Source organism: Vipera berus (genome assembly GCF_964194415.1).
Source record: "Vipera berus genome assembly, chromosome: 3".
Lineage (NCBI taxonomy): Eukaryota > Metazoa > Chordata > Lepidosauria > Squamata > Viperidae > Vipera > Vipera berus.
Window position 1 is genome coordinate 144,431,728 of NC_138204.1, and position 72,089 is coordinate 144,503,816.

Sequence of the window (72,089 nt, forward strand, 5' to 3'; positions counted from 1 at the left end):
GGCAGCTGTTGGGGGAGGCAAGAGTTTAGCAAACGTAAGACCATAATACAAAATAAGAGAGGTTGTGATACACCAGGGGTCTCCAAACATGGCAACTTTTAAGACTTGTGGCCTTCTATTCCGAGAATTCTCAAGCCAGCATGGAATTCCTGGCTGGCTAAGTTTGGAGTCCTGTATCTGTAGGGCAGACATGTCAAACACAAGGCCCGGGGGCCAGATCCGGCCCGCGAAGTGGTTTCATGTGGCCCACGAAGCCATCCTGGAAATAGTGAGGGACCGGCCCCTGCTGCATCAGCCCCGCCCCCTGGGTGCATGCTAGGGAGATATCACCCTTTGTGAGGAATGAAGAAATGCACCATCACCTGGAAGTGGCCAGCACATGGCCCTGCCTTCTTCGGGCAGGCTAGGGGCTGGGCAGCGTTGTGCTTCTCTTCAGATTTGTCACTTCCAGGCGATGGTGCATTTCTTTATTCCTCATGAAGGATGACACTTCCCCAGCTGCGTTTCTTGCCTGTTTTTCTCCCTCCTTCATCTCAAATATTTTCCCATCACTCTGTTCTTAGGAAGGAAGGAAGGAAGGAAGGAAGGAAGGAAGGAAGGAAGGAAGGAAGGAAGGAAGGAAAGGAGAGGGAGGGTCTGAGGGAAGTCCTGCCTTAGTCCTTCCCTGCTGCCCTTTCACCATCCCCTTACCCCCTCCTCCCGGCCTAACCTGGGTGGTCTCCCATCCTATTGCTAAGGAAGCTTTGGATACAAAGCCAGGTCTCCTCACATGGAGAGGAAGTGGGCCTCCCTCTTGACGTTGCCCTCATACCCATCATGAGCAAGCTGGCTAAGGAGAGCAAGCACAGCAGCCATCCCCTTGGGGAAGTGGGGGTGGGCTTAGTGCTGCGGGTGCTTGAGGGCTAGGCTGGGCATTTGACCTCTGCACCACCGTCCAGCCTCCCCCCCTGCATGGCCTGAGAGGAACAGTGAGGCTCCTCCAGGGGACCATGCCTTGGCACTTGCTCCAGTCCCATCTCCTTCTGCCAGAGACCTCAGATTTGTCCCACTCCTGCCCAGGCCCCCATAGGCACCATTGATGCAAACAATGTACAGCTGGCCATGCCCACCCAGTAGGTCACACACGCTCCAGCCACACCCACCCAGTAGGCCACGCCCACCCAGCCCCTCAAGGGTAACCGCAATGCTGATGCGGCCCTCAATGAAATTGAGTTTGACACCCCTGCTGTAGGGCATGCAAACGTTACAGTGTAATGCAAAGCGTGCAAAAATTACAATGCAATCCCCTAAAGAGGCTTTGTGTGTTTTGAGAAAACAAAATAACTTCCAGATCATCCCCTCTGAAGAGCAACTTCTGATTTTCCCAAGGGGGAGTTTGTGTAACTTGGCAATTTGGGGGGTTCTTTTTGTCTTCTCAAATCACACAAACGCTGTAACTTTTTGCTTGCCCTACAAAGGCAGGAATGATTTCAGCACCTTCACCACTAGACCAGACTGACTCTTGCTTTAACCTTACAGATGCAGGACTACAAAACTTGGAAATTTGGAAGCATTTGGTCTATAAAAATCAGGGTTTACCTAGCTCATGTTAATTTCAAAGTAGAGCGTAGCTGCTAAGTCAAGATCATTGCCCCCAGCCAGATGGTAAAGGATGAGGTTAACCATCTTGGATGCCGCATGATTATTTTCCAGTTCAGGCCTTCATACAGGACTCTGGGGGACCTATTTAAAGAGGGCTTTGTAAGGCTGTTTGGTTTTTCAGTTCTTCCTGGGTGTCATCCTCATGCTGGGTCCTGGCCTGCAGCCCAGACTTTTGCTTCAGACAACCTAAGCATTGCACCTCCTGTTCCTCTTCTACTTGCAGTGGGAGGCCAAAAGATTTTGCAGCCTGGACTAACTGTTCTTTTATCATTATTTTTCTTCCAAAAAAAAAGCCACAACAGTACCCTTTTAGTTATACATGGGAGAGGAGAAGGGAATAAGTTCCGTAATCAGTCTTCTGTGCTTGGAGGGATTGGGGGAAGAATGAGAATGGGAACAGACTGACAAATAATGTTGGAACTGGTTGTTGTCTGATTTAAGTAATAATAGAATAGAGCTGGAAGGTACCTTGGAGGTCTTCTAGTCCAGCCCCCTGCTCAAGCAGGAGAACCTATACCATCTCAGACAGGTGAATGTCCAGTCTCCTCTTAAAAATCTCCAGTGATGGAGTGCCCATGATTTCTGGGGGTAAGCTGTTCCACCGGTTGATTGTCCTCACTGTCAGGAAGTTTCTCTTCTGCAGTGTATGCCTCCCAGCATACACAAAGGACAGCACAGCAGGAGGCTGATGGTGCAGATCAGCAGAGGGGCTGGACAGCTCCGGGCGATGACTGCTCACTCAGGATAAGCCTAATGACTTAAGCTGTTGACAGCCCCAGGCATGGTCAGCCTGGTGGGAAGACAGGATCTACACCCATTGTCACCTGCACTGGCAGGAAGCCCAGGTTTGAACTGATTGGATGCCATCCACCTGGGCAGGTACAAATAGACGCCAGGCTTCCCTGTTTCCCCAGTTCGTTCTGTTCAGAATAAACTCATCTTTACCCCAGCTCTGTGTCCGTCTCTATGTGAAGCACGCGACTTTACATCTTCAATTCCAGGTTGCTTCTCTCTTTGATTAGTTTCCAACCATTGTTTCTCATCCTTCCATCAGGTGAACAACCAGGTGCTTTGGTGAACAACCTGGCCCCCTCTGCCTTGTGGCAGCCCCTGAAACACTGTTATCGTGTCTCTCCTAATAACACTGGCTTTCTATTGCACATAAAAGTTGTAGTTGAGAGATCTTACAAAAACACTTAGCAGATTCTCTGGCTCAAGGACTCTTCAGATAACCATTTTTTTATTATTTATTGGGCAGGAAAAGAGTTACATTCTCTGTATTTATCTTACATTTCTTAAATGAAGCAATAGATTGATCCCAGTGAGACAATGACGTATCTCACGCAAGGAAGCAAAGAGAGCGGTTTTCTTGCTATACAAAGAGCATCTGCTGTTTCGCCAGGCAGGCCCTTGTCCCATCCTTCAGCTGTTTCCACCAGCTGTCTGAAAAGAAACGTTCCTTGTTTCTCCCTGCCAATATGAAATTCCTTCAGTGTCACCGGCAAGGTAGTCAGGATCGGTGAAAATCTTCCTAAGAATGGAAAGGGTCAAAATGATCAAATTGTAATCCTGACTGAGATTTCATTCAAACAGTGAAATTTATGAAATTAGAACCTGGCTTTCAATAAGAAAAGTCTACATTACTGATTGAACATTGCTCTTCTGTGATGACCACCTCCCTTAACTGAAGCAAGAAATTTGAAGTGGTTTTGGCATTTGAGGTCCCTTTGACACTGCATTCATGAAAGTAGGCATGGAATAGTGGTTAGTGTTATACTAAGACCTAGTAAAACTAGGTTCCAATCTCCATTCAGCTATAATAAAGCACATTGGGCAGCTTTCGGCCAGCTATATTGTACTGAACCAAAGTTTGACTCATCATGGTTTGGTGAATATACCACATTTATCACATATCACGATGGCTAGCTTCATTTAACCTCTAATCAAACTAAAGCTCATCACATTATAACGTAATGCAGTAAGTAAGCCTATTCAGTTTACGTCATTGGGTAGAACGCTACGTGGACAGTCTGGAACTCGAGAACAGAAAAGCAGAATTGGAAGGGACCTCAGAGGTCTTCACTACTTCTGAATTTCATTGATGTGAATGGTCAAGGTGAAAACAAGGTTGCAGAAGCTAATATAGACGGCTGGCCAAGACTGCATATGTTGCATATCCTAGGTCTACAGGGAGATTATCTTTCCATAGATACCCAGGTCTGGGCTAGTCAAGAGTATTGGGACTCTGGTGGTCATCAGAAGTGGTGGAATGTAGCCTGGATTCCAAGGATGGAGGGGCTGCGTTTCAGAGGAGAAGAGACAGTAAAGTTTACATAGTTTAGTTGGGAGGAAGAGCAACTGTCTGGAAATTCTAAGAATACATCTTTAATGATGCAAGTAGTTTGCCTTCATTGGGCAAGATTTCTGTCTGTCAGTAAGGAACAATAAAGGAAACTGCTTTGAAGTACTTCCGAGTTCTTTCTTGATTTTTGGAGCCTGTCATCAGGTAGGGAAAAGTAGATTTATAAGATTAGGCATATATGATCGAGTTTTGACCAATATAGATAATAAAAATGTACTTCCCCATGCATAACATTTCTATTATCAGTTGAAAGTTTATAATGCTTGAGTTGTTTTCTCATGTTGCATAGTTAAAGGCATTAAAGCAAGCAGTATGTTGTCCAAGGTCATCTGCAAGTGGCTATGGAACAGTGCCTTTGTTAAACAGCTGTTGCTATCTTATTACATTACTATTCTTAGCCAGTCCATCTCGGAAAACAATTGCAAACATTGATCACGGTATGCAAAAAGTATCTGGATGTTATCATTATTTAAAAGTCCCTTCATCACAAAGGGTTGAAGCCACTGTTCCTCAGCTGCCACAGACAGGCTGCTCAGTTGCTAAATGTTTTACATTTGCATGGTATTTATTTTATTTATTTTTTATTTTAATTCCATTTATATCCCGCCCTTCTCCGAAGACTCAGGGCGGCTTACAAGCTTAGCAGTAGCCTTCATTCTATGTATACATTAATACATTTAACACTTATTAGGAAAAGGAATCTTCAGTTGAGGCCACATGGCAATTGTTAATACCCAGTTGCTGGTCAAAAACCTACATTTTTAATGTTACCTTTCATTCCCCTCAAACCTGAAGTTGCAGTAAATTATAATAAAAAGAAAACAATGTAAGGGCAAATGAAAATTTAGCCATATATGTTCCTATCAAACAAGAAGAATGCAGTCTTCTAAGATCCAAAAAGATCTCCACCTATAAAGCCAAGAAACAAGTCATCATTGAGATGGCTTACATAAGAATATAGATTTGATTAGTTTGGTCAATTTTAACCAGTTTGGTCTAGTGGTTAAGGCGCCGTGGTGGTGGAGTGGTTAGTATTGCAGGCTAACTCTGCCCACAGTCAGCAGTTCAATCCTGACTAGCTCAAGGTTGACTCAGCCTTCCATCCTTTCGAGGTTGATAAAATGAGGACCCAGCTTGTTGGGGGCAATATGCTAACTCTGTAAGCCACCTAGAGGGCTGTAAAGCACTGTGAAGCGATATATAAGTCTAAGTGGTATTGCTATTGCTATCAGGCTAGAAAGTGGAAGTTGAAGTCCCATCTTAGCCATGAAAGTCAGCTGGGTGACTTTGGGCCTGTCACTCTCTCTCACTCCCAACCCACCGCACAGGGTTGTTGTTTCAGGGAAAATAGGAGGAGGAAAGTACATTGGATATATTTGCTGCCTTGAGTTATTTGTAAATATTATTTTTAAAAATAGAATACAAATAAATAAATATATAGTTAGTCCTCAACTTACAAGCATTTATTTAGCAATTGTTTGGAGTTACAGCGCCACTCAGTGACGTATGACTGGTCCTAATATCATCATAGCATCCCCATGGACCTGTGATAAAAAATCTGTATGCTTGGCAACTGGTATATATATTTACAACGTTTGCAGTGTCCCAGGGTCACATGATCATCATTTGTGACTTTCCCAGTTGGCTTCAACAAGCAAAGTCAGCGGGGGAAGCCAAATTTGCTTAATGACTGCACAATTCACTTAGCAACTGCAGTGATTCGCTTAACAATCATGGTAAAAAAAAAAGTCATAAAGTTGGGCATGATTCCCTTAACTGCCTTGCTTAGCAATGTAAATTCTGATCCCAATTGTGGTCATAAGTTGAGAACTACCTGTATTTAAGTTAGCCCTAAGAGTTGCACTAAAGTTAAGAAAGAATCCAAACTCCAAATCAAAAAAGTTACATGTGATATGGTAAGAAATGCATCTGCATTTGCATACATAACATTTTATTTTGTAAAAAGTGCTTCTAGAAAGAAAGTTCCTCCACATACAAACCATTGTGAAATTACTTTGTTTCTCCTTCCATTCTTTTTGTTACTTAAAAGAAAGAAGAAGTGATGGGAAATATGATATATAAACAGAAGACCTGCCTCATCCTGACACCAATATGGTCTTGAACCTGTGTCAAATTCTGTAAATGAACCGTTAGCCTAGCTACACAAAATCCACTTTAAGACAATTTCACACCACCGATTTTACACTCTGTATACTGTAATTCATAATGTTTGCTAGACATTTAGTGGGTCACAACCTTTTGAAGTCTTATGAACCTCTTCTGTGTGTGGAGAAAGTCTTACTCTCCTGCACAAAGCTAACATTGTATGCTATATTAAAAAAGTAATACTACAATTCACTGCCATTAAGATACATTTGGAAGCAACCCAGGCTTGAATTACAGAGAGGACAAATACTTCAGACCTTAGTAAAAAATAAAACGTCTGCATTTCAACCGGCAGTGAATGTTGTATAGCACTGTGATATTTTGTTTTACCAGATTAAAATAAAGTCCTACAGCACTGGATTTCAATACTTAAGTTTTCACACAAAATTCTTTTCTGAAGAAAATCCACACCCATCAGATTCCATCTCATATTATGAATTTCTTCTTTGCTTTGTATTTAGTTGTATTGAAAAAGGAATATATGAATGGCAAAAAACCTGAGGCAAAGTTTTTATATGCTGGCACTAGTATTGCCAATACAATATTCTGAGGCCTGGCAGGCCCTCTGCCTCACTTTATTTCTTTCATTTAAAACAATCATTTTGATTTTAAACTAAATAAAATTAAAAAGGGAATTGGTAGCCTGTTGGGTTGTAGTGAGGGATTGGGAACCACAAAAGAATAACTTAAACTATTTCTATTGAATAGATTTATGGTTTAATTCCTAGCATAACAACAAGAGTTGCAATTGTCTTAACAAAATAAAACTTAAAAAATATATGTTTTTATTTCCATGGTTGCTTTTATTAAAAAGAATATTTTCACATTTGAATATATATTCAAAACTTAATCATGTCTCTAGATATTTTTAAAATATTCTTATTTTGAATGGAATTATTTTTAACCAAGTTAAATTCACATAGAGAAATGTTTTTCTAAATCTCCATATGAACTAATATGCTCCTGGGTTTTCTAAGTTTGATATTAATAAAAATTAGTCACTAATTTTTATGAAATCTTCTATTCGTATGTATTAGGCCTTGCTGTTTTGCCTAATTTAAACAAATGGAACTAATGAAGGTATAAACAGCCCCCATTTTTATGTAAACTTATTTCCAGTAGAGTTATGAGAGGAAAAAAAAAAGTTAAGTGCAAGGGGGGGGGGAGAGAGAGAAATGAGAGATAATTTATACAAAGACTAATAAATTGTATCCTTTTTTAAGCATTGAAATAAAGTTACATGTAGAAATGAAAGGCGCTTTGTAATAGTCCATTACTAAAAGACAGTAAGGAAAGTATGAATAGGAGAATAACATAGAATATAGAATCATAGGCCTGAAAGGGAACTTGGGATCTTCTAGTCCAATCTCCTGCTCAAGGCAGGACTCCTTATACCATCCCAGTCAAATGGATGTCCTGTCTATTCTTGAAAACTCCAGTGACTTAGCACCTACAACTCCAGGAAGCAAGCTATTCCATTGATTAATTGCCCTTACTGTCAGAAAATCTCTCCTTTCTTCTAGGTTAGATTTTTCTTTAACAAGCTACAGCCCTTTAGTTCTTATCCTGAGGTCTAGAAATGAGAAAGTCTTACAGGTATGGGAGGGGGCAGAGGTGGGCAGGGAGATCAAAAGGTGTCATCAATTTGTTGAAAGAAAAATCTTCATCAGGTTCCTGTTCAAGCAGGGAATAAACAAAATGGAGAATGCTTTAGAAAGAAGGTTGTAGTTTATTGAAGAGGAAAGCCAGGCAGAAAGATAGTTCCGGAAAAAACTGGGATTGCTTTTCTGCCTTTAAGATCCTTTGGGGAAATATATTCTGCCTTTTTAATATTCCCCCAAATATTTTTCTCTGGATTCTTCCCACAAACTCTTAGGCTTTGTGTGGGGAAGCACAAGTCTCTAGTTCAGAAACACCACTCCTCACCACCATGACATGGACAGTTCCACTGAATATTTGGGTCAAACCAATGGTGGGATTCAGCTGGTTTGCACCAGTCTGGCAGAACTGGTATCTAATTTTTTGTTGCCCAGGCCCAGAACGCACTTCCGGAAGCAGCATCCACACAGACAACCGGTTGTTCACATATTTGAATCCCACCACTGGGTCAGACATTCATTTCCCATCAATCAAAAGGAATAACTTCTATTAACACTGGAGCTTTAGGAACTACAGTACAGTTTGCAAAAGCAATTATAGTGAGGACACAATCACAGAAGAAATTGTAGAGCCAATGAAACACACTACCAAATTGCTCAGTGAACATACATCCCTTCCTCACCCTACCCCAACATGAGTTTACAATTTTGTTCCTGCTCTTTCCATATCGAGAGGCGAGTGCTATCACTTGTGCAATCAAAATAGTATTACAGGGAGGTATGAAAAAAATTGGGGGAGCATCATGATGTGCACAAGCCCCAAAAGCTGTAGATACAAAAGTCAAAACATGGTTGAATCCTGCCATCCCCATTCAAAAGCCCACTGAAGCTGGTGTTCAATAGTTATGGAATGTGCATTGTTGATAAAACAAGATACTTATATTGAGCAGAGATAAAATAGTTATTCATGAAGATGATGATTAGAAAAAAAATTACACATAGTCCACATTCCCATATCTTCTTGAAGAACTACTTGTTTTCCTATGATTGCTCCATGTGAAGAGAATCAATGTGAAGAGTTTTGTAACATATGTTTATTCACAATTATTACTGACAATTTTGGACAGTTAATAGTAATATATACCTTATTTTTTCTTAAGTCTCCTTAACAGAGACTTGACCCTTCTGCACATTTTAAAAAGCTCATTTGTCACACCATTTGCTGTAAAGTATCTGTAAATGGTTTACTTAAGGCAGAAAATAACTATTTTATTATCTGCAAGTACAGACTCAATTGGATTTGAAGCCTTTTTGCTCTGGATACCAGATATGTGCTGCAAAAATCTGGATGACCACTAGATGCCTCCAACAGGTTTTCTGCATTTGCTTATGCTCATCTAGATTTTTGCTTTCTTGGCCTGATAGCTTTTCTATAAAACAATATATTTATGATTTATTTCTTGCTGCTTCTCTTTTACCTCAGCTCTTTTGGAGTGACTCACTCGCTTTGGCATTGCAGAGGCTAATTTAAAAAATATGTGGGTCAAGACAAGTCATAGACAACCTGTGGCTAGCAATTAATTTTGATATATTTTATTATTAGCACCGATGTATTTAATTTTCTCCTTATATTGCATTAATCCTGACATTTTGGTGGCGCTCTGAAAATTGTAAGGGCTCCCTGCACCTCTGGCATCGCTCGTAATTTAGAACAGGCTTCCTTTACACACTGGATTTTTGACCAGGTTTAAGTTGATTACTTCTTACACACTAATGAAATATAGCAGGAAATGCTATTCAGCCCATGTAACTGATTGGAATTAGAACAGCTTTTAAGTATATTTCAAAATCAAGAAAGCTCAGAGAATCCATTTCGTGTTCTTTTTACTATATTTTTACCAACTGGTTGCTGAGTTGATGCAGATCCCAAGTACACACTCAGTGCATGGATATAGTGCAGAAAAGTGCCATTGGTTTGTTTATTTATTTACTCTCTAGGGAGTCTTCATTATTAGAACAGCCATGTCCTGGTTTCTATGGCAACGGCAACTCAGTGGCAGATTCCATCAAAATACAAGAGCAGGCTAAGAAAAGGGAAACAAAAGAATGTTAAGAGTTTGAATAAATAAAAAGAGACTCTCTCTTTTTCTTTCATTCTCTCTCTTCCTCATTCCCTCTCTCCCACTTTCATTTTTAAAAAAATTGTTGAGCTTTTACAAATTTTAAGAGAGAAATAATGCAGAAATCTGACAATAATTTAATTAGCCCAAAGTTCTGTTGGCTTCCAGCTCAAGTAAATAATTTTGCTCATCTTATTGGTTGATTCTGGTACTTTAGTCTCTCTGAGCCTGGCTCAAGAGAGCAAATATACAGTTTGGGGGAGCAATGTGGCCATGCTGATGGTAACAAATTATCACTTGTGTATTTAGTAACTCTGAAATCATCCTTTGAAGAGACTGGTATTCTTCCTTATTCTAGAGTCTTGCGTATGGAGAACTATCTGGCTGATAAGTTTATAGTTTATAGTTATAGTTTATTAAATTTTTATACCGCCCTTCTCCCGAGGGACTCAGGGCGGTGAACAGGGCATTTGAATAAAAATACAAAAATACAAAAGTTAAAAAAGGATTAAATTATTGCCCAAGTTAAAACAATCAAATATACAAACATTAAAACCCTAACTCCCCATCAGGCCAGGCCAGCTTGTTCGAATAAATGGGTCTTTAGCCCGCGCCGGAAGGAGCGAAGATCCGGTGCCATCCGGAGCTCAACCGGCAGTTGATTCCACAGAGCCGGGGCGCCCACAGAGATAAGAAGTGTGAGGGGAAAAAATCAGAACCTTTTGACCTTGGATGGATGGATGGATGATAACTGAGTGTGTATGTGTGTTTAAGGGCAGGATAAAGAAAAGTCAAAATGGGAGGTGTGTGATTGAAACATCATCTGGTGTGTGTGTGTGTGTGTGTAAGAGAGAGAGAGAGGTGTAACACACATAAGAAGTAACAGCACTTTGATCCCATTGCAGCTGTCATCTTAACTTTTTTTTTAAAGTCCCCCCCATTAGTTTCTTTCAGAAAGAGATCAAAGCAGACTTTTCTATCAAGAGAAACAACCATCATTCTTCAGTTGTTATTTGTGTTGCCCATATTTAACAGATACTCTTTCTGTTTTCAGGCAATATATTGCTTATATGCTGTAATAAGTAGCAGCTTCTTAAGCATTCCCCAGTGCAAAATTAAAATCCAGCCTGAAGTCTTAGAAAGAGAGAAGGCTATTTCTTTTTTAAAAAAACATTTGCATCACACTGCTCTTCAAAATAATGTTATATTCGTTTTCCCAGCCCTTCTCCAGTAGAGCTTTAAAGGTAAAGGTAAAGGTTCCCCCGCACATGCGTGCTAGTCGTTTCCAACTCTAGGGGCCGGTGCTCATCTCCGTTTCAAAGCCGAAGAGCCAGCGCTTGTCCGAGGACGTCTCCATGGTCATGTGGCCGGCATGACTAGACGCCAAAGGCGCACGGAACGCTGTTACCTTCCCACCATAGTGGTCCCTATTTTTCTACTTGCATTTTTACGTGCTTTCGAACTGCTAGGTTGGCAGAAGCTGGGATGAGTAACAGGCGCTCACATTGTGGTAAATAATTTTGAAGTTCGGAGAATTGGACGTTTAGTATCCTTGAGATAAAATGGATACAGCTTCCTCCATTCCCCACCATGCAAAGTGAGGTATCAAAAACAGATACCTTGTGCTTTCTTGATGCTCTGTGTAGAACTGAATAGGTCGATGTGACCTTGTATGTTATCCAGACCTGTCTCTCTCAATTGTCATGTACACAACATTACTTGTCTGGCTGAGCAATAGATTTTTCAGCTTAGTTCACCAAAACAGAACACAAGCAAATCTTTCTTGCTCTGGGTATCAAGCAATTTGAGCAGAATCCAGCATATTCAGCAAGTTCCTTACATATTTCTGGAACATCTGTCACCAGCCCAGAGGTTGCTCTTCTTCCACAAACATTTTCTTACCATAAGGATCAGGCTGCCTCCTGTGTTTTTAGTTGTATAACCAACTCCTTGAACTTTGCAGTGTGTGTACAGCCTTTGTTTCTGATAGATTTGCAGGTGCCTAAGGTGCAAAGAATCAAACAGCATGTTATTTTCTATGCAAAACAAAGTAGACAAAACTCAGGATTCGATAGTTTCTTATCTTGAGGGGGGTGATAGAAATAAGTTGTGCTGCCATTTTCACACTTTGTAAGAATAACCTGGTAGTCTAAGTTTATCTTTTAAATATTTGAGGGACTATCATGCATGTTTTCCTTTACAGGGTTAGATAAGTCACTCTACATAAGTCATATAAAACGCCCAGAAACTACTTGTGTAGACCAATGTGATTTCCTTGCTTTGTGACATCCCATCACAGAGTAGCTATTGGGCATGCTGCAAGACCAGCCTTTTGCTAAGATGAAGGAGACAAAGAGAAAGATCAGTTTGTCAGACCATTACATCGCTGATATTGAATGGGTGTCCTAGTTGTGCAGTGTCTTTTGCTGCTGTCATAATGGCACGCATTGTTCACTTGTGTCCATTGTCCTCTTGTTAGTTTCCAAAATCTTAATATATAACTGAGAAGAACACAAGCATCAAGTAAAACCAATTCATCTTCTGGAACAAAATTGATATATGAAATCCCAAAAGGAGCTATTATAGCACATCATATGAAACATCTTGACATTACATTTCCCTTAAAACCTGAACTACCATGATCACTATTTTGCATCATTGTCCAATAGATGTAAAAGGAGGAGGAGGAGGAGGAGGAGGAGGAGGAGGAGGAGGAGGAGGAGGAGGAGGAGGAGATGCAAAAGGCAGCATTACTTGGAACAGTTTACATCTTGTGACAGTAACTTTAATGCCATCAAAGAACAATATTTGCCTATTCCGGATCCTTGGGAAGGATTCAATAGATGGATAAAAGTGCCAAATTCAGACTGTGAGGCCAACCATCATCATCATCATCATCATCATCATCATCATCATCATCATCATTATTATTATTATTATTATTATTATTATTATTATTATTATTATTATTATTATTATTATTATTATTAATATTTTAAATCATCAAAATATGACATGAGCACGCATCATCAAATTGGACATCCATTAACAGTTATATGCTGAATAATCCAATTCCTTAGTTTATGCCTCCTGACATTTAGAATATATTTATTTTGGATTTAAATCTGTCGTGTTTTTCCTTGGTCATCTAGGATTCTTTGGTGTGATTGTTTTCTTCCAAGATGATTATGTGACAATTCAATACAGTACCCATTTCTTAAACCCAAACTGCAACAAGGGGTTTATCCTTAGATTTCTTATCTTCTGAATAATTGTACGCAAACCAAGTCTGAGACTAATTCTTAAATATGCAAAAAATTGGGGACACGGTGCAGTTCAACGTTAGTACCATCTAAGATATTTGACCCTGGAAATGCTGGCAAGGGTACTGTTATGTCTGGGAACGCTTGAGTTTACACTGCTTTCTTTTCATTCAGAGTAGAGGCTGGAACCATAGAAGCTATGCATCATTTCCCCTGGTTATCCCACATCTCCCCCTCCTCATTTCTCCAGCCATCTGCTATGACCTGCTGTCCTCCTAACAAATGTTAGTCAAGTTCAGAGTGGAAGCTCATAAACAGGAGCCCATAAGGAACTTTATCTTCCCTTGATGAAGATGTATCGTCTTCCCCAAGAGAATACAAGTTCTAATCACTCTCAGTTATTCTTCTTTCCTTGACTGTGTTACATTAAACATTCAGGAGATGATAAAATGCTGACTAAGGAACCATTTCTTAATCTTTGAGCCTCAGCAGATGAGAGAGAGAGAGAGAGAGAGATCCAAAATGTGATTTTTTTTTGCCTCCACCCTTCCCCCCGCACCCCCCTGAGAAAATAATTATTTCTTTCAGCTGCAACAAAAAGTGAGACCCATATACTGGGTCATATTAACCTCCCATTTCCCAGGCTGGCACCTGTCATATGTATAGGACTACAATACCTGTACATGGAGGTTAGGGAAATCTTATCCCAGCCATGGAAGATGGCAGGATAGGAAACATCAGCTTAGAATGAAATTTGTCCAGTAAATGTTTACTCCCAAATGGGAAAGATCTGACTCGTCCCCTCTCCTTATCTGTGCTATGAATGAATTAAATAATTTGTTTGAATTTGCTGGAATCTGAGACCATGTTTTTTGGTAATACCAGTGGCCAAGACTAGCTTGATTGTAGCCTGCTATATTTTCAAACCATCATATAGGTAGTCCTCGGTTTACAACCATTTTTTAATGACCATTCAAAATTACAATGGCCCTGGAAAAAAGTGTCTTATGACCAGCTGGCTTATATTTATGACGGTTTCAGTGTCCCAAGATCATGAGATCACCTTTTGTGATCTTCTGACGCACAAAGTCAATGGGGAAACTGTAGTGTATGCTCTTAAAGCATACACGGAATGTCAGCACAGCAGGGGGCTGGACAGCTCCAGGCTATAACCACTTTGGCGGGAAAGCCTGAATAGAGCAAGTCGTTGACAGCCCCAGGGCATGGTCAGCTCTGGCGGGAAGCCAGGGTTTAAATCCATTGGCCACCTGCACTGGCGGGAAGCCCAGGTTTGAATCTATTGGTCACGATTCACCTGGGCAGGTATAAAGAGACACCAGGTAACCCCTTTGCTTCAGCTTCATTCCTGATCCAATAAAGAAGTACTACCCAGCTCAAGTGTCCGTCTCTCTGTGTGACCACGCGACTTTGCACTGGCGACGAGGGTGGGATCCTGCACCGGACAACGCTAGCCACGGACGGAATCCAATTGGCAGCCCTGGACCAAGACGCAGGACGACCGAGACGGTGGAATGGCACAACTGGGTCAGTATCCCCTTTTCAATAGCAACCGCCCAGAGGAGTGGGAAGCCTTCGTGGGGCAGCTCGAGTGCAATCTAAGGGCAAATGGGGTGAAAGATGACCGGCAGAGAGCGGCAGCGCTACTCTGCAGCTGCGGCACGGAAACGTACCAGCTGGCGGTTGGTCTCTGCACACCCGACGACATCCACACCGTCAGGTACAACGAGTTGCTGGCAAAACTGACCGAGCACTTCAAGCCCGAGATGTCCGAGATCGCCTGGCGGTATCGCTTCGAGAAACGGGACCAGCAGCTGGGTGAGTCTGCCAAGCAATACATGGCCGCCCTGAGGCAGGCAGCTCGCCTCTGTAACTTTGAAAATTTAGAGATCCGGCTGCGGGATTGGATCGTCTGTGGGTTGAGGGACAGGAAGCTGCGCCAGAAAATCTTTGTGAAGCAGAAGTTGACCCTGAGGGATGTCCAAGAGGAATTCCTAGCCTGGGATGCGGCCGAGGAGTCCGATGTGAGAGAGGGCGGATCCATCCACCAGTTGAGCAGTTGCAGCGACGTGGACGGGGCAGAGTTGGAAGTGGATGCCATCCACCGACAACAGCGACCTGTCACCTCCAACCGAGACAACGTGAGGGAGCCAAGACCAGCCGCGGCAGACCCGAGGTGCCAGGAGTGCAGGTGCGGAGCGAACGGTCCCTGGTCTACCCAACTCCACGGCTACAGCGTGAATCGGCCCCAGTCTACCCAGCATTGCGGTTGCGGCCACCGGTCTACCCAGCACAGCGGCTGCGGACAACCCCGGTCTACCCAGTGCTCCGGCTGCGGCACGAACAGCTCCCGGTCTACCCGTTGCACCAGCTGCGGAGGACAGCACCCCCGGTCTACCTGCCGTTTCAAGTCGACCAAGTGTCGGGCATGCGGGAAAACTGGGCACATTGCGGCGGTCTGCAGGAGCAAGCAGCGGGATAGCCTGCACGAAGTGGAGGTGGAGTTCCAGTTCGCTGCAGGTACCGGGGAGTGGTTGCCGGGACTGACGGTCAGCCACACGGTGGGACGGCCAGACGTTTGTCTAACGGGGGCCCCTGCGGCACTAACCCCGAAAATAAAATTGAGGGTGAAGCTGCAAGGGGTCCCCTGCACAATGGACCTGGACTCAGGGTCAGCCGTGTCCATCATCTCCGCCAGAACATTTAAGGAGATTTGCAAGCGGAGCGGCCAATGGGTTCCCTTGAGGCCATCCAGACTGACCCTCTCTGACTTTCAAAATTCACCCATTAACGTCTGGGGGGAGGCGTTGGTGAGGGTTCAGTACAAAGGGTTCGAGGGCAAATTAAGTGTACTGGTCGTTGAAGGGCAGCGGACCAGCCTCGTGGGGTTAGGGTGGTTCAACGCGCTGGGCATCGGAATCACGGGGATTCACCAGACGCGGAGCTGCCTTTCCCTTGAAGCTGTCTGCAAGGATTTTGCGGACGTGTTCGACGGGCAGCTGGGAAGGTACACAGGTTCTCCAATCTCATTTAAATTAAATCCCCAGGTGCAACCCATAAGGATGAAGGCCAGGAGAGTTCCGTTTGCGCTAAAACATAAGATAGAGCGGGAATTGGATAAGCTGGTAGACCAGGGGGTGCTAACGCCAGTCGATGGAGCGGAATGGGAAACCCCCATCGTAACAGCGCTCAAGGCAAACGGCGAAATTAGAATTTGCGCCGACTATAAGGGGACAATCAACCGGGCTCTGAGCGCTCATTCATACCCAGTTCCTGCGGTAAGCAGCATTCTTGCGTCCCTGCAAGGCGGGTCGGTGTTCGCTAAACTGGATCTGGCCCAAGCTTACCAGCAGCTACCGGTTGACCCGGAGGCGGCAGAAGCGCAAACGATCGTAACACACAAGGGGGCGTTCCGGGTAGACCGGCTGCAGTTTGGGGTTAGCGTAGCTCCTGGAATTTTTCAGGAGGTGATGGAAAGAACCCTCAAGGGAATACCTGGGGTTTGCCCCTATTTTGACGACGTCCTAATTGCCGGTAGCTCGGAGGACGTCTTGGCAGACCGATTGAAAGCTGTGCTACAGAGGTTTAGGGCTACAGGTCTGAAACTAAAAAGGGAAAAATGCAAGATTGGGGTGAAGGAGACAGAGTTCCTGGGGTTCAGAATCGATGCTCGGGGCATCCACCCAGCTGCATCCAAGGTCAGGGCAATCAAGGAAACCCCAATTCCCAAAAACAAGTCTGAGTTGCAGGCATTCCTGGGCCTCCTCAACTTTTATCATGCATCCCTGCCACACAAGGCAACCATTGCAGAACCGTTACACAGGCTGCTGGACAAGCAGGCACACTGGGACTGGTCACGCACACACATAAACGCGTTCAACTCACTGAAGGACTTGTTAGCAGGCAATGCTACAGTCACACATTTCAGAGAGGACAAGCCAATCTGCATTGCGTGCGATGCATCCCCTTATGGGATTGGGGCAGTCCTCAGCCATTTAGAGGAGGATGGAACCCAGGCCCCCATCGCATACTACTCCCGGACCCTGTCAGCTGCAGAGAGAAATTATGCACAGATAGACAAGGAGGCACTGGCAGTGGTTGCAGGAGTAAAGAAATTTCATGACTACCTTTATGGTAGGGAATTTCTAATATATACTGACCATAAGCCATTGTTAGGGTTGTTTACAACAGAGAAGCAGACACCACAGATCCTGTCACCCCAGATGTTACGTTGGTCCATATTCCTGTCTGCATATTCAGGCAGGCTGGTACACAGGCCGGGCAAAGAGATGGGGCACGCAGATGGCCTCAGCAGACTCCCACTAAGAGATACGGAGCTGGACCCAGCACCGGCTGCCCAAATACTGGCAATACAGGAACTGCCAGAATGCCCCCTCAATGCAAGGGACATAGCCACAGAGACCCCCAAGGACAAGGTTCTGAGCAGGGTACAATCATGGGTGAGCAGTGGGTGGCAGGACAAATCACCAGGGCAAGAGTTCATTGCATACTTCTCCAGAAGTCATGAACTATCCACACACAAGGGATGTCTCTTGTGGGGGAGTAGAGTCATCATCCCCACAAGGCTTAGAGAAAGAGTTCTCCAGTCGTTACACGAGGGCCACCCAGGGATAGTAACAATGAAGGCCCTGGCAAGGAGCTACCTGTGGTGGCCAGGGTTGGACAAGGAGATAGAAGAATTAGTAGCAGGGTGTTACACATGCCAGAGGTCACGGCCAGAACAGCCACATGCACCAGTTCACAAGTGGGAGGAAACATACACCCCATGGTCCAGGGTACACATAGACTATGCGGGGCCATTCCAAGGACACACATTTCTGGTTGCAGTAGACAGCCATTCTAAATGGCTGGAGGTGGTGCCTGTGGGCAACATGACCTCAGCAGGAACCATTCAAGCATTGACGGGGATGTTTGCTACACATGGTCTGCCTGATGTAATTGTGTCAGATAATGGAACACAATTTACCTCCTTGGATTTCCAGGTGTTCCTGAGGACCTTGGGGATTAGGCACGCCACCTCGGCTCCTTTCCACCCTGCCAGTAATGGGTTGGCAGAACGATTCGTGCGGACAACAAAGGATGCCCTCAAGCGCATAGTACAGGGAAATTGGAAGCAAAGACTGGCCACCTTCCTCCTACACCAACATGCAACACCCTGCACTGCCACAGGCAAAAGCCCAGCAGAACTCAGATGGGGCAGACGCCTCATAACAACACTGGACAGGCTTCACCCAGACAGGGTAGCAGCAGACGCCGGGACCCCCAACATCAAAACAAGTTTCCACACGGGGGACCCCGTCTGGGCCAGGAACCATAGCACAGGTCACCCATGGGTGCCAGGGGAGATACTAGAGCAAACAGGACCCCTTTTCTACAAAGTAAGGGTGGAGGGGGGACTCCTTTGGAAGAGGCACCTGGACCAGCTGAGGAAAAGGGCTCCTGAAAGGGTTGTTGAGGACACACTGGGGGCTGAGGAGGAAGAGCCAACACAAACACAAACACCCAGGAGGGCTACCAGAGGGGCACAGTGGCAACCCCACCCCAGGCAGGAGACGGACAGAGAAACCAGGCAGTCACCAGAACCCAGCAGAACACAAAACCCGGGCACCGCAACACACACACACACACACACACACACCACAATTCACCACAACAATCACAACAAGGAAGAGAGTCTAGACACAGCACCAGGAGAACCAGTCCCAAGAAGATCAAGCAGGCCGCACAAGGCTCCAAGCTACCTCGCGGACTATGTGCGTTCTTACGGGGGTGGAGAAGCAACCAAGGGATAACAATTGTACATTTTGTGTATAGTGTACATAAGTGTATATAGTTATGGGAGACTGAATGACAGAGGGTAATTCCTCACTATGGGGGAAGGGGTGTAGTGTATGCTCTTAAAGCATACACGGAATGTTAGCACAGCAGCGGGCTGGACAGCTCCAGGCTATAACCGCTTTGGCGGGAAAGCCTGAATAGAGGTAGTCGTTGACAGCCCCAGGGCATGGTCATCTCTGGCGGGAAGCCAGGGTTTAAATCCATTGGCCACCTGCACTGGCGGGAAGCCCAGGTTTGAATCTATTGGTCACGATTCACCTGGGCAGGTATAAAGAGACGCCAGGTAACCCCTTTGCTTCAGCTTCATTCCTGATCCAATAAAGAAGTACTACCCAGCTCAAGTGTCCGTCTCTCTGTGCGACCACGTGACTTTGCAGAAACCACTTAACAGCCGTGGCAAGAAAGATTGTTAAAGTGGGCAAAACTCACTTGTTTTGCTTAGCAATGGAAATTTTGGGCTCAACTGTGGTCATAGTTGCATATTGTCCATTCCTGAATGTTAAAAAAAAGGGAGATTGATTGCACTTGCGCTTCTCTGCACTGACTAAAACAAAGGAATAATGTGCATGTCAATGAGAATAGAGCTGGAAGGGATCTGGGAGGTCTTGTAGTCCAACCCCTGCTCCAGCAGGAGACCCTATACCAGTGATGGCGAACCTTCTAGAGACCGAGTGCCCAAACTGCAACCCAAAACCCACTTATGTATCGCCAGGTGCCAGGTGGGTGTGGCCAATTGGGTGGGTGTGGCCAATTGGGTGGGCGTGGCCAATTGGGTGGGCATGGCTGAGGTGGTAACGGCAGACTGGGTGGGACTAAAAATTTCAATCAATCAATTCCAACTTTACGATATCTTTTTTTTCCCCACAAGAAGTTGAAATTGATTGATTGGACCTTTTTTTTTTGCACACGGCGGCGGAGGCCTAAAGCGAAAAGGTTTTATAAAACCCAGCTGAAGGGCTAGGACTTGGGCAACGGCGTGCGTGCCCACAGAGAGGGCTCTGCGTGCCACCTGTGGCACCCATGCCATAGGTTCGCCACCCCAGCCCTATTCCATTTCAGACAGGTGACTGTGCCCAGTCTCTCCTTAAAAACCTCCAGTGATGAAGCACCCACAACTTCTGAAGGCAAAAGCTGCTCCACTGGTTAATTGTCCTCACTGTCAGGAAGTTTCTCCTTAATTCCAGGTTGCTTCTCTCCTTGGATTAGTTTCCATTTATAGCATAGCTGTGCTTTGGATCCCATCCGGGTGTTGATATAGTTGACAGAAACTCTTTAGAGCAGCTGCGATCACACAGCTGTCCTCTGCGGCTCCAGTACGTTTCCAGGAAAAAAGATGGAACTGAAGGATGGTGTTATATGTACATCCCCAAGTATTTCAATGCAACTCTTTGCCTTTGGACCCAAAACACTGCACAGTCCTAATGCATAGCTAAAAGGCTCATTTTGTATGTCCATGATGAGGGGGTCTTCTTTGTGCAGAAATTTCAATTATATTGAAAGACTATGTGTCTCTTTAAGCATAGAATTCCAGATCTGCATACCTTCTACTGTAGGAAGGGAAATGGGGTGGGCATTTTATTCCATTTCATCTGTGAAATGTTCAGTTTGCCTGTGGCTTTTAATGAATGAAAACCCCAGAGAATTCTCCACTTAACTAGGTAATAAGGGAAGGAAAGTACAAGTAATCCTCAGCTTAAGACAGCAATTTTGGTTGTGAGTGAAGCAGTTGTTAAGCTGACTGCTTTTATCGCAATCCCAGTTCTCCTAGTTGTGGGTCATTAAGCAATTGCATAGATCATGAACACCAGAATGTGAGGGAAGCCCTGGGAGGTGTATCTTCACCTACTTTTCCCTTGGATCCTCCCCTTATGCTCCAACAGCAAAATCAGATCATATTTATTTTCCCATCTCCTTCTCCCTTTTATTTATTTATTAACTGGATTTCTATGCCGCCCATCTCAGTAATATAGGGTAGCTTACAATATAATAAAAGTTAAAAACTGCAAAAAAAACACCTCAAAACCAATTAAAATTAAAAGTCAAGATGGGCAGTCTGGGGGGGAGGGGTGTTTAAGAATCTCTATGCTGTCAACCAACCCCAATGTAGGGGGCCCCTGTCAGAAGCCCAGGCCAAGCGCCAGAGACAAATTTTTGGATTCTTCCAGAAGGCTAGGAGTGTGCAGATAGATTTCACCTTTGACGGGAGAATATTCCAGAAGGTGGAGGCCACAGCAGAAAAGGTTCATCTCATGGACTCCACCAGCCTAAATTCTTTGACCAATGGGATTCAAAGAAGGCCCCTTCTACTTGAACGAGTAGGGTGGGTTAGTCTCATCAGGGTAAGGCAGTTCCTCAGATACCTCCCTTTTACTTAAGGAGTATTGCAAGACTAAGGAGCAGCGATGTTGATGCTGTATTCATCTAACAATCACAAACTGGGAAAACTTTATTTCCATCCTTACCTCCAGAGCAGAGAGGAAACTAGAAGAGCTTGCTCCAAGAAATGACAGCCTACAGAAATATTCTAACATTTAGCAAAAATGGTAATTTCCACTTAAGACGGTAACACCAAAGAGATCATGCATCACCCAAAAAGTGGGGGGGGGAAACGACAAAAGAGAACCTATAGTAACACTAACAGTAGGAAGCAATAGTTCCTTGCAGAATAAAACAAAATAGTATGAAATTGATAGGTGGACAGATAGATGTCAATATAGACATTTAATTGCCAATTGAGAACTGCCCTCTGTAAAGCAGAAGACATGGTTATCCAATGTTTTATAACTACTTGGAACCATTAATCTCAACTTGTTCCTTTGCTGGTCAGATGGAATTCCATAACCCAGCATAAAGGAAAAGCAGGAAAAGGAAGTTGACATCCTCTTGGTGTTTTTCTTTATGGACAGGAATATGTGAGCGTGGACACTGTAGGAATTGGCAACCCTAGCTGGAAAAATACGTTCATAACAGGCAGCTGTGCATGCGTCTTTGTAACTCAGTTCCTGTAGGGAGCCAATGATTCATAATCCAGAAAAGCTTTTTGCTTAAACAGTTTTGTTTTCAGAGGAAACAAACAAACACTGTGAGGTGACAGTGGTGTTGATGGCAATGTCTCTGCATCCATACTAGGGCCATTTCAATGAAGCAAATGTAGATCATTTGTATCCAGGAAATTACAGCTTCACGCTGTTATCCAGTATCAGATTAATAGAATAATAGTACAGAATAGCACAGACATGTCAAACACAAGGCCCGGGGGCCGGATCCGGCCCGCGAAGTGGTTTCATGTGGCCCGCGAAGCCATCCTGGAAACAGTGAGGGAACGGCCCCCACTGCCTTGGCCCTGGCCCAGAGACCTTCCTTCTGCCAGAGACCCTCAGATCTGTCCCACTCCTGCCCAGGCCCTCATAGGCACCCTTGATGCGAACAATGTAGAGCTGGCCACGCCCACCCAGTAGGCCATACGCACTCTAGCCATGCCCACCCAGTAGGCCACACCCACCCTGGCCATACCCACTTGGCCCCCTGAGGGCAACCGCAATGCTGATGCAGCCCTCAATGAAATTGAGTTTGACACCCCTGGAATAGCAGAATAACAAAGTTGGAAGGGACTTTGGTGGTCTTCTAGTCCAGCCCCCTGATTAGGCAGAAAACCTTGTAACATTTTAGACAAATGGTTGTCCAATCTTTTCTTAAGTACCTTCAGTATTGGAGCACCCACAACTTCTGGAGGCAGGTTGTTCCACTGATTAATTGTTCTAACTGTCAGGAAATTTCCCCTTAGTTCTAGGTTGATTCTCTCCTTAACTATTTTTCATCCATTGCTTCTTTTCCTGACTTCAGATGCTTTGGAGAATAGATTTGACCCTTCTTTCTGGCAATCCCTTAGATATTGGAACACCGCTATCATGTCACCCCTGGTCCTTCAGTTCATTAAACTAGACATACCCAATTCCAGCAACCGTTCTTCATATGTTTGAACCTCCAGTCCCCTAATCAGCTTTGTTGCTCTTCTCTTCACTCTTTCTAGAATCTCAGCCAAATACAATCACATCATCCACCCTAGCTTGTTTCATCTTTTAAGAAGTTTCTTGGAAACAGAAGGCAAAGGCATCAATTTAAAAATACGATGTCAAGGAGTTATATGCATCCACCTGCAAGTTATGTCAAGCTGCCAAGGGCAATATTGATTTATGCACACTATAAAGGAAATGCTATTCGACTTTTCAAAATGGAAAATGACCAGGGGGTGGGGGTAGGAGTGTGGGAGTCAAGGGTTTTGCATGAAATAATAACATAGGAGAGACCATGATTTAAAAAAAATAGAATTTTAAGATGAGCAAGAAGAGTTATTGTGTTAATACATGTTAGAAACTCAAGTATAGTGGCCAATTTTACAGGGTGTTTTGACTATTATTTTGCTGGCTTCATCTACAGAAAACCTTTTAAGATAAGCTCGGCAGCCAATGTACTTGGCTGATCTTGAGCATGAAGAAGGGTAGAGAATTATTTTGCTGAAACAAAAAAGACACTACATATGCCAGGTGTTGTATTTCTAACAGATCAGCCATAAGGAAACTAGAAAGGATTTTTCCCCACTTTTTATTACCAAGATTAATACTCCGGGATCTGAAACATTATTTAATAAGGCAACAGACTCCGTTCAGTTTTGAATTGAAGGTGATTCAATTGAATCTCTTAATTGAGTTTCTAAATCAGATTGTCTGTTCAGATCAAATCATCCAATTGTTTCCAAATCAGTCTATCAATTTGATGGCCTTTTGCCCATGCACAGTAAGTCTTCCTTTTAAACTGAAGCAACTTTCTGATCAAGTTCCAGTCAAATGGGGATTTTACCTTGGCAATCTAAATCAAATTAATATGGGGATCCAAACTTAATTAGCAATACAAATCAGATCACTCTGCCAATTCAAATCAATCTACACAACCCTCTTATTTAGTGATAAATAGATGATAACCTCCTAACTTCATTTTTAAAATTTTGTTTCAAAGGCTATTAAATCTTCTTGCCATTTCATCATGTAGCTTTCCATTTCTTGTTTATTTGCTGTGTGAAAAACATTTCCTTTTGTTTCAAAAATATTATTCAGCTATTCTATTGGAGGAAATCCCATTTTAATAAATATTATGAGAAGAAAAATCTTCATTATCCACCAAGTCTTCCCCCTAATTGCATTTTAATTATATCCAAATTCCTGTCCAAAAATTATAAGCCAAATAAATCTGGCATTCTGCATAAAATTAGTTCTTAATAAAATGACTGAAGTAGATTTGAGACTTTTTTTTCTGTAAAAATGGCAAATATTGGGAACACGTTTTAGTCCCTAATTTCAGAATCCAGCAAGTCACAAAACATTCAGGTAGCATGTATAGCTAAAACACAGCTAAAAGAAATATGCTAGTTATCCATCCATTTAAATTTTAACACCAGAAGAGATAGGATACTGGGAAAAGCAAGAGGCACTGAATGCAGGAATGATCAACAGAGAATCATTTTTTAGAAATAAAAATAAGGTGTTGATATCAAATTTATTTCTGTCATATGCATTCAGAACTAGATTACAGGTAGTCCTCGACTTACAACAGTTCATTTAGTGACCGTTTGAAGTTACAACAGAACTTAAAAAAGTGACTTATGACCATTTTATCACTCCTATGACTGTTACAGCACCCCCATGGTCACGTGGTCAAAGTTCAGATGCTTGGCAACTGGTTCACATTTATGATGGTTGTAGTGTACCGGCATCTCGGGTTGTCCATTCTATTCCATCTTTATCTATAGGGGGTGAGGTGTTACCCCCTGTAGATAGGGCTCGCAACTTGGGCGTCCTCCTTGATTCACAGCTCAATTTTGAAGATCATATAGGAGCTGTGACCAGGGGGGCTTTTGCCCAGGTTCGCCTGGTGCGCCAGTTGTGGCCCTATTTGGACCGGGACGCCTTACGCACAGTCACTCATGCGCTCGTGACCTCTCGGATAGACTACTGCAATGCTCTCTACATGGGGCTGCCCTTGAATACCACTCGGAGGCTCCAGCTGGTGCAGAATGCAGCCGCGCGAGTTGTGATGGGGGTTTCCCGATACTCCCATGTAACACCTCTGCTCTGCAAGCTGCATTGGCTTCCAGTTGTCTTCCGAGTGAGATTCAAGGTGCTGGTGATGACCTATAAAGCCCTAAATGGCATGGGTCCGGGTTATTTACGGGAGCACCTTTTGCCGCCGTTAACCTCCCATCGTCCTGTGCGCTCCCACAGAGAGGGCCTCCTCAGGGTGCCATCGGTCAAGGAATGGTGGACCCCAGGGGGAGAGCATTCTCTGTGGGCGCGCCTGCCCTCTGGAATCAGCTTCCGGTTGAGCTCTGGATGGCTCCCGACCTTCGCTCGTTTCGCCGCGACCTGAAGACTTGGTTGTTTGAACAGGCCAGCCTGGACTGAGGGATTGGATTTTAGTGTTTTTTTAAAAAAAATTAATTTTAGATTGTATTTATTACTTAGGGCTATTGATTTAATCTTATTTTAATTTTTATACCTTGCGTGTTGTTAGCGTTTTAATTGCCCTGTACACCGCCCCAAGTCCTTGGAGAGGGGCGGTATATAAATCTAATAAAATAAAAATAAAATAGTGTCCCAGGGTCGTGTGATCACCTTTTGCGACCTTCTGACAACCAAAGTCAATGGAGAAGCCAGATTTACTTAACAACCATGTTCCTAATTTAACAACTGTAGTGATTCATTTAACAACTGTGCAAGAAAAGTTGTAAAATGGGACAAAACTCACTGAACCAATTTCTCACTTAGCAACATAAATTCTGGGCTTAACTGTGGTCGTAAGTTGATGACTACCTGTAGTTTTTCAGGGGCAATTTTTATTTATTTATCTTATTTATCAATCAATTGTATACAGCTGCCCATCTCACCAAAAGCGACCCTGAGCGGTGTGCAATGAGATAAAATAACAATTTGTTACTGTCCTCATGAAAAGCACACTTTAGTATTCTCCTTTGCTGAAATTCATTGAACCATTTGCCTTTTGATCGTTTGCTCAAGAGGAACTGAGCTACAAAATGCGTTGGGCAGCAATAAATTGTAATGTATATAAATGACTGGTAACAGAAGGTTCTTATCAGCTACTTCTCTATAGAAAGAGATTTAAGGTTGGATGTAATCTCCCAGGAACTCTGCAATCCCCAGGCTGTTTCACTGAAGGTAGAATTATTCGGCACTAGGACCAGGCATTATTATTTTCTCATTGGAATTAATTTACTTTTACTGTACCATTGACTAAGCAAATTAAGTGGGGCTGTGGGGTGGAGGGAAGCACACACACACAAGAGAACTGTAGTATGTTCTGAGTACTGTAGTAGTATTCAGACACAGGTGTTGGAATACCTTTGTGGATCTTAGCACAAGAAACACATTATAGAAAAGAATCAGCCAAGAAAAATGGTTGAATGGTGTCAGAACAAGAACATGGAGAATATAAGATGAAGTCTAAATTTCAATTGATTGCAGAGAGATTTGGTTTCCAATGATTTTCCTATATACAGCTAAAAAAAAGATTTTAATTAGGCAAATGAACATTAGAAACTGAACAATACAAGATGGAATTTGAAATTGAATTACGTGGAAATGATGAAATATAGTTTAAATACATAACCTTTTACTGAAATTTGAAACAGAAGAATAAGTTAAAGCAGACATGTCAAACACAAGGCCCGGGGGCCAGATCCGGTCCGTGAAGTGGTTTCATGCGGCCCGCGAAGCCATCCTGGAAACAGTGAGGGAATGGCCCCCGCTGCCTTGGCCCTGGCCCAGAGACCCTCCTTCTGCCAGAGACCCTCAGATCTGTCCCACTCCTGCCCAGGCCCTCATAGGCACCCTTGATGCGAACGATGTAGAGCTGGCCATGCCCACCCAGTAGGCCATACGCACTCTAGCCACGCCCACCCAGTAGGCCACACCCACCCAGGCCACACCCACCCGGCCCCCTGAGGGCAACCGCAATGCTGATGCGGCCCTCAATGAAATTGAGTTTGACACCGCTGAGTTAAAGGGTGCATTATATAATGGGTTAAGAACTTTGATTACAATATACAGATGGATCAGTAGGAAAATATAGCAATAAAAATAGTACTTATTATACTTATGTACTGCTTCAGTGCTTTACAGTCCTGTCTAAGCAGTTTACAGAGTCAGCATTTTGCCCCCAACAATCTGGGTCCTCATTTTGCCGACTTCAAAAGGATGAGTCAACCTTGAGGCGGTAAGAATCAAATTGCTGGCAGTGGGCCGAATTAGCCTGCAATACTGCATTCTAACCACTGTGCCACCATGGCTCCTATGGGGCTGAAAGGACTGAAATTCACATTATATTATAATTTAAGAGATAATTTTTACAAAATGATAGACACCAGGAAAACATTCTAGAACCTATAGAAGTATTTCAAATTTTGTTGGAAGTGTGGAAAATGTGAAAGGTCATTTTTATCATGCTTGTTAAACACAGCGGAAAATTTTGGATTCAAATACACACAGTGATAGAAAGAATTTTAAAGATTAATATTCAATTAATACAAAAGCTTTTCTTGCTGTGACTAATGGGTAGACAACTAGAAAAGGCTTCAGGATAACCGAAGTGAATATTATATGCACAAAAACGGAAAATTCTAAAATACCCATAGTAGAAGAATGATTAGAAAGTATAAAGAATTACACTGTAAACTTAGAGAAAGGGTAAAATATAAATGCTTTTAATTGCTGTAAAGAAGATTGGAAGACTCTTCTGTATAACTTTTCCTTTCCTTTCCTCCTTCTCTAGTTCTTCTTTATATCGTTCTTTTTTCTCTTTCATTTCTGTTCGTTATTACTTTTTTCCTTTTTGTTTTTTCTTTAAATTTGTGTTGTTTTTACTTTACAAGTAACTTTAATCAATTAATTTACAAGAAAAAAAATGTTGCATTCTGAAAAATAACGTTTTACACATTTTCCCCCAAATCATATAAAATATAAAGTCTCCTTCCAGTCAATCCCAACTTCAGGACATCCTTATATTGTTTTATTGATAGTAAAACAGAGGTGATTTGCCATTAAATTATTCTAATTTAGAGCACAATTATTCCCTGGAGGCCTTTTATTAAAGTAGCAGCCATGGCTAGCTCTGCTTAGCTGCTGGACAATGTCACCTGTGCAAGTTTCATCATAGGTAGAGTAGAAAGACATAGGCACTAGTTCTTAGTCCACTAAAGGTTTTATGACATGATTTTAAGTTCTTAGTTGCATATGTATGAGATTTATTCACCTTGACGTTTGAAAGGAAGGTTAATGTAAATGTGCCCTGAATTCATTTTAGAATTCGTAACTCTACTGAAATGCATCAATTAAAAAAGCTGAGAAAAATACACCATCCTATGACAATCACAGTAGAAGAATGCTAGAATATCTGTCAACTTTGTGCTCCCGGATGGTACTGGATTACAATCCCATAATCCCAGACTTCACGAGATGGTGAGTTTTATAGACAATAATGTCAGAAGCTGAAACTGTATAAAACAGGCCCACCAGTGAGCTCCTTTTGCGCAATTAAAAAATGATATTCAATTGCAAACATTACACTGAAGATGAGTAATACTTTTATTTCATTAAAATATAATGGGAACCTAATTTTGTAAAAGAGTTAGGCTTTTCAATAACTTATTAATATTTACATTTGCAAATGTTGCTTTATAGTTATTATACAAATTCTGAAAAGCTTTAGCGATGGGGAAGATGTACCATATCCTTCCCAACCAAGAGGGGAAAAATAGAATTATTAATAGAATGCACTTATTTCCATTACATCATGGACATTAATCTACTTTACAAAAGCATGTGTTGGTCTAATACTGTCTTCACTGTCATTTCCCAATCCTTGTAAACTACAGCTTGACATCAATAATTCACCGCGCCCTAACTCTAAATGTAGAACGGTTCCAGAACATCCTGAGAAAGGAAGAGATGACTGAAACACCTGCAGATGGGCCTCTTGTAAATAATTCAATCACTATGTGGTTGAATCCTACCCTGTGAGTTCTATTTCAAATCAATGTCAACAACGCCCAGCAGTTTAAGCCCTATTTTGGCTGTTGTGCATTCATGGGAGAATCAGTTCTCTTTCTCCATTCATATCTCACTCGTTAGCTCTGTGGATTTTACTTCTGCCATACCTCTTTCTTGGTGATCAAGAGTTGTGTATTTTTTTTTTCTTCTGGCTTACGGCCACCTGAAAGGAAGGTTTAAGTATTACAGGGATCACTCTTTGGGGAAGTGCTTGTATTCTTAACAAACGAGTACAGAGGCTCAGTAAGGGCTGCATTTCAATGTATTGTTGGTGCTGTAGACCCTCAATCTCCTATGCTATTATTACAGGAAAAGGAGTTCTTGTTCAGTTATCACACAAGATGCTGTTACTTTCCCACTGAAGCGATACCTATTTACTCACATTTGCATGCTTTCAAACTACTAGGTTGGCAGGAGCTGGGGCTCTCACCCTGTCACGCAGCACTTGGGTGTTTCCAGCTGAGAAGCCCAGTGTCTTAACTGCTTAGCACTACATGATGTCATGATGTCTACTGTACATGACCGCAGATACGTCTCTCGACAGTGTTGGCTCAATGGCCTTGAAATAGAGATGAGCACCACTCCCTATAGTTGGCAACGACCTTATCACACAAGATAAGCTGGGGAGGAAGGTTGGTGCATAAGCAGAACAGTGGGGTAACTTTCAAATAATGACAATTGTAATACTGTAAGCTTATTGCTGAGTGAGTGGTATGAACAACAGCTTGCATTCCTATTATTAGAACATATTCTCTCCTTTCACAAATACTCAAGTTTTGCCATTGTAAAATCACCTAATGCAAGATCAGATGTTTCTCTGGGTTGAAGCACCTATTTCACATGCCCAGTGTTGTGCCACAGAAAGCAATATTTTTGTGGCACATAATTCATAACATTAAAACTATTTGATAACATGAATCCACCCCACCAAACTGAACTCCACTCCATGTTCCTTTGTTGTTATTTATATTTAAGTGGGGAGTGCTGAAGATTACTCAGTGTGGAAATCGTACTTTTGGCAAGTTTCTTGTTCTAGTCCATGGAAAGTTAAGTGACAGGAAGAAAAGTACCCCACCTGTGTAAACATTAATACTGAGAATTGCAAAGTGTTCCTATTGTGGAAGAAAAAAAATCCTGGAGAATTCCTGGGGGGAAAAAACCCCAAAAGTTTAGATAGATCATTTAAAACTCATCAGCATTTTCCTTTTTCTTTGAGCTACAACTTGCTTATTTACTCTTTTGTTTCATTATTATTATTATTATTATTTATTTCAGGAGAAAATGATAGTTGCTCAGAGGATTAAAATCCTTGGTTTCAAATTAAGCTAAACTAAGCAGTCAATTCATGAGCTTATTTCTTGTAGGCACGCATTACATAAGGCATCACTTACTCTGGAATACTCCCTGTAAACCAACTAGTGGACGTTTCTTGCAAGCTGTCATGAGAAACGGGGGAAAAAAAATCCCCTAGTGTCTGATCATAATGAATCTTTCAATTAAAAAAAGCTTCAAAATGTTGAAGACAGCTTGATAGAGAAGGAACATGAAGTTTCTTTGCAAATATCACTGTAACCATTGGTACCGCTGATGTTTTCTTTCCTTTTTGGTATCATCAAAGTTTTATCAGTGTGTGAAAACCACTGGATCACTTATTCGTTGAACCAACTTAGCACTTGATGTCCTTGTTTCATTCTTTTCGGCCATATAAAAAACCCTCTTTGTCCATTAGAGGAGAAAAGCATTCTTGCAAGTTGGCCCAGGGAACCACTGTGAAGAATCAGCTTCAAGGTTTACATTTGTAGGAATCCTTTTCCGTCTTGCATCATAAACTTGTAGTAGGCATGATCAGTGCAAAGCTATGGGGCAGTTGCCTGATGTCAGCCATGAAGTCTGTTTGACAGTCTTAGTCCAAAATATCCGTTTCAAATGGAACCAGATGATAGTATGACAAGTTGGTGACATAAGCTGTTGGATCATCAGTGTCCTGCAACTCGGAGGTAAATTCACTAACATTTTCGAACCTAAAAATGGATAAAACAAAGAACTGCCATTCATACCAGGACATATAATAGAGACACAAAAGGAGATACTGGTTGGTCTATATTTGCTATGTTGTAACGCCACCAAGATAATAGCCAGAGGTTGATACTATATATATATATATATATATATATATATATATATAAGTCATTAGCCCAGCCAGAATTTGGGGGATCCACCTGACTGATCAAATTTAGCTGTCATTTCACCTGGGCACAAGCCATAATTTTGCAATCTGCAAGAGTTTCTTCAAATGATGCAATTGATGAATCACAAAGAAATCTTCTACTCTGAGTACATACATTTTAATTTACAGATCATTGTGACAAGGGCTTTATCTGTATGTCAGGAGGCGCCATTTTATTATGAACTTGAGTGAAGAATGAAGGAAGTTAGCTAGAAAGGACTTGAGCAATGAATGATATAACTGAAGCCCAGATGTTCCTATTTCACTCTAAAAACCTTGAGACAGCTGCTTTAAAGGCCTTTATGCTTGGCAGAATGCGATGAAATTTGTAACTTTTTTTTAATCTCTGAAAATAAGGATGGCATTTCTTTGATCATTGACTTTTGCAGCACTGAAATACAAACACTGCACTAGAGACAAGGTTTTATTCCAGGATGAATTTAGCCAAATACAGAAATTCTTGATAATGGTATACCAGCCACACTAACACCTTGGTTACCTTGTTCTGAATGGATCAAGTAACAGCCTTGCAAATGCCCAGGTTGGTATCAGAAACTGGTTACAACATCGCCTGTTGACTTGGACCTGCAGCAGTGGCACCTCCGCAACCAGTTTTTCAGGAAACCTTGATAATATTTTTTTTAACATGGGTTGCTGTATTTTTATAGAACAGTACTTTAAATATTTTCCAAATAAAAACATGTCAGAATGTGTGGGACTGGAAACTGGCCTCTATTTCAATCCTGGACAACTAAGGTTTATACTGTAGGATATAAATTTGTGTGCTCTGCCCCAAATCTCTTTAATGCTTTCCATAAGATTCATGATTCATGTATTTTAGGTATGTTGTTTACTGGATAATGGTTCATTTGCACATTTTCTGACTCACAATATTTATTATGAACTGATTTCATAATCTGAATTTTATCTACCAGTGGATCATTTCAAACTATCACAACTGCAGCAACAATACACTATGATAAAGGCACAAAGGGGAGAGACTGCCACCTACTGAATAAAAAACATCTCTTTCTGAAGGACTCCTATTAAATTTATCTGCTTCCTCCTTAATTAAAAACCAAATGATAGTTATCATTTCCCAAGTTTGAAAGTTTATCCGCGCGGAGAAATATAATCAGTCTTTAGAATCCTGTCTTTAGAAGTACTTCTGCACATTATTATAGTTTGGGATATGTAAAATGATTGCACAAATTGACACAGGAGCTGTTAAAATAACAACATATATACACACAGGTACAAAGATTCGTGAGCCTAGTACTAAGCCACACAACATAACTAACATAATGTTGACCCTTAGTAAGGTGTTTTGTGATTAGACTCGGTTTTTACACTCCAAATATTTAACTCTTGTAAAATTCTGGCAGTGACACATTCATCACCTGCCACCACAAAATTTCCCAGGACTCCTCTGTGATACAACTCTGGCTGTCATTGTGCTATCCGCAAAGATTGTATTGGCAGATCTAGCCGCTAACCTATAAACCCAGCTCCTGGCATGATAAAGATAATCTAGAACAGGGCTCTTCAAACTTGGCAACTTTAAGACTTGTGGACTTCAACTCCCAGAATTCCTCAGCCAGCCCTTTAAGTCCACAAGTCTTAAACTTACCAAGTTTGAAGACCCCTGATCTAGAAGCAGAAAAAAAAATAAGTGCAGGCAACTGCAGCTCCCATTCTGCCCTGGTGACACAATCTCTAATTCCCACGCACAGAAGCCTGGGGGTGGATAGGAAGGAAAAGCCAATTCACTTTAAAAAAAAGCAAAACTAGTGCAACCGGGGGGGGGGGAGCATAACTTAGAAATATCTTTGGAGAAAAAGGGGGGGAGTCTCAAAATGGAGGCCTGTAAGGGTGGAAAGAGGGCTCACTGATACAGGTAGTCCTCGCCTTACGACCACAATCACGCTGAAGATTTATGCTGTTGAGCAAGACATTTTTCGACTTTTCTTGCCACAGTTCTTAAGCGAACCGCTGCGGTCGTTAAGTCAGTAATACGGTTGTTAAGTGAATATGGCTTCCCCCATTGACTTTGCTCATCAGAAAGCCGCAAAGGGGGATCACGTGATCCCGGGACGCCGTGACTGTTGTAAATATGAATCAATTGCCAAACGTCTGGACTTTGATGGGGACGCTGCAAGGCTCGTGTGAAAAATGGTCATAAGTCACTTTTTTCAGTGCCATTGCAACTTTGAATGGTCACTAAATGAACTGTTGTAAGTCGGGGACTACCTGTATTCAAAGACTACTTTGAGCTTAATTGGATGAGCTCCCCGAGTCATGTTAATGGAAAAGACAGGGGGCTGAGCTGCATTAAATGCATTGGCCTCTGATCCTATTTGGACCACAATACAAGGAAGTGGCGATACGCAATCTTCCTCTTCCTTAACAGGAGTTCAATAGTTTGTTTCTCAATTACGCTCAAAAATGGAGGGAGGGAAAAAAAAGACGAGGTGATTTCATATCTAGGGGTGAGGATATATATCCAGGGATCATGATTACTTACAAGTGTTCTGCTGAATCAGCATCCAAGGGCCTTTCTTTGCCGTTTGGTATACTGTGATCAATAACTATCGTTTCAGTATTCGCTAAACAAAATCCATTAGAGCGCATGATTTCTGAAGAAAAAGAAGGGGGAAAGGGAAACGTTACAAACATGAACTAATTCCTAAAAGGTACGTGCTTAAAGGTAAGTACAAGTATCGTATTTCAGGGTGTACGTTATAAGGAATTTACAGGTGATCTCTTGGATCGCGATTAAAATTATCAAGAAATCCCAATTTCCTGATGCTGACTCAAAAGTAAGTTCTACTGATATAGAACTGCAGCTTAACTTCCAAGGAAGACAATAACGTGGCCTTTCTTTACATTTTTTTAAAAAAATAATCCTTGAAAATATAATCATCATACAGACAAGGATGAAGGAGAGAGGAGAAGCTACTGTACTTCTGATCCTTGCTTATATAGTTTGATGAAAAGCAACACTGGAGCTGGCAGCATTCCTGAAGCCTGCAAGATACTGGGTAGCATGTGCCTTGAGGTTGGAAGTTGCTACAAAAAAATAGGCAGGGGCTTTTCATACTATTAATACTATTCATACTATTTTCATACTATTAGGGACGCGGTGGCTCAGTGGGTTAGGACGCTGAGCTTGTCGATCAGAAGGTCGGCAGTTTGGCGGGTCAAATCCAGAGTGCTGCATAATAGAGTGAGCGCCAGTTACTCGTCCCAGCTTCTGCCAACCTAGCAGTTCGAAAGCACGTAAAAATGCAAGTAGAAAAATACGGACCACTACAGTGGGAAGGTAACAGCCTTTGGCATCTAGTCATGCCGGCCACATGACCACGGAGACGTCCTCGGACAAGTGCTGGCTCTTCGGCTTTGAAACGGAGATGAGCACCGGCCCCTAGAGTTGGAAATGACTAGCACGCATGTGCAGGGGAACCTTTACCTTTCATACTATTGCAAGAAGATATTAAATTGATCTCTTCTAAAGTGAGGTTTGGCAATGATGAAAAACAATAGCAGGAATGCATAAACGCTGCTTGGAAGGCCTCGTGTAGCCTACAGGACAAATATTGTGCCGATCTGTTCTGAAGTTACTTGTGCCTCCATAAGATACAAGGAGTGTCTTTGGGAGTGACATAATGTCTGAAACACTGAGGGGAATTTGCCAGAGTTTCTCTTATATGAGCTGGATTATCAAGGTTGAGAGAAAAAACCACTATTCATACCTCCAGGAATCAAGAGATCACTCTCTGCAATTTCAATATGTGATTGAATTATTAATTAAATAAATGTTAAAATGACACTTTATTAGCATTTGAGCATACACAGAACAAGCATGTTATTTTTCCCATGTTCAGTTTGAAACGTTATATAGTATTAAACTCCATCTTGAATGTTTTTCCAAGTTCCAAAATAATTTTCTAAAAGTATGATAAATATTAATCCAGAATAGGATAGGATAGGATAGGATAGGATAGGATAGGATAGGATAGGATAGGATAGGATAGGATAGGATAGGATAGGATAGGATAGGATAGGATAACAGAGTTGGAAGGGACCTTGGAGGTCTTCTAGTCCAATCCCCTGCACAGGCAGGAAACCCTATACCATTTCAGACAAATGGTTCTCCAATCTTTTCTTAAAAACTTCCAGTGTTGGAGCATTCACAAAATCTGGATACAAGTTTGTTATGTATTAGGCTTAAAGGAACACCTAAAGCATTTGTATAAGAGTCACCACCAGGAGGCATTGAACTGTAACTGTTTTGGCGGGAAGCAGTTTCGGCGGGAAACAGAGGTTCAATCCGATTGGTTGGCTGTGTACCTGGCCAGGTACTGGCCAGGTATATAAAGAGTGCAGGTAACCCCTATTCCCCAGTACGGTCACTTCCACCTAATAAAGAGCTGTTATGCTGTACTCATCGGCCTGGCGTCCTTCCTACTCTCCAGAACCCACTACACAATAAAGTTGTTCCACTGGTTATTTGTTCTGTCAGGCAATTTATTCTTAGTTTTAGGTTGCTTCTCTCCTTGATTAGCTTCCATCCTTTGCTTCTTGTCCTGCCCTCAATCCAGAATCCAGAATACATGTATTCCTTAATAATTTCCAAATCCCATTATATACACACACAGTGCATAGGCATGCACACACACATACACACACCCATGCTCTTTTTTTTTGGAATTATGGCCAGGTGCTCCACCAAAGTTTTCCCATTCTATAACCTTTTCTGTGATTCTTTAGGCTCTTTATGACTTTTTTAATTTTAATGGTTTTGTCTTGGGGAGCAACAATCAGAGAGCATCAGCTTTCAATTGGTAGGAGAGGCTAAAGTTCTCCTGATCTGAACAAAATTTTACCAAGTAATATCTGCCTTGAGGAACTGTTTTCCAATGGAAAAAGAACACAGAAAGAGCTCCTGTATCTTACATGACAGGGTTTTGTACAAAAACGATAGAGATTTCATCTAATTATAGAAAAAAACTTACATAATCAGAAATGTTTCCCCGTGAACCCTGAAGTTTTTGCTATTTCTGGATGAACTGGGTATGTAAGGCGTATCTAAACTTTCTTTATGTATTCTTCCTATCTAATGCTTAAGCGTGTAGGTGACTTTCTTGTTTTTGTTCTGCATTTAGTAAAACAAATTTATTGTTAGCCTTGTATCCGTTCCAATTTAGTTTCCTCTATTCCCCACCCCAGGAAATGCTGTTAAACATGATTGATTGCAAGAAGGAAAGAAAAGCAAAGTTGTATCCTTGTTCTTGTTCTTTCCTTTTCATCCTGGAGAGGGACTGTTGGGAACAGGTTTTTCTTTACTGAACTTAAAATTATGTCCTTATGTCCTTTTCGCTCTTTGGATGATGCAAGTGGCCCGAACAAACAAGCTAAACACATCCCAAGTGAAATGTGACCAGAAGGCCTTTTCTTTTCTTGTTCTCCCTAACCCTTTCTTTTGTAAAATTAAATACTATCTTGTTCCATAGCATCTATTCTAGCAAACTCTACCAGATATTGTTTACCCTGTGAGATTCTGAATTCAACAGATCAAGAGAGACTAAAGGAATTTGTTTGATTTCTCCATTCATTTCCCCAAAAAACAAAACCCCCCAAAACAACAACAAAAAGGAAAATCTTACATGTGTATGCCTTAAATACTACGCAAAGCATGCCTAGTGCGCCAGTTGAGCCCCTTTTTGGACTGAGATGTCCTATGCACGGTTACCCATGCCCTCGTCACTTCTCGCCTGGATTACTGCAATGCTCTTTACATGAGGCTGCCCTTGAAGAGCACCCGGAGGCTTCAACTGGTGCAAAATGCGGCTGCGCGGGTGCTTATGGGAGTATCTCGGTACTCCCATGTTACACCACTCCTGCACGAGCTGCATTGGCTTCCGGTTACCCTCCGAGTGCGATTCAAGGTGCTGGTAATAACCTTTAAAGCCCTGCATGGCTTAGGCCCGGAGTACTTGCGAGAATACCTGCTGCCATTGTCAACCTCCCATCGCCCGGTTCGCTCCCACAGTCGGCCTCCTTAGGGTTCCGTCGGCCAGGCAATGCTGGCTGGCGACCCCCAGGGGGAGAGCCTTCTCTAGTGGGTGTGCCGACCTTCTGGAATGAGTTGCCTCCGGAGCTGCGGACAGCCCATGACCTTCGGTCCTTCCGCCCTGACCTGAAGACCTGGTTGTTCCAACAAGCGGGCCTGGACTGACTACGATTTTTAATTAGGCTTTTACTGGGTTAAATTGTTTTGTAATTTTGTATTTATTGTTTAATTCTCTTTTAAATTTTTTACTCTATGTTTTTTAATTTTTATTGTTGTGAGCCGCCCTGAGTCCTCAGGGAGAAGGGCGGCATATAAATTTAATAAAATGAAAATGAAAATGAATGAATATATTTATATTTTATTCTTTCTATTCTGCAATAACCAAGGACACGTCATTTCCCTTTATGCACGAACATAAAAACACCATTCAATACCACGTTTCAGCTCACAAAGTGCTTCTCAGCCTTCCCAGCCTAGCAACCCTCCAGACAGGAGGAATTTATTTCTCAAAAGGAATTTATTTCTCAGAAGACTCCACAATGGTCACAACTGCTAAGAATTCTAGATGGTGAACTCAACGTGCAACTGGAAGCTGCCCAAATCAGGAATGTTGTATTAGGCTGGTGTGAGCCTTGTGGGGATGGTACTCAATTATTCAGTCACTTCCAACTCTTCATAACCTAAAAGACATCACTTTTGAAAGATTGTTCAAAAGATTGTGTTTTCTTACTTTATTTTATAGATATTTGAAAATATAACAAGGGGAAAAAAAGAGGCAAAAGGAATAAAAGCAGGAAAGTAACAGAAAAGAGATTTACAAGCTGTATAAAACTGAGTAAGAGTTAACATTAGATTAGTACTACATATAAAGGTGACTTTTAAAATCAATTTAGCACTTTAAAACCATTCTGAAAATGAAATCAATATTCAGTAGCAAAATAAGGCAGTCAATAGGATAAAAATCATTGCCCGAATAAATAATTAATGGGAATTTATGTGTAATCGGAGAAAGCCTGCCCATATTATAATGAACAAAGCTTTGTTTTAACAGAAACCCAACCTTTGGATGTGGCAGAAGTTTATATGCACAATAATAATCTATAAATAGTTTCCAGTTTAAATTAAATTCAGTACGGGATTACTAACTGCTTTTATGAGTTCCTGCAAGCTCATGCTTGTGTTATTAGTGATAAAATCTAGCCATCTTCGCTTCTATCAGCCACTTTTTCTTTTGTCTATGATCTTCCAAACATTGCAAGATTTTAAATTGTTTGGCTGGCATTTCAGAAACTCCTGCACAACATTTTCTAGAGCACATTGATCCTTACTTTCACAAACATCTGGCTGTAGTTCTGCAAACAAACCTTTGTGTGCGTACATAGATGTATCTCGTTTCTTCTTGCTCTTTTCTGGAACTCAGCAATTAGATGGGCACATTTTTCTATGTCTGAACTGCCCTATGTGTGCAACTATACAGATAATGAATTCTATGGGCATTTATCCCTAGGAATACGTGTGTAGAACTGCAGCCTACGTGAGATATGACTGATTCCACCTCACTCAGGGAAATGTTTCCCTAAGCAAAAATCTGAATCATATTTCACCTGTACAAAACTGTCAATTTCTTCAAACTGGGAGATCGACATTAACGAAATGTAACATCATTTCAGCTTCCAAGATGTTTATGTGTGTAGTTTAGTTTTTTATATCTTAACAACAGATCTCAATAATTAAGGCTGTAGTGGTAAAAGAATGTTCAGAGAAGGAGCAAGTCTAACTTCAGTTGGTTCGCCTAATGAATAATCCAAAATCTATTCTGGAGATTCTCAACCTTCTTTTTTGTGCAGATCACTACCTCGCCATCCAAAGCTTTTGCAGACAAAAACTTAATCCAGCAGTTACTAACATCCCATAATGTCTATGGGAAGCCAAAATGAAAGATAAATTGATTCGGCAAGGGGGGGATGTAAGCATAAAAGCAGTTAAATTTTGTAAGATTGTAAAACCTCAGGAGATTGAATAATTTTGTAGGACTGAGTATAAAAAATACCACAAGTATCCTATTTCCCCCCCCCCCGGTTCATACTGAGTTTATATTGAGACAAATCACGATTGATTATTACCTAATGCAGCTTTAAGCAAACCACTAAACCTTACCAGATATTTTAACTGGGCTCTGGAAGCTTGGTTCTATTTTATGGACGTTGTCATTTTTTAACACTTGATCTAAAGGAGACCTTTCGAAAAAGGTGAGGACAACTTCGGATCTGGAATACTGAAATAAAATTAACAAAGACAATTATAATCATGGGAGGAAATAGCATTTGAGGCATACTTTATGGGCCAAACGAGAAGCCCTTTGTTCAATCCTTAGCACTTGGCAGGTAGGATCAAGAAAAATTTCTGCCCGATACCCAACTTTCTCAGACTTGATGCCCTTCCCTACTAGCTGGGAACTCTGCAAGTTCTGGTTCCAACAGGTCTACAGATTGTGGAAGTTTGAAGTGGATAATGAGTTTGACAGAAAGTGAACCATCTATAGATCTGCACAGTGTACCATATGCAACAAGTAAGATGTACTGCTAAAATTCAGCAGTAAGCAGTAAGCTATAAAGGTAAAGGTAAAGGTTCCCCCGCACATGCATGCTAGTTGTTTCCGACTCTAGGGGCCATTGCTCATCTCCGTTTCAAAGCTGAAGAGCCAGCGTTTGTCCGAGGACGTCTCTGTGGTCATGTGGCCAGCATGACTAGACGCCAAAGGCGCACGGAACGCTGTTACCTTCCCACCGTAGTGGTCCCTATTTTTCTACTTGCATTTTTACGTGCTTTCAAACTGCTAGGTGGGCAGAAGCTGGGACAAGTAACAGGCGCTCACTCTGCTACGTGGCACTCGGGATTCGACCCGCCAAACTGCTGACCTTCTGATCGACAAGCTCAGCATCCCAACCCACTGAGCCACCGCGTCCCTTTAGCTTTACAGTAAGCTATAGCAGTAAGCTATTGATGTGGCTTTTCGATTATTTTTACTTGTGGCAGAAAACAAACAAAAAAGTTACTTACGTGTTTTTACCCACCTAGAATACGTACACTCACAAACCACAAACAGTCAAGAATATTAAAATTCTTAACCAACCCACACTGCAGACATCTTTTCCTGATTACCCCAATATGGCCTTTGGATATTCCCTTAAAAAGTGTGATACTTGGCCTCTCCTTAAGGGAAGACTGCCTGCCTCTTAGCTATATATATAACCTAATGGTCTGGTCTTTTCTATCAGGAGGACTTTCAACTACAGCAAATACTTTACAAGCTATCCCTGTTTAATGATCACTAGTTCAGCAACTGTTTGAACTTATAACAGCACTGATGAATGAGTGGTAATTACGACCAGTCTCTAAACTTACAGCCTGCTGCAGCATCTTCACAATCATGTGATTGCAGCTCAGGTGCTTGGCAACTGGCATGCATTTACAATGTTTGCAGCATCCTAAGGTCACAAGACTGCGATTCGTTAGCTTCCTTACTGGTTTACCACAAGCAAAGTCAATGGGAAAATCAGCAGGAAGTCGGAAGTCATAGTCACATGAAGTCTTTGCTTAAGGACCGGTGCAGTCCTTGCTTAATGTTTGCAACTGGCACTGCTAGAACTGCTCTTGGGTGGTTTTTCAACTCATGACCACATCACTTAACAACAGCTTCTGGTTCCAATTAGCATTGTTATGTGAGGATTACCTGCACTGGATCATGCCTTGCACGTGTAGCAGCCCCAATTCTTTAAAATAACATGAGAAATATAAACTCTGAAAAATTTCTCTAATTGGCTCATAATACACTTTCTTTTTTCTAGTAGTTCATTTACTGAAAATATCTTGTATTCCAGGAATTTATTCCTTCTAGATTACAGCTGTATGGCACATTCGTTCTCAGGGGTATTGCCTAGCCCACTTGTGCTAAAAAAGAAGAAGAAAAGAAAGCACAAAAAGGCAGTTGTATAAAAAAAAAGTTAGACAACAAATCTGTGCCCATCACAGATATTAATCATTTTAGCAGTAATTAACTACTTCCGTCTTTTCCTCATTCTGGATGAAAAAAAAATCCTCAAACATTACCCTAAGCAGAAATGTTCCTGCTATAGGAATCTCCACATCCCTCATAGGAAAAATATAAATGGGATGTTCAAGGCTATGATTCAATCAAAGCTTCCTTGGACAAACTTCATTAAACTCAAGGACACTCAACGCCCAACTCTATTACATTGAATTAATTGCTCATAGCTTCACTTTCTGATATTTCTCATACATGCAGGGTAGGTTTGGTATGTAGGATGTCAAAATATGCACTAAGTTTATCGGTCTGGCCCCCACACCAATAAACTATCTCAATAGCGCAGCTAGGAACATTATTTTAAAATGGAACTAATGGGTTTTTTCTCTGTAGTTATCCTTGTTTAGAGGGCAATTCTGATTCCTTCCAAAATTACCCACAGAATTCAAAGGACAAGTAGAACTGGGATGTGCAGCTTGTCCAGCTTAGCCCTTACTTCAAAATAGATGTTTTATACAATACAAACTAGGGTCTCCTGTGTACCTTCAATTCAAAGGGATGGAGTGAAGTGGTATAGCTCATGAAAAATAAAGTGCCTTAATACTGCAGCTAAAGCCTTTGTTTTACCTCAACTGCTTCAGCTTCACTCTGATGGAAATGGCTTCTCTGAAAGTGTAAAAGAATGCAGAAAGAGAGCAAGAGAGCTGCTGGAAGGCAGCTGTTCTCCTGCTTTGTAAGGCTGTATGAAGAGCCGTTTCATCTCTCATGTGGTGAGGAAGTAGAACTGAATCCTCTAGCCACACAGTTTGAGGCTATAGGCCAGAAAAGCTGTGCTAGAGAAATCATTTCACTTTGTTTGCTTTGTGATATTCTGATCCCTGGAAAAGCGCAATAGAGGGAAGATGCCAAGTGAAGGTCCTTCAGAAAGATATGAAGGAAGACAGAGAGGAAGATCAAGATGTAAAAATCTTCTGAGAGAAAAGGTTTGAGATCTCCATCCTTCTGCCACTAAGGCCCATTTTAAAGTTTACACTACAGTTTTAGCATTAGCCTGCAATCTTGGCTAAAATGCAGCCATCTGTGGCTCTCTCCCAACCATGACTGGATAATTCTTAGGACTAAACTTAGTAGACATTTTAAAATTTCTTCACCGGTTTGCCCATGTCTCCCAGGTAACAAAAAACGAACAACTGAAAAATCAACATTGACTAAACTTTCACTGAAGTTTAGCATTTCCCCTACTTACCTTCCAAGGCATATTTATAATATTCTTGAGGAGTTTCTCTACCTCATTCAGCCTGGCTTCTATATCATGGGACTCTTTAATTGTAATTAAGCCTAGGAAAGAAAGAAAAAAAATCTTTAAGGAAGTTTTCTGAGGGAAAGCTACATTTTATTCTTAATTATACACATTCCAACCTGTATTTCATATTCTCAATATATGGGAATATAACTTCAGTGTGTAAGAATGAATGAGACAAAATAATCCCAATTTGCACATATAACAGACATGTGAATAACAAAACTTATCCATATGCTTTAACGCAGGGGTGTCAAACTGCCAGCCCGTGGGCCGGATGCGTCATCCGGAAGCCGCGCCCACCCCATTGCCCACAATGGCAAAACTCTCCCAATAGGTTGTGCGACGTCACGTGACTTCGCGAGTTTGACATGTCTGCTTTAACCCATTGCCAAATCCACCATTGCTCCTAACAATAAAAGCTTAAACAGAAAACACCTTTAGGTTTTTAATGCTCTCTTATCTTATAATTTGTAAATATGAATATAAGTCACATCATTGGCCAGAATATTTGTCTATGTTTTAAAAAGCAGCAAGAAGGAGAATTTAAAACTATCTGAAGCCTGAGCTTTATAGACTATAATATCACAAATAACTAATTGATTCTGAAGGCTAACCTTTTCCAGATGTTCATCTAGATCTCCCTGGGTTACACTTTCACCTTGAGTGAAAAGGCCTCCCTCTGTAAATCCCCAGTGCCAATGTACCAGAAGAAAAGAATAATTTAACACTTTCTATCAGCATGGATCCCCAAAATATGCACACCTATATTGCATGCTTTTATTAATGAATGAGTGTATGGAAAGCACATTGCCTCCTCCTTGTTAATGAGGAACCAAATGAGTTAGACATCCTGTCCCTTACTGCAACTGACTACAAAACTGTTATATCCAGACAAGCTCAATCTTAACAACTGATTTTTTTGTTCTTTGGTTTCCTTGTGTCTGACATCTGAGCAGAAGGCACTGGGCTGACGCTGAATTATCTCAGAGGCTAAGTCGGTTGAGTCTGGCTGGTACTTCTTGGACAGGAGACTACCAAGAAATACCAGAATTGTAGGCCAGAATGGGAAGTTGAAAAAAAGACAATGGCAAGCACATTTCCATATTCTCACCTGAAAAGCAAGACAAATGTGTTGTGTCAAGGAGTCAGGACTGACTTTATGAAAACTTTGCAGTTAGTTCAATTCATTTCCATTCCTTTCCCAGAAGTAAGAGGAATGGTTGTGCAGCAATTAATTAGTTTTAGTTTGATTCTGTAGCATCTAACATGGTGCACAATCATGGTAGAATCGGTCTTCTCCATTCTGGTTCTATCTCTGTCTTGGTATCTCCCCACGTTTCTTGCTTTTACCTTATTTTAAGTTCGGAATGTGAAAATGGGTATGGGAGGGGGCAAAAAAGCTAGTCTGGAAAACCTTAAGGCCTGGAAATCAGATCTAATAAATTCATGCTTCATTGCCGTTATTCATGGACGTTTTCTCTATTGGCAGGTAATGTGCTGAAGACTGAGGATCGCAAAGCCAAAAGAACAATCACCTTACCTTTTTACAAGTGGCACAAACACAAATCAGAACATCATTATTAGTAGTGACTTCGAACAAATGCAATAGAAGCAGAGTAGGAATTGGAAAGCGAGTAACAGGTTTTATACCAGCATTGATTGGACTGATTCAGTGATAATGCTATGGTGGGGAAAGTCCATACTCTCACTGCCATAGTGTTATTATTTATTATTATTAAATTTATTGGCCACCCACTCACCCCTTTAGAAAAATCTCTGAACGTGAGAGGTCTTTCCACTGCAATTTGGTCAGTATCCAATAGAGGGAGCCATAGCTCCACACATTGCTACTTCTAAAATCTATGGAACCTATTTGAACACAGTAATTCCATTCTGTTAAATTCAGCTATTTTGTCCAATTACATGTGCTCACATGTCTGGGTAAATTACACAAACTTGAGAGACCTAAACTAGTAGACCATCTCTTAATTGAGTGCCTCCCCACTTAACTGAAGTGCATTCAGTGGAGAAGCAACCATCGAGCGATGCAAGATACCTTTTGAAGACTTGACTCTTCAATAAAAATTATCAAGGAAATATGATAGGGGAGGATGATCCTGCACAGAGAAACTGAATTGTTTAGCAAATACTAGGTAGCATGTTATCTCATTTGACAGTGGAAACAAAAGTGTAGGGGATTTTATGCTATGGAGAGGCATTTAATCCCAAAGCAGTTTGAAACAGCACAGCCAAGAGACAGAGATAAATCCAACATAAATCTTCCACTTAGCCAGATTGGCTTGATGAATTTGCATCTGCATGGGTTGACTTTATCTTGAGCCATGTTTAGTTACTTGAGATACTGATGGAAACAGGAAGGATTTCTCATTAAACCATCCCTCCGGCTTGCTATCATCTCCAGCTATTTATTAGGGTTACTGATACTGTGTGAAAGATATCTATCAAGGGAGTTCATTCATAATTTTTAGGAAGCATAAAGCAGTCAGCCTTTTGCCGAAGTGAACTCTGACACCGAGCCTGGAAGAAACCATTTTCTTTTTAAATTTATCCACAGATGTATATAATCCCGGAGGAAAAATTCCAAGACTTCTCATTGCTCCATAAAAATAGGCAAAATAATTTGCTTTAGCCCCAGGTCTTGATTTCTGAAGACCTGGGGCTAAACAAAGTAAAAATAGTGGTGGGGAATTTTAATGGTAAGGGGCTGCACTTAATATTGAGGGTGGGGGGGAAACAACAAATGCCTTGATGACACTCTCCATATTAACAACTCTCTCTATGTTAATCATCACTCTTTCCCTGCTCTTTCTTTATTATGGAAAGGCATGTTTGGGCTTGTTGGTTTGATCCTTGGCTATCCCTTTAGCACAGTGGTGGCGAACCTATGGCACGGGTGCCACAGGTGGCACGCAGAGCCCTCTCTGTGGGCACGCACGCCATCGGCCCAGTCCTAGGCCTTCAGCTGGGTTTTATAAAACCTTTTCGCTTTAGGCCTCCGCAGCCATGTGCAAAAAAAAAAAAGGTTCAATCAATCAATCAATTTCAACTTCTCACGGGGAAAAAAAAGATCATGCAAAGTTGGAATTGATTGATTGAACTTTTTAGTCCCACCCAGTCTGCCGTTACCACCGCAGCCACGCCCACCCAATGGGCCACGCCCACCCAATGGGCCACGCCCATCCAATGGGCCATGCCCAACTGGCATCCGGTTGCAGTTTGGGCACTCGGTCTCTAAAAGGTTCGCCATCACTGCTTTAGCACTTCAAGTGTATACAGGTAGTCCTCGACGTACCGCCCCAACTGAGCCCAAATTTTTTTGTTGCTAAGTGAAACATTTGTTAAGCAAATTTTTGACCCATTTTACAACTTTCCATGCCATAGTTGTTAAGTGAATCACGGCAGTTCTTAAATTAGAAACACGGTTGTTAAATTAATCTGGCTTCCCCGTTGACTTTGCTTGTAATAAGGTCACAAAAAGTGATCACATGACCCCAGAACACTGTTAACTGACACAAATATGAGTCAGTTGCCAAGCATCTACATGTTGATCCCATGGCCATGGGGATGCTGCAACAGTCTCAAGGGTGAAAAATGGTCATACGTTACTTTTTTTTAGTGCCGTTGTATTGGTGACTAAATGAACTGATGGAAGTCAAGGGCTACCTGTACTGAAATGCTGTTTTGCTGAACAAGTGTGTACACATGATTCAGAATTATTCTATTCTGCTGAATATTCCTGAGGCTGCAAATATAATTTATATCTAATATAAACACTAGCAGCCAAGCAAAGTCCGTTTGCGGGTGCTTATTTAGTTCCTTCCTAATCATTCAACAAGGAAAGAAAAGCTGCATTTCCTATTTTTGTTTAGTTTTTGGCATCTGGCCAGGAAAAATACTAACTTTGAGGATGAGTTTTTAAACATTGGGATGGATGCAGATAGCTCAATATTCCTGTCTGCAAGGATAGCTTTAGTCATGGACAGCACAGACTTACAAATTGTTTATTTTTTTAAAAATAACTCCTTAATTACCTGCCTGGAATTAATTTAATTTAATCACCCAGAATGTTCTCCTGCCCTGCGGAGGAGGTAATTGATAAAAGAATTGAAAATGCAGGGCCAGTTTATTTTTCCTACATTCTTCCTAATTAAAGCATCTCCACTTCCAAGCAAACTGCTGCTCAATGTTCAAAAAAGACTAGGGTGCAAAAATTGGGAAAGCCTTCATAAAGTAGCAAAGAGTCCTGCATTTTTCTTGTTGTTGCCTCTGGTTTTGCTACCTAAGAGCTAGTTCTGAATCCCACTGTTTCCCATGACCAAAAAAACTGAAATGATTTTATTTCTGCTGAAACATGGAATAGGCAAATCAGTTAATTATCTACATTCTTTTTTTAAAATCTACATTATCAATTATCTATATCCTTTTCAATCAGAGTTCAAGCACGATCCTTTTGCCTGCTGGATCTATCAATAACCTTCAGTACCACTGATTATGCATCCTTCTGGATCACCTCTCCTAAGGGTTAGAAACTGGGGGGCACCATTTTACAATAATTCTGCTTCTCTCAGGTGTGCAATTGACAACAGTGGATGGTTGTGGGGAAAACTTACTATGTTTCTCCACCCTGGAGATGAGAGATAGGACAGCAGTCTTGACACAATTAGCCAAAAATGCTAATACAACCCTTGGTTATATAAACAGGCATAGAGTCAAGATCACGTGGCGTCTAGTCATGCCGGCCACATGACCACGGAGACGTCCTCAAACGCTAGCTCTTCGGCTTTGAAACAGAGATGAGCACCGGCCCCTAGAGTTGGAAACGACTAGCACGCATGTGCGGGGGAACCTTTACCTTTACCTTTACACATATGGGCAAATCCACGTAGTCCTCTTGGGAAGTCTGGAGTAGTTTGCTACAGCCTTTTGGTATTTTTTTGGATGACCCAACCTAGTTGTAACCCTGGAATTTTTCAGTGGTCTCCAGTCCAAAATTATTTAGCTGTTCTGCTCTGCAATCATTTTTCTTTATTTACAAAGTGGTTTGTGAACACCTCCTCTTTTTATCTTTGTTTATCTATTTTCTAAGCTGTTGTGATCCTTTATATCAGGGAGTCTTCTTGGCCCTTTTATGACTTATGGACATGAAGTTGAAGTCCACAAGTCATAAAAGGGCCAAGTTTGAAGACCCCTGCTTTGTATGTTGATGTGGACTATCCCCAGTAAACACACACAAGGATGGTCTATAATATGCTCTTTTGTTTCATCTTTCCTTTTTGGTGGTGATCTGGTCCTTCCTTCTTCAGCATTAATTGGCAGCCAGGGAAATCCATGGAAGGTCAAAAAAAGTCATCTATATACATGCAATTAGGGCTCTGAGCACATAGTCGACCACCACTAAATTCATTTTTTCAACCACTCTCCAAAGACACTCCAGACCCTATTAGTGCATAAGTCTGATGAACCACCAGACAGCATAGCTTTTTTTTTAAAAAAAAATATAAACTCCCCAAAATGGCTTCACTGAAATTTGGCAGCAAAACACAAAAAAATAGGTGTCATAGTTATTCATGAATTTTCCCTATCTTACTTTAAAACCTTGCCTCTAAATCCCTTTTTCCCCCCTTGGAAAGAAACAGAGCCAAACGACTGGGGGCACAGATTATGAAAAACTATGAATTTTTCAAGATGCTATTGGATTGGATGTTTCCTAAAACTGGGTTTTATTTTTGTCTTTAGAAATATTTATTAAGTTGGACTTTGGAACTTCACTAATTGCTCACAAGCATGCATACACACAAAAACCTCATTGGGATTAATGCCACGACCTTTGGACTAAACAGCAAATGGAGTGCATTCTAACACTAACCACAAGTTTTCCTGAAATAGATTAGTATGATCGCTGACACACAATATGGAAATGAGGGCAATTTCCTCTCTCTTTAAACACCATCTGAAAAATTGAGTGCATCCTGCTACTTGCTCATAGTTTGACAAACATCTGTTCCTCTACACAGAGTATGCTTATTCTTAAAAGTGCTGTTAACAAAATGCCATTTATCTCCATGCTGTGGAAAAAAAGCAACAGATCAGCAGCCTCATTTTGTGGAATTGCGATGACTGCATCTGTGTTCAGTGTTTTGAGCAGAATTTTATGTAATGTTGTCCTGAGTGGCTGACTTGAGAAACAGCAAACTGAAGCCAATGTAAAAATTCTGTAGCGTTAATTGTTCTCATGTAATAATTAAATTACTCATAAATACCCACAACGTGTAGGATTGTCTTTATGGGCTCTCTTGCTTTACATTACAATTACTATGGTAACCAGAAACATTTCTAGACACTTCGCCCTGTGATTGAAATAGGCTGCATTCCCAAAATATATTTTAACTATTAGAAACATTGTTTTCTGTGCAAAGATAAAACAAAGTTGGTTTTGTTGATTACCTCAAGGGATATCATTTTAGAGTCGTAACTATACATTGCATCCATGCCAGCAATATGCACTGATATCTCATACAAGCTCACGTTTCTGGAACAAGGACAATGGTTGTATCTAATCAGAAGGACACCCAAAGAGTCCTCTGGTTGAATCTGATTATAGGTAGCCCTTGACCTATGACTATTTGTTCAGCAACTGTTTTGAAGCACTGAATGGATGATGGTTAAGACGGGTCCTTGGATTACCGACTAACCTAACACCTCCGCAGTCATGTGATTGTGAGCTGGGCACTTGGCAAACAGGTTGGCATTTATGGCCAGTTACAGTGCCCTGGGATCACATGAATGAATGAACCTTTATTGTCAAAGTACAGCCATGTATACATTGAGATTGGCTGAGCCAACATGATCACCATTTGCAATCTACTCTGCCAGTTTCCCCAGAAAGTCAATGGGGAAGACAGCAGGGAAGATTGTAAATTTCTTGAGTATGACTCCACCCATCCATACACCCCCCCACACAAATCCTATGTTACCGGTCACTGGCAAACCCTTGTACAACACTCTCCAACCCATGCTACACCTCTCACACCCTCCCTTGCAAACCCTCCCTGACTCCCCCACCCTCCCTGAACCACCCCAACCCCCTAAGCATCCCCTCACTTCCTCTCCTACCTGGCAGGTTCCACTTAGCTGCCTACCAGCCTGGAGCCTGCAACTTCCTGCCAGCTTCCCCACTGACTTTGGTCACCTAACAACGGTAGGGTTTGATTAACAGTAATTGGGATAGCAGGGATTTCCGTTACTAAGCAATGTGATCAGTGCTTTATGACTGCATCACTTAGCAATCGAAATTTCCATCCCAACTGCCATTGTAAATCAAGGACTACTTATCAAGAGCTGTCTAATGCAGTTTGCTGCCATCTAGTGGTCATCTGGATGTTTGCAGACCATGTATGATAACACTATCTTAAGATTCAGTTTTCAGTCAGATGCCACTAAGGAAAGCCATAACTGGGCAACAAACAAGTCTTTTGTTGTTTGGGGAACAATAATATAAAGCCTATGTATTCACTTTATATAAACATCAGCTATGCAAAGAATGAAAAAAAAGCCTTTCCTCTCCATTCAGGCATCTGGTTATACAGTATATAATCAATTGAATTCAGTCTTAGTAGTACATGTGTGGATTAATTGAAATCTACAGGGCTTAAATTGGTTCTGATTGCCTTAACTACCACTGATTGCCATGGATTTATTCTAAATACTGCTATGTTTGCAGAGGTAAGTACAGTAAAGTTATTATTGATAGAGAGCAGTATTTGCACTGGTATTTTAGGATATAGAAGTAAATTAGCTATTTCCACAGACAGCAGTTGCTGTTGCTATGCTGTCGCAATAAAGATTAGTTTCACAATAGATAAATTGCATTAACTGTGACACATTTTATTGTGCCAATGTCAAGAGTCCATTAAAAAAGCCCTGCCTGGTAAACAAGGGATCTGACTCTTTAATTATCTGACTGAAAGTAAGTTTTTAGCTCTATTGTTCTCCTGAAATTGCTGCTGTTTTTAATTGTGGGGGGTTGAACATCGTGAGGTACAGTATACAGAATCAGAAGGCTGTTTGCATTTTGGGTAAGAATCAGCAACTTTCATGCATTTTGATGAAATCTTGCTGTTGTGCTGCAAATATTCTAGCCATTCCTAGAATCCAGACTTTATTTGCCAAGTTGATTTGTTTTTAAGGAATACAAGTAGCCACAATTTAGCGACTACAATTGGGACCAGCAATTCGGTCATTAAGCAAAGTGGTCACTAAGGAAAACATCACGATGTTACAATTTTACTTTAGCTTTCTGTTGCTTTATAGTTCTTTGAAGGTTGTAAATGTGAAGACTGGTCCCAAAGTTACTTTTTCATTCCTGGGTAACTGTAAGTGTTCGCTAAATGAATCAGTTCATAAAAGAGGACTGCCAGTAAGCTAACTGCAACCAAGCTAGCCTTGCAAATAAAAAGTTACTAATCCACATTTTTGTTTGCAAACCACAGGCCTACTCTGCTAAGCATGAGTAGCCTTTTACAGGAGAAAAGTGAGGAGCTCTTTAGAATGAGAACGATCCCTTTTTTTCAGAAGATGCATGTGGATCCAGAAGTCTTCTGCAGTGGGGAGAGGAAAGATTTTCATTAATTGCCTCTGCAGCTGTTTATGTTGCCTCTCAGGCTGCTGCAAAGAATTCTCCAGTTTTCCACACCACATTTTCAGATAACCTCAGGAGAAAAGAATAATGGGAACGTTAGCTTCTGCTCCTTCTTCCCTCAACTTTCGCAAAGTGCTCCTCTAGGTACATCTGAACCTGTACTAAGGCTTTGGGCAGTGATATAAGTAAAAATATCAAACAAGTGAATTGATAAGACAGAGGACCCCAGTGTTTTTCAGGCCCTGGTTTCCACTGTACAAGTCTTGCACAATGACCCCTGTGATTCTTTATTTTATTATAAAATATTATTTTAACTATTCAGTGCCCCACATTTTACACAATTATGGCATTCTTCTCTTTTAGATTTCATGAAAACATCTTACAAAATCATAAAATTTGACAAGTCTAGGAGGATCATTAGATGTCATCCCTATTTTTATATGAATTTGTAATCATCTGAACTTTGGCTTAGCATCCTATAGTCTTGTGCAACTGTTTATTTCATCAATAATACTTAATTTAAGGGGAAAGGATACAACACAGAAGAAGTTATATATTTTATAAGGCTATTATAAAGGGCTCTGCAAAGTGGACAAAAGTTTTATGCTTGTAAAAAAGTCTTTGTGATTCAAATTCCTACATATACAAAGAGTCATGGTGGTGCAGTGGTTAGAATGCAGTTATTGCAGGCTAATTCTGCTGACTGCCAGGAGTTCGATCCTGACTGACCCAAGGTTGATTCAGCTTTCCATCCTTTCGAGGTCAGTAAAATGAGGGCCCAGATTGTTCAGGACAATATGCTGGCTCTGTAAACCATTTAGAGAGGGCTGTAAAGCACCGTGAAGCAGTATATAAGTCTAAGTGCTATTGCAATTACGGTATTGTGTTTTCAAAGGAACTAAATTATCTTCTCACCTATTCTGCAACTTCCATCTCAAATCCTGAAAAATAACACATGAATCACTAGGGGCCTGGCACAAGCAAAATATTTCCATTAAGCTATCCTCAAATCTACTGTGAAGTATTAATACTGAGATATTTTTTTTAGCTGAAGAATTGCATTTTTGTTGGTTGGTAGGTTTCTGCAGCAGTATCGTAGATTTGACTGCAGATGGCAGCTTAGAACAGTAAGTCTCTGCCAAAATCCTTTCAGCTTCTTGCTTCCAGCTGAGGAGAAACAAATGTGGGAATAACTCCACATTACCCAAAATCAGAAAAAAGAAACAAGAGCCCAGACAATTTAATAAAGATTACGTGGCAGAAGCAGAGCAAAGTGAAACTATGTGAATCCCTGAGAGCCAAACTGCAATATTGCAGATTAGCAGAAAAACCTGAAATTTAATTGAAGATAACAGGTCTAACACTGCTAAAACAGGTAACTCTTTCTCTGTCTACAAATATAAGAAACCCAAAGAAACTAATCCTCTGGCTGAGAATTTTCTCAGTAAGGTTATTTTCTCTGTGTCATCAAGTAGTCCTGGGTAAATTTAGGCATGCTTGTTGTATACTGGTGTCTGCAAGAATACTGCAAGAAGTTCACAATGTAGAATTATTTTTTCTTCCTAGTGTTTTCCTCCAAGTGTAAAGGGGGAGGGGGAACGATCAACTGAGTGTTGGTCGATTGGTTGTTATCAGGAATTGACTGACCAGCTTATTGTGTACTGAGAATCACCTTGCCAGCTTTCATGCCTAAGGCAGAACTAGAACTCACAGGTTTCCTGCCTAGTCTCGTGCCTTAACCACTAGATCAGAGGTCCCCAACCCCTGATCCGTGGAACGGAACCGGTCCACAGCATGCCATAAACTGGGCCACGCAAACAAATGAAGCCCCATCTGCGGGTTGCAGGCCGCACACAAAACCACACCCCCTCCAGTTTGCGGAAAACAATCTCTCTCCACAGAACTGGTCCCTGGTGCCCAAAAGGTTGGGGGCTAGATCAAAGTGGATCTCAAAAAAATAAATAAAACAAAAGCTAAAATCTTGCAAAAATTTGTCATGTTCCTTTGAAATCTTGTGCTCTTTGTCAATCCTATGTGTCACTGCCGAGTCAGATTCTGACAAGGAAATCGACAAAGAACAGCCAGTTCCTGAATTGCTGGACAAACCCGTGCCTAAGGAGTCTTAGGCCAGAGGAGGTTGTGCTGCAACAGCCACAGTAACTAAGAGACACAGCTGCCCCCAGCCTCTAAAGATGAGTCTAAGCCAGGGGTAGGCAACCTTGGCTCTTTTATGACTCATGGACTTCAACTCCCAGAATTCCTGAGCTAGCATGGCTCAGCTTGGAAACCTCTCTCTTTTCCCTCAGCATGGCTGGCTCAGGAATTCTGGGAGTTGAAGTCCATGAATCATAAAAGAGCCGAGGTGGCCTACCCCTGGTCTAAGCTGCCACTCCCTCCCCGTGCAAGGGAACATGGCGCAATGGGCAGAGGAAAGGTGATTTGCAAGGCTCTTTGCTGGAAATGGAACCTCACCCTTCCAAATGACCAACATGGGGTTGCTTCTATTTAAGAAGAGCAGTGAGCTCAAGCTTTTTCATTGGTGACGACCGTTTGTTGACCTACACACGGTGTGCCTTGGCTCTCCCAACCTGAATTTTCATGTTTGTGACTCTGGACTTAGACCAGCTGTCTGATCCTTGGGCCTGCTGTTTTTTGATTTGGATTCTTTCGCAAGGCAAGCTTCCTGGACTTTGGGGGACTTGATTTCTCTTGTCTGTATGTGCATGCTTGCACACATATTTCCTTTGCCACTTGTTCCTTTGCTTTAAAACTTTCGAGTAAAATTTGCAAACCTCTCCGCAGGTTGCATGTGTGTGGTCTGAGACAGGACACTTTATCTTTTTTTGGTTACATAAGCTTAAAAATGAAATTAATATGTTTGGGGATGCTGTCTAGATAGAAAGAGTCATGATGCCAGCCAGCGTCACATAATTAATGCTGATTTGTGTGCTGGTCTTTAAAAGCCTTTGACGATGCTGTAAGGACATGCACAAAGAAGAATGATGGGAAACGCTATTGTACACCTAGCTGATTTCTGGTAAATAGAAGACTCAGTACATAAGGCTACTTCATGCTCCTGGTGGCCTCATCAAAAAATTAAATGTTCTTGGAAATCTTCTGAAGCCACCAAAAGCATGAGCTAGCCTTATGGACTTAATCTTAATTATCTTAATTAAACTGTAGTTCACAGAACTGCAATCTGATGATATAAATGAGTATCCCGGTGATATTAACTAGTTCCTTACCTATACAATACAATATCTCCATTTCCCCTCCCTTCATCCAGTATCCAAAAAGTCAAGTAAAGACATCAACAGGAGCTTATGCATAGTATGATCACCTTTAACCCTGGTTTGTTTATGATCTTAACATTATGAGGTTTCACCCATTTGCTTAGTAATCATATTCTAAGGACTGTATAATTAAAGGAACTCAGAGGGAGGAACAATTTCTAAATTGTTACCAGACATAATAAGCTCAACAGGAACACCATTCAAATATATTGCGGTCAACTGGTTACTAATACTACTGACCAAAGGAAGTTCCACAGTGTGTGAACTCTGCCCTTGACTAATTTTAATCCCGTAATAAAGTGTGATTATCAACCAACTAAGAAAAGATGTGGTGTTCTTCTAAGTTATATCTTCTGGCCATCATGTAGTTGCCAACTCAAAATGCTTTGCAACATTCAGCAAGCTATTATTTGAGTTACTATCCAGACTTCCAAATCTGAGACCACTTCTCCAACCAGAAAAATGTATACGTCTAGTCACCTCACAAGGGCTTTACTTAGTGGTCTGAGAAATATTACTTGAACTACCTATATCAGCATGAAATCAGTGTTGTCAGGATGCTTTATTCCTTATGAGGATTACGGGGCATTTACATTTACATTTACCACAGATGCTCAAATTTCTCTAAGGATGGTAGCCCAGAGCAGAGAACTAGCTATGAGGTTCTCAGCTGTGACTTTATATTACCTAGCCAGGAGATCAGTCCTGGCTGAAACAGAGGTTTCCATCCGTTTTTCTCCCTTTGAATCTATTCAGTGGTTTCCACAGCGGCTATGTGTACACAGAGCCTGAGTACCCCATTCAGTTTCCCAGCAATCAGAGCCAAAGTACAATCACAGAATTAACAACAAAACTGCCTGCCAAGGATTTTAACGTGACTTGACTGCACTGCTTGTTCTTCTTCCCATCTTATACATGATCCCATGAAAAGCCACACAAGGAACAAGCAAGGCCTTCTGCAACACAGCATTTCATTCTTCTTTTTAAAAAAACAACAATTATAATAAAACACAAGTGAAACTAAGGCTACAATTTGGGAGGAACAACAAAATGGAGAGAAAGCTTCTTAACATTGCAGAAAGGGGTCTATGTTTAAGTTTAATTTTATATCAACAATGGATATTATTTTTATTTTTATTTATTTTAATTCCATTTATATCCCGCCCTTCTCCGAAGACTCAGGGCGGCTTACAAGCTTAGCAGTAGCCTTCATTCTATGTATATGCCTGCTTATTAGGGCTTTCATACACCCCCAAGCGGCATTATTACAAAGTCAGCTTAATTGCCCCCAACAATCTGGGTCCTCATTTTACCTACCTCGGAAGGATGGAAGGCTGAGTCAACCTTGAGCCTGGTGGGACGCGAACCTGCACTAATTGCAGGCAGCTGGTGTTACTTAAGGAGGCATTAGCCCACTGCTCCACCAAGGAGATGTTTTCTCTATTTTCAGTCAGTTAGCCTTTTCCCCCCTTTTTCTCACATTTAGATAAGTTTAATTACCATAATCAATCTAGGATTTTTTTCTTCACTGTATACCACTATCATTTTTCTTTTCTTTTTTTGAGCGCTGTAGTTTTTTGTATTTATTTAGAAACCTTAAAATCCTTGTTTCTAACCTCCCTTTTTCTTTAATGTATTTCTTTTATTTCAGTTAAAATCAAGCCCACAATGAATATATACCTTGGGCTGAGAATATCATCCAACTGAAGGAGGAGTTATGATAACAGGAATAAAAATATATAATATAGGGTGCTTAATTTTCAAGGTTTTTTAAATGCACATTAGCATTGTTACCAAATAGCTGGGAGTGAAAAGCCCTTTGTTAGAACATATTTTACACATCAAATTAAATCTGCCTGTGAGAAACACATACGTACATTACTTGAATAGATGCATACATGTTGGATGGAGAACTGGATGAACCATATAAATATCAAATGTAAAACTTGCCAACATGGTGATTACATCTGAATTACAGAGTCAGGAATAAAACCTGTAGCCTTTAATTTCCCTTTGTGACAAGTGTTTTTCTGGGATTATCATCAATAATTATCTAGAAGATTATTTGTTTCTGGAACAGATAATCAATTTATGACAAGGATAAGTTGGTTCTGAGGATCTGTTCTGTCATTCAACCTGAGCCATTTGGTTTCGACTTTTGTTTCTTATAATGGGCATTTCTGGGAGCTGCGCTGTAATTATAGGATTCCGTGGCAGACCCAGGTAAATTCAAGTTCCTGCAACATTTATAATCTTGAAACAGCATGGAAAAGCTAGTTGGTGACAGCACATTTTTTATGGATTTTACTATTTTAAAGCATCTATTTTAATGTATGTTTCATATATGTTCAACAGCTGATTTGAGTCTATGTAGAAATCTGAAGGAGCAGAATAAGGCTGGAAGAGCAAAAAGATTTATTAATTTAAATTTAAATGCCACCCAGCTCATTGTTCAAGCAACTCTGGGTGGCACAGGGCTACTCTGGGAGCCTCAGTAGGATAATCTGCCCCTCTACTTTGCTATCACGGGTTCCTGGATTAACATTACTTAATTTGAGTATCATAGTTAGCTTCACTTATCCTGCTGCAATAACTGTTTATCTACTTGTGTCGATAAATACTTTGATGAATTAGGATGTTCAGCAATCATATACACAGACAGAGGTGGTTACTGACAGTCCAAAGAACAAATAGGACTCCCTAGTATTTGGTATCTGTAAAACAAAATGTATTATCAGGCTATTTCTTTGCTGTTTTCCCGTTATCAACATCCCTACCAGTTACGAGGTAGAAATTTAAGATGCATTCATAAAGTTGAGGTAGAAATTTAAGATGCATTCATAAAGTTGCGAACCCCATGCCAAAGTGACGCAAAAGTCAGAAAATTCAAATAAATGCACTTAACACAACTCCCCATACAACAGCAACCCCAACTATAGTAAAGTTTCATTTTGGAATTTGTACTTGAACAACCCTCAGAATTAAAGGGCAGTGCAACAGGCCAACCATTTTCAACACAGACCCACCACACAGGACTTCTCTGTCTCAAAAGCTGAACTTAAGGAGATCTAGGGTGGAGCTGACCAGCCACGTGGCTCTCTGCCCCTCTATTTCTACAGTCCTCCCTCATGGCTAAGGAGAAAAGGAAAATATTCTGTCCCTGTGGAACCAGCCCCATTCATTCCCAGCCTCACTCTCGGCCATTAGCGGAAAAATATTTATCACAAGTATTTCCTATCGTCATTTTTGTGGTGAAGCCTTTGGGGAAGGCGTTTTTTTTTGGGGGGGGGGTATGCCCAGAGACATTATATTGATCACGAATGTCAAGGACTGGCTGAGACCAAGACCACTTCTGAGTCTAGGTCTGAAATGATATATAGGTTATCCTGCCTCAGCAAGAGGTTGGACTAGATGATCTCCAAGGTCCCTTCCACCTCTCTTGTTCGGTTCTGTTCTGTTAGAAACCGGCTTAGAGACACTGCGCCCTATCCCGGTTGCCTTCCTCTACTACAAGGAAGGATTCAGAGAAAACGTCGGGTCTATTTAGGCTTGGGCAGCAACCAGGTTTAATCGGAGGCGAAAAGTTTCTACCACCCCCACCACCCCCGATCCTTCAACTGTGGCGGGAAGGAAGCGCCGCTCCTTTTCAGGGAACTTCCTCTCGCCTTAGAGGCGATGCGCCAAGCGGGCAGAGGATGGGGGAAAGAAAGTCAGAAAGCGAGGCAGCCGGCAAACCTTGGAGGAAGGGGGACTTTGACAGCTCGGGGCGATCCTCCGGGAAGGAGTCCAGCAGGCGTTTGAAGAGGCGTCCCAAGTCCGAGTAGCTGCGGTGCAAGTAAAAGACGTTCCGGTCCGACCACTCGGTGCGGATCTCAAAGAACTCCTCTTCGTCCCCGCGTCGGTTGACGATCAGCCTCCGGATGCCGTTCACCCAGCAGCCCCGCACGTACATGTTCACCAGCGAGGTGCCCTCAAACACAGCCGAGGCCATCCCGCCGCTGCCCGCGCATACCAGCCCGCTGCGAGGGGACGGCGGAAATCCTCCGTCCTTCGCCAAAGAAGCCGCTCGGCGTCAGGAAAAGGGAGCCACCATGGTCGAGCTGGGCGTCGACGGCACAAGGCGCTGCCTTCAAGCGCCGCGCAGGGCGGCCACAGGCGCCTCCGGCATTCTTCGTCCAGGCGAAGGCGAGGAGGGGAGGGCTCAGCCGTCCTCCTCCTCCGCCGCCGCCGCCGCCGCCGCCTCCACCCTGACTACAGTTGCTTTTTTTGCCGCCACCGCTTGCTAGTCACAAGCGCGGGCTGGGGCAGAGGAGCTGTCGGGCAAATCAGGCGGGCTTCTGCTTTTCAGGCCGAAGGGATTATTAGGCTTGCTCGTAGGGTGGCGTTGCGTTGCATCTGCGGCTTTGACGCTTCTTCCTTTCTTCCCCCCCCCCCACTTTTGCAATCTTCCTGAATGTTTGGGAGGCAGGGCGAAGATCTGGGGCTGAATTTATAGATAGATAGATGATAGATAGATAGATAGATAGATAGATAGATAGATAGATAGATAGATAGATAGATAGATAGATAGATAGATAGATAGATAGATAGATAGATAGATAGATAGATAGATAGATAGATATCTATCGATCTATATATAGATATAGATATAGATATAGATATAGATATAGATATAGATATAGATATAGATATAGATATAATAGATATAGATATAGATATAGATTAGATATAGATATATATAAAGCACGCGCGCCCTGACAAGCACAACTCGGCTTTTAAGGCTCCGGGCTTCTTTTTTTTTTCCTATCCGAGATTCAACACGTGGAAGGAAAAAAAGAAAAAAAAGAAGAGAAAAAGGGTGGGGGCGGAAGACGCAAACGGGTCCCCCCCCCCTCCCTGGAATCTAGTCTGTCCGACTCCGGCGGCAGGGGAGGTGCTAGACGAGGAGTTCTCGATCGGATGTTGGCAGAACATCGATTTTTTTGGCAGAGGCCGGCTTTTTAAAAGGTCGTGACGCAACAGCCCGAGGGGAAAAAAAAAAAGCAACAGCAACTGATTAATTTGCTTGCTTACTGGAGAAAGAGGGTTGTGGTGAATCGTGAGCAGAAAAGACCGCCGGGATGCTGGCTTTTTCCTCTCTCGTAGGTTTCCGGATAACTCTCGCCCCGCGGGGCTGGAGAGGCGAAAGTTAACTTCTCCCTGTTTCCTTGCAAGAAAACAAAGTGGTTTCTCCGGAGGAAACCAGTCGATCTTTCCCGCTTCGGAGAGACCAATATCGTCTCCAGTCGAGCAACTGGCGAGTCTCCAATTTGCTCGCCTCCTCCTTTCCGCTGAGCGCGGGTTAAACCGAAGTGTCAAAAGAACCGGAGCGTGGCGCGGATACTACACGCGCAACTCCCATCCCGGCGAGGGTTATTCGGAAACGGGAGAAGTGAAATCCTAAACTCTGTCTGCAACAAGCTGGAAAGGACCGATCAGATCTGGGTCCTAATCAATCCAGACTCACAAACCACAGCTGGAAAAGGCAAGTACGGGTAGTCCTAGACTTGACAGCAGTTCGTTTAGTGACCATGCGAAGTGACAACAGCACTGAAAAAAGTGACTTACGACCCGTGCTTTTTTTGTAAAAGAAAAAGGTGCCGGAACTCACACATGTCATACAACCCACCTTGCCTACCCTACAAGGTTCTAAACAAAAAAACGTGCTGGAACTCCGTTCTGAGCGTTCTATGAGAAAAAAAAGCCCTGCTTACGACCATTTTTCACAGTTACAACTTTTGCAGCAGCCCAATGGTCACATGATCAAAATTCAGACACTTGGGCAACTGGTTCATATTTGTGAGGACTGCAGTGTCCCGAGGTCATGTGATCACCTTTTACGACCTTCTGACAAGCAAGGTCAATGAGGAAACCAGACTCACTTAACAACCCAATTACTAGCTTAATAACTACAGTGATTCGCTTAACAACTGTGGCAAGAAATGTAAAACGGTAAAATGTACTTAACAAAAAGTCTCACAACAACGGAAATGTTGGGCTCAATTGTGGTCATGGGTCAGGACTACTTGTACTAACTATAAAAACCGCCCCCTGCTAAACCACCCTCATGTACAGTTATGTTAAATGGAGCAATTCAGTTCTTATCCAAAAGACTGACCCAGAAAGACCGTGTGCCAGAGTCAGCTTCAGGTTGGCTAGACTTGGGTCCAGTGGGCCACCTCTGCAATCAATGAGGACACGGTGGCCTTACTTAAGGTTGAAAGGTGGCAGAATGTTAGACTCTGTACAATACAGTATGTGTCTTCAAGTCAGGAATAACTTCTGGCCACTGCCTAGTCCTAGTTTACTTGGCAAGATTCTTGGAAGCTGTTTGCCATTGCCTGCTTCCTAGGGTCGAGAAACAGTGACTGGCCCAAGGTCATCTAGCTGGCTCTGTGAGGGACTAGAATTCCTGGTCTCCTGGTTTTTAATCTGGTGCCTTAACAACAACACTAAGCTGACTGTCTACGCTCAGAGGACCATCTCTCAAATATAGGTTGCCTGAGTTGAATCAGCGTCTTCGTTGCCTGCCTGGCATAATATCCAACACAGTTATTTGGGCCCTGAGACCTAATCCCACAGCAGTTCCCCTACCAGTTAAAAGACAGTGACAACAGTTATCAATTAGCTGCTCTTTTCATGACGTCCAACATCTGTTGACTGCTGCAGATACCACACTGTCTAATGGTAGGATCAGTGTTGTGCCTTGCTACCACTTTAAATTCCTACTGTGGCCTGATTAAATAGAAGCTATGCCTATTCATCCAGCAGTGTTTGAAAGAGAAGATGGAAGATATCAAAGCCTATTCTTAGGTCCAAACTCTGGGCTTTTCCCCAAAAGCCTGGTGATGAGGCAAAGCCTACCGCAGGGGTAGGCAACCTTGGCTCTTTTGTGGACTTCAACTCCCAGAATTCCTGAGCCAGGAGTGTAAAATACATCCAGTGCCAGAATCCCATATGGGACAATCCATTCTGAGGTTCCACTAATATTAGCTGGCATTGGACTGCTTCCTGATGGATTGCAGCCTATATTATTATTGGGAAAACTTATCAATAGGATTTCCTTACTCAGGTATTAAGTTACAAGTCAGTTCTGTAGTGAAGCCACTTTTTCACCCTTCTGTTCCTTATGGTTCCTCACACATCAAGAGGAAATGCAATAGAAACTCTTGGAGAGGTTTACTAATTGTTTTTAAACACGTGTTCTGCTTGAAATTAAAATATGCGAAAAGAAAAACTTTGTGGCCTCGTTTCAAAGCTGGGAAAGAGTTATGCCTTTGCTCAGTGCTTGGTGCTACTGACCCACCACAGACATAATTAATGGAGGAAGTAAAGTTTTTCCCTCCTCCTCGGGCTGGATTGGAGGAGATGCCTCATCAAACACAAGCACAGATGTCTGCTCTTGGCTCCAGGATCCAGCTTCAGGAGGGAGAGAGAGAGATTTTGCTTTTTTTCAAATTACGTGGAGGAAAATCTGACGTGGGAAGCTGGGGGCTGCAGAGCAAAACCTCTCAAGGGAAGACTGGGCTGAAAATGAGGACATGGTGAATTGAGGCCTTGCATCAACTTCTCCAGAAAGCAGCCTTGGACCAAAGCCCAGGATGACGCAATGCTGCTGGAGCGACAAAAGTTTTGGCTGTGAATGCCAGTGTTTGACAACAGTGGTAACGAGGGAGAAGAGGAAGTCAAAAGGTTTTGCTTTGACTTGGTAAATGGAATGGGGGGGAGAGTCTTAGTTAGATTTCTTAAAATTGATTGGGATGGTTTTAGATCTGCCTGGAAAGAATGGGGTGGCATTTCAAGAGGTTTGGATTGTTCCCTGTTGATTTTAAATCTGATCCTGAGAAGACTCTTCCTTTTTACGACCAGATTGCTCCAACTGAGGGCAATTATATTACATTCCATAAAAGATAAAGGATGGTTTCCGTTACATTGTTGTTTGGCTTCATGAATATTCTTAAAGTTTCAGAAATTATGAATATTTGTCAATTATATAAAGTTGAGAAGTAAGCCAGGGATATCCAGACTGGCAAAATATATTTCTAAAAAAATTAACTATTGTGAAGCAGATGAGTCGGGAAAAATCATAATCCTCTTTCACACATTTCATTTTTTAATATACAGTACTTTTACCGCCGCTGCCGCAAATTCATTTTAATGTGCACTACAGTGTTTGAAAAGCGATTAAAACCCTTCGGAACTATATTTTTATTTGCAGAAGTTCATTTTTAATTTCAGTTTAGAAACCTACCCCAGTGTGCACTTAACCAGGCTACAAAGATGGCTTAATAGCCAAAATAGCCTCTACCCTCCCCCCCCCAACCTCTGTAAGATTGTTCATCTCTTGTCCTCAGCCCATAAGTGAGGCATAGGTAAGTCATCATTAGCTGTACTGGTATCCAAGCCATATTTGCCTTTTTATTCCATCTTGCTACATTACAAAGATATAAAAAGATATTTTAAAAATCTGTTATACTTTGCCAGCTATTGTTTTGGAGACAAAATCAGGTGACCAGTAATGAACCTGACCTCTTTGGGAGGGCTGAGACTTGTAAGCACACCCTGTCCTTTGGTCACTGATTGTTGTCTTCCGCTGCTTCTTTTCCAAGTTCTGCTTGTTTCCCAATTTTCTTTCTTTTCTGTCGTTTACACCACATTCAGTTTTTCATATCAACTTCTCCACAGACTTCCCTTAGAGCAGGGGTGTCAAATTGCCGGCCCACGGGCCGGATGCATCATGATGAAACCCCACCTACCCCATTGCCAGCAATGGAAAAAAAGTCATGAAACGTCACGACACGTCACGTGACGTTGTGAGTTTGACACCCCTGCCTTAGGGTAAAACAGTTTAGTTTAAAGAAAAAGAGGATATGTATTTGTACATATTTACCACTTTCGCGCTATTCATCAATTTCGATCGTTTCCTTCACCCACAAGTATAAGAGATGGTTGCCCACCAGATAGATTTTTCCCCCCTCTTATTTTGCAAAACATAGCTAGTTGCAGTCTATGAGGTCATCTGATATGTTTCTTCACTTCACATTTATTTTAATTTGGGAGATGCCCAGATGGGGTGCGGAAGACCTAGCAGCCTGGAGAAACTGGGAGAAGCCTGGGAGTCAGACCTTCCCATTCATTCTGACTGGTGGATGCTATCCCTGCTGACTGGTAGCATGTTGGTGGGGGGAAGGGGGCAGAAAAATCAGGGGAAAAGTAATCATTTTTCCAACAGCAAGTGGAGAATACCATTCAGAAGAAATACAATAGAGGCACAAAAAGGAGTCAGCAACTGGCAGCATAGTTCATGCTGGCGCTGGGACTGAGTTTAGTTTGGGTGCCTAGCAGGCGAAAATGGTCCTTTATGTGAGAGGTGTGAATTTTCCCATGAATTGCTGAGGATAGGGAGACCATAAACATGCTTAAGAGGGTTAATCCTTCAGCCTCTCTTGCTGAGTTGGTCCAGGGATGCTTCTTCGTTTTCTGAAGCACTCCAAGAAATCAAGTGGATGAGGAATTACTTGGGAGTGATGGAAGATGAGAAGTGAAAATGATCAAATATGTACATGGAATTTGAACATGTGCTGGGGCAGAGAAACACCAGTGCTTCTCCACGCTTATTGAGTCTTTGGGATGCCAATCAGCTCTGTTATTAGGATGACTCAGTTCCTCTTGAGAATTCTGGTCCAAATGTCTTCCTGTTGTTCACTGTGGGCAGTTTACAGGCACAATCGCTCCCAACCACTTCGAGGTAGACACCATATTGGTGGGGTTCTCATGAAATGACAAGGCAACCATTTGTGACATTGTTTGGAATTCTTATGAGCCTGTGATACCTGAGGAAGTGAATAGGATCTCCTGTGGAATGAATTCAACCACTTGCAAATTAGAGCTGCACATTTCCTGACTCCCGGACAGGAAGTGGACTTGAAAAAGGAAGCAGCTTTCCTCTTTTTTCAAAACAATTTTATTTGATCAAAATGTCCTAGAGATATATTGACCATGTTCCAGTCTGTTTTTGTTAGATATGTTTGTAGAGATGGTGGTAATACTACAAGTACAGACAGCCCTATAGATTAGCCAGATGGCTTTCCTTTGGGATACTAGAGCAAGCATGGGACAGAAACCATTGGCGACTTCCGCGGATGACCTGCAACAGGACTCCAATAAACGTGATGTAGATCTCCTAGTCCAGGGGTAGGCAACCTTGGCTCTTTTATGACTCGTGGACTTCAACTCCCAGAATTCCTGAGCCAGCTGAGTCATAAAAGAGCCAAGGTTGCCTGTCCCTGCTAGTTCATTAGATCTGTAAATAGCATTCAGTAGCATTGACAATGGTATGCCCAAGATTTAGGGATTCAGGTCAGTGGTTTGGTTCCTGTTGGAGGTAATGGGGGAGGAGAGATGGAGCCTGCAGAAAATTCATCTGGAATGCTTCAAAGCTTGTCCCTTTCCACTATACTTTTCATATCACATGAAGCTTCAGGATGAAGTCATCTACGGCAGGGGTCCCCAACTGGACTGCACAGCTGGAGGTGAGCAATGGGCAAGTGAAACTGCATGTGTGGGATGATCCTTCTCCTCCCCACTATCTATGGAAAAAATTGGAAAAAGGAAAAGGTTGGGGACCGTTGATCTATGGGGTTATATGTCCTCATTATACAAATTATACTCCACTTTATTTCTGTACTCTAGGCAAAGCAGGAGATGCAGTCAGAGTCTTGACTTGGTGCTCTCTCTGAGGGACTAGATGGCATAGAACAGACTCCAATGCTCAGTAGCAAGATGGAGTAGCTGTTAGTGCAGAAGCATATCTGTTTTATTCTTCATGATGCATTCCCCAGAAAGGTGTGTGCTCTGAGAACAGCAGCTAGACATCATGGCCAAAATAAGCTTGGTAAGCTTCCTGGACCTCTAGCCACAGAGGAAAACAAGCCATTTGCAATTCTCAGACTACTGCAATTTGCTTTTACTTTTAAAAAAAGACCTGGAATCTGCATCGGGCACAGAATACAGTTGTCTCCTTGCTGACCAGCAATAACTGGTCCAGTAGAATGACACCTGTCTTGTAGGAGGCTTGGGCCGATAGGTTTCTGTGCTTATTCAAGGTGTTGGTGGTTATCTAAGAAGCCCTATACATATGGCTTGAGTCCTTATTCCCTTTGGGACTACTTGTTTCTAGATAGAATCTGCTCTCCCAACAAAGATTAATTATGGGGGATGATAGACCAGGTGCCTTTGGCTGAGAGATCAAGAGGGCAGGAGCAATAAAATGGCCTCAGTAGACGTCCCCTGACTCTGGATGAGCTTCTCACCCAAGGTCAAGATGAAGCTCATCTTTCTGTCATTTAGGAAGCCATTGAAAACAATTCTTTGTTGTAAGGTGGATTTTATTAATAATATTTTATTAATTTTGTCTAAACTGTCTAAAGTCTGGTACGTGGACAGCATAGAAATTGATGTAATAAACAAAGACATTGCAGATTGTGGTTTCTAGATTATATTACCTCAGTGGAACAGTCACAGAAATAATTCTGCTAACGTTGGCCATTAATATTGTTTCATAATTTTCATCTTGGAAGATATATAACTTTTTTAAAGTTTAGATTTGGTAATAAATTAAGACTGCATTGATGTATACAATTGAATATACATCTCATTCAGTTTAGCATCAACTACCAGTATTTCTAAATTACCTGTATAACGTCTGGCTGGATCCCACCTGATTGTGTCACAGATGGATCAATTTCTTCTTCTATGGAAAAATTATAAACTATCATGACATACAGAAGGCCCTAAAATCCATAGCCACTTTGTCTTGTCAGGGTTGAACTAAAGCCTATTCTTCCTCATCCAGACCTGCAGTATCTCCAGGCACTGGGAAAGCATCTTGATGACATCATTTGGACAACCCGGGGCAGACTGATGCTTGATGTCCATGCTGATGGAAGACCTAACTCAACAGTTTCATGACAATGTTAAGTGGAACAAGAAGAGAGCTGTTAACCCTGTGAGGTAGTTGAGACAAGACGGACAAGTAGAAATACTGGCTTTTACACACCAGTTGTCCAATCTGCTGCTCTCCCTCCTGTCTCCCAAGTTCATTCCCACAGAGCATTACAAGAATCAAGCCCTGGACTTCTCCCCCCACCAAACTATCTGAACTGATCTTGAGACAACAGTGCACAAGTATGTTTCCTGCTCCTAACCTAAACCCTCAACTGGATCAGATGGGGAACCACGATTGACAGTATTGAAAACTGCCAAGAGATTAAGGAGGCCCATGATGGATATCCTACCCTCATCCCAAGCCCACCAAAGGTCAATCAATGCCATAAGCGCTATGGTCCAGTTTGAAACTCAGTTCTTACATGTCCAGATAATCCACTTCTTCCATAGTTCTTCTGAACAACTTTTCTCAAAAAGGGAGGATTGGACACTGGACAAAAATGGGAGAATAGACATTATATAGATAGCCACTCCATCTTTCCATCCTTGGTTTTTCTAATGCAGCAAGACAGAAGAAACAGTGATGAAACACAGTGAGAGTGTCTGAAACCTTGTAAAATGTTATGTGTCAGGACTTCCGGTGGCTGCGCGGCGCCGGAGACAGCCTTCCTGGGCTGCCCGCGGCTCAGCTGAGTAATTTTCACCCGAAACAGCGTCGATCAGCTGTTCGGGTGAATTTGAAGCCCCCTCCTCGGGAGAAGAGGAGGGGGTGAGGCCCCAGGTAGGGGTTGAGTTCTCCGGGGCCGCCTGAGCTTGTAGCTTGGGCGGCTGAAGGATCGAACTCCCCCGTAGCCTGGGTTGCTCCCAGCTGGTCAGCGTCTCTGCTCCGGATTTCTTGGAGCAGAGCCAGGCGTTTGCGACCACCCCTGCCTGAAGGAAGGACTATGGAATAAAAGGAGCAGGCAGAGCGGTACAAGAGGAAAAGATGAAGAGGATTATTATATTTTACTCTCGAGCTTGATGGACTTTTTTAAACTTAAAGTGAAAGTGCGTCACAAGTGAAACTAAAAGATGGCGGCTAAACCTCCCTCAAAAACTCTTCGGAGTGCTGGAACTTCTCCGACGCAACAATCATCATTGCAGGCGTTGCATCCTCCTGATGTATTGACACCGAAGGATCTACAAGATGCTCTTGAAAAACATGCCCAGGTAATTCTGGAATCAATGGGAGATAAATTTGCACGGATGGAGGAGAAATTGGAGAAATTGGAGGAGAGAATGGAAGAGAGGATGGAACACAAGTTTAGTGTGATGAAGGTAGACATTTTGTCTTCAGTGTATAAAGTGGCTGAATGTGTGGAAGATCTGGAGGAAAAAGTGGAAGATTTGACTCAAAAGAATGCCATATTAGAAGCAAAAGTATTGGAGAATGAAGATTTAAGAGATAAAATGGACAGAGAATTGAGTCTTGCTCAATATTATCAGATGCAGTTTGCTGTTAGAATCAGAGGCTTAAAAGAGAATATTAAGGAAGATCTAAAGCAGCTGATTTCGGAGGCTCTGGAAGTGGTATTGAATCAGCCAGCATCTGAAATAAAGGGAGGCATGGATAAAGTGTTTTGTGTGAATTCATGGATTGCTAGACAGAGAAAGCTGCCTAGAGATGTGGTGGTTTATTTTGTAAAGAGGGAAATTAGAGATGAAGTTATACAAGCTGCCTATGATTCTAAAGTTGTGATTGCTGATCAAGAAGTTTTGGTTCTAAAAGAAATTCCTCCAAAGATTTTAAGGAGAAGGAAGGATTTTACATTTCTTGTGCAAGAGCTCAAACAACGAGATATAAGGTTCAGATGGGAGATCCCAGTTGGGTTGATGGTGATGCATGAAGGTAAAAGGTACCGTCTGGCTACTGTGATGCAGGCGCGTGATTTTTACAATAACGTTTTAAAAGCAACCCCATTATTACTTTTGGAAGCTGCAAAGAGATTTGGAGAAGGAGAACACCAAGAGGCTGAAGATGGACAGACAGAGGAGAACGGTGCTGGAGGAGATCAAGCTACAACTTCTTTGGATGATCCTAGAGAGAAGAGGGTGACGCGTGCTGCTTTAAAACGATTAAAAAAAAATAAAAGAAAAAGATCAGCAGAAGTCTATGGAATTTCCACAACGTACTTATAGCCAAGCAGTGGGAGGAGCATGGCCTAAAAAAGATAGTCCTATCAAAGCAGCGCTTCAAGAGCTTTGGGATGATATGCATGACAACTAAATTTTCAACTTGGAATGTTAATGGACTAAATTCACCACAGAAGAGGAAGAAAGTTTTTCAATATTTAAAATAATTCAAGATAGATGTTATATGTTTGCAAGAAAGGTATATTAGGGTTGTGGATCAAAAGTATTTACTGAACTCAAGGTTGGGTACGCGATTTGTTGCTTCTGAAATGAATAAGGAAAATGGAGTGGTTGTTTATGTTAAAAGTGCTTTAACAGCAGACTTAATTGAAGCAGATAAGCATGGAAGATACGTTATGATAGAGCTGCTGCTAGAAGGCAAAAAGACGCTTTTAGTTGGATTATATGCTCATAATCAACAACAAGCTGACTTTTTTTAGTTTACTTTATACAAAGCTTACCCAGTTGGATTATAAATCTGTTATTTTTATGGGGGATTGGAATGGTGTTTTGGATGTACAGATGGACAAGGCTGGAGCTTCTAAGCGCGTCCCAAGTCATGCTAGACTGCCTAAATCCTTTTTTTTTGAAATGAAGATTTTATATTAATAGTGTTTGTAGTTATTCTATATGAGCTAGAGAGTGATAGATTTTAGAGTTTACGGTTGTTAGCATGTGGTTGTTTATGATTCTTTTTTTTGTTTTTTATACCTTGTACTTAGCTCTGGGAAGTCGGGGGGGGAGGGGGGGAGGGGTAAGGAGGGAGGGATAGGGGAGGGGTAGGGGGGTTTGTTAAAGATAAAATGTATGACAAAACTTTTTAATAAAAAAAAATGTTATGTGTCAGGCAGTGTGTACGATCAATAAACGATTCCATTTTACGAATTATTTAGAATTATTTGACATGTATTTTTTACAAATAAAAAAGAAACATTACCATACATTTAACCAGTCAGGTACTGACCAGGGGTACATATTTGACCAGTCAGTATGTATTACGGGTGTCCAACCTTGGCAACTTTAAGACCCAGAATTCTCCAGCCAGCCATGAGTTGAAATCCACAAATCTTAAAAGTTGCCAAGGTTGGACACCCCTGCAATATATTATGCTGTGCTACATGAGCTATCTGAGATTAAAATATCAAGAATTTGAAACCAAGACCATAATATTCCAAACAATCTTTCTTTCCACAATACTGTATGGTGCTATGATTTGGTTTAGGACTATATTGATTCAGAATGAAATCTGTTGCTGTACCTAGGATTATCTGCAGCAAATGACAGCATGCCTAGAAGAAATTGCTAAGCACATTGATTTGTGCTTTAGATTGTAAGCTGCCCTGAGTCTTCGGAGAAGGGTGGGATATAAATGGGATTTAAAAAAAATACAAGTTTAAAAAATTATCAGTCTCACAAGGATAAAAACAATGAATTAATCATGGTATTATGTTGAAGATAAAAATACCTAACTTTGTTTTTCTGCTATGTCACCCAAGTATAACTATTTGTTTCCTTAGGCAATCCTTTTTACACTTTTTCTAAAGAGAGGATGATCAGTTATATTCAACTATCTCTGAAGAGAATTGAGAAAAGAAAAGAAAACCTATCTGCTTCTCCAAGGGTAATTGGAAATATTATCCACATTCCAAGGGACAGGCTTCTTATTAAATACAATTTTCTTTCGTCTCTCAATTTCTTCATGCCTTTTATTTATACTGAGAATAGAAATACTAACCATCTTTGAGAGATCTAGAGGCAGGACTTCTCATATTATTTCTGCCTTGAGAAATACAATCATCAGAATGTGTCAGCTACTTCTGTGGTTATTTCTAAAATTTATCTTTTTTATTAAAGGAATAAGCTGTTGCTTGAACAATATATTGATATTCCAGCATATTTAACACTTGCAATGTTTAGTCTCCAAATACATTTCTTTGTATCATTTGATATTGAAGAAATGACTGTCTCAAAAGAGGATCACCTTAAAGATAAGCCAGTTCTTTGAAAACAAAAGTTGTGAACATTTTTATTGAAAAGTTTAATAGAAATGTTTGGTAGAAATTGGTAGAAACCAAGTTTGACATGATTCTTTTAATTTACTCATTTATGCATTCATTTTTTAAATATACAGGTAGTCCTGGACTTAACAACAGTTCATTTAGTGACCATTCAAAATTACAGTGGCACTGAAAAAAGTAACTTATGACCGTGGTTCACATTTCCCTTCAGCTGACAAGCTCAGCGTCTTCAACCAGTGAGCCATTGCGCCCCGTCTGTCTACTAGGTAGAAGCAAATAAAGATGTGGACTCGAGTAGATCAGACTATGTTGTCTCTGGAGCTTAGGCCTAGCAGTTATTTCTGAATTCAGTACTCCTTTAAAAGATTGCTAGAACTATTCTGAGAAATACCCTAAGTAACGGGTCATGGGGGTTGCCATAAGCAAAAGCTTGAAAGCCTCTGAAAGGCCCTGAAGATATACAGGTAATTCTGTCAACAGGCTTGGAGGTCCTGGGTTGATACAGAGCCAATCAAGTCGCTTGCTTGATTTGGTTTGTTGCAACCATGAGGGTGGATGGAAGAGGTGGTAGGATTTAAATTGTGACCTTTTTATTGCTATCTTCCACCTGGAGTCACAGTGTGTGAGTTGGGGGGGCATATACATTTGTTTAATGCTGTAAATCAGGGGTGTCAAACTCAATTTCATTGTGGGCCACATCAGCATTGCAGTTGCTTTCAGGGGGCCGGGTGGGTATGGGCAGGGTGGGCGTGGCCTACTGGGTGGGCGTGGCTAGAGTGCATATGGCCTACTGGGTGGGTGTGGCCAGCTCTACATCGTTCTCATCAAGGGTGCCTATGGGGGCCTGGGCAGGAGTGGGACAGATCTGAGGGTCTCTGGCGGAAGGAGGGTCTCTGGGCCAGGGCCAAGGCAGTGGGGGTCATTCCCTCACTGTTTCCAGGATGGCTTCGCGGGCCACATGAAACCACTTCGCGGGCCGGATCTGGCCCCCGGGCCTTGTGTTTGACTTGTCTGCTGTAAATAATAAAAAGCATTGGTAGTGCTCCCTCCCACTTCACACACCTCTCTGTATCTACAAAATGTTAATTGGACAATGTGATGAGGACAACTCCACCTCTAAGCAACTTTACCCAATCCCACCTTGCATTAGGAAGACTGGCTGCTTTCTTGCT

General features: G+C 41.8%; 1 protein-coding gene across 2 annotated transcripts; it reads right to left on the reverse strand.

Moving 5' to 3' along the window:
- Nucleotides 1–9,793: 9,793 nt before the first annotated feature.
- On the reverse strand, nt 9,794–58,778 carry PXDC1 (PX domain containing 1). Of its 2 annotated transcripts, XM_081323705.1 has the most exons (6): nt 58,478–58,778; nt 42,734–42,825; nt 39,600–39,717; nt 33,894–34,005; nt 11,790–11,889; nt 9,794–9,851 (listed from the first exon to the last, which is right to left on the reverse strand). In XM_081323705.1, the coding sequence occupies exons 1-6, from the start codon at nt 58,731–58,733 to the stop codon at nt 9,834–9,836; spliced, it is 696 nt and encodes a 231-aa protein (XP_081179831.1). In that variant the 5' UTR covers nt 58,734–58,778; the 3' UTR covers nt 9,794–9,833. The 2 variants fall into 2 exon arrangements, with proteins under 2 accessions (XP_081179831.1, XP_081179830.1); XM_081323704.1 differs by lacking the exons at nt 9,794–9,851; nt 11,790–11,889 and adding an exon at nt 28,660–31,163.
- Between the last annotated feature and the right edge of the window lie 13,311 nt (nt 58,779–72,089).

Excerpts from the sequence above, each read along its gene's own strand:
- PXDC1 (XM_081323705.1), bottom strand. The coding sequence starts at position 58,733 with ATGGCCTCGGCTGTGTTTGAGGGCACCTCGCTGGTGAACATGTACGTG. Across the intron at positions 39,718-42,733 it reads TTATAAATATGCCTTGGAAG|TATTCCAGATCCGAAGTTGT; the intron begins GTAAGTAGGGGA and ends ATTTTATTTCAG. Across the intron at positions 34,006-39,599 it reads GAGCCCAGTTAAAATATCTG|AAATCATGCGCTCTAATGGA; the intron begins GTAAGGTTTAGT and ends CTTTTTCTTCAG.